A 72,089-nucleotide genomic window follows, 5' to 3' on the forward strand; every position below is an offset into this window, starting at 1 on the left:
AGGTGATTATGTTTTAATCGTCAAATAAGACAATGCTCAATGAAAATGATTCAGTAAATTATTTTACTCCTTTTATAATGCTATGTGTCAGTTTTGGGGATACAATACACTTAAATGGTCAGTGTTTATAATTTTTTTTTTTATCTTGTGCCATCATTTTTTCAATCTGCCACTACAATCAATTCCCCTTTTCCCTGCACAAAGTTACAGAAAATACAATTGTACAAATAAAGTAACTAACATTCTATTTCTATGTTTGATAAGCTTGCCCTTTTCGAAATAACTACAATCTCTATGTATAAAGACAGGCTGACGACAGGTTTGAAGAATATAAACTCGATAAGGCAAAGCAGCTTTACACAACATCTATCTCAATATACAACTCATTTAAGCAGCAAATCCTTGATACGAGTTTAAAAAGTGTTTCCTTCTATAAAATCAACACAAAAAACCTTTACAGCTGACCTAACTCTGTGGCTGAATAGATGCTGGTGTTACAATGTCAGTCCTGAAGGTTGCCTGTTTTAATGGATGCAGCTACACCTGTGGAGGTGACTGGATGGCTCTGTTATATTTAGGTGATATTTAGGAAGCGAGCAACGCCATTGATCTAGCGTGCACAATGCCAGGGCTGCACTGGAACACCTACAGTACATGAAATGCATTAATTATTAAAATTTATGTTGTCACATGTATCAAAAAGATTTATTACAGAGTCCGAATTGTTTGACAGCTTTAAAGATGGCTACAGGTCTGGACCACTGTGTGGAAAAAAACAAACACATTTTGTCCAGCATTTAAAAAATTCTGATAAATGTGATGTTTCTTGAGTCAGCATCAGTTGGTCTAAAGATATGTGGTTAGAACAGTGGCCGTGAGTGTGTAAATTTTGGCATTGAAAATAAATTTGGCATTCTAACTTACGTCATGTTGTTCTGGCTGCGGCCTGCTGGAACAATTGCTAACCTCAGCTAATGTCAGCTATCAGTGCTAAAGTTAGCTAAAGATTCTATTTGACACACAACAGCAGAGAGAAATAGATTTATTGCAGTTTGGGAGTTCCAGGTGAACTTATGAAGACAGCATTGTTTCTATATGGTGCATTCAATGTGGGACATGATTTCTAGAAGTCTTTGTTTCTCCTTTGAGGCCACTCCAACTACCCAACAGCATGAATGGATGTGCATCAAAATTCAGACAGCAGCTGACTTGACTTAACTAAGCTCTAACAGCTGACACCAGCTAAAGTTAGCACTTGTTCCAGCAGACTGCTGCCAAACCAGCATAAGGTCAGCTAACTTTAACTAAGCCTGGTTCAGTGAGACACACTGAAACAGACTTATTGTGCTTGTGGTTTAGGAGTAGCAGGTGAACTCATGGAAACCATTGCTTGGTGAGTGGTCAAGTCAGAGGCTTCGGAATGGATCCAGAGGATCCAATACAAGTGTTTCAGTGAATAAGTTTCATTTTTCTATGCCAACTTTTATTTTCAGTGCCAAAATGTACAGTTCTAGCCCCATATAAAGACTACAAGTCTGAAAATGAAACAAGCCTGGGGGTGCTGAGAAGTGAGCTTACCGGAGCTCTGTAGCCCGCTCTTCATCTCTGTTAATGCTAGTAGATCAAGGCAACATTAGCTACTCCTAGCATAACACACTCTGACTGAACTGTCTGGTTCTGCTGCATCGATTATGCTCCTTTTGTGTTTTCTGGGATGTCCATTGTGACTCCAACAATGTTAAAGAAGTTCAACGCAAAATTACTGCTGACCTAATGCTACTTAGAGCTAATAGTTGACTGTAAACCAAACAAACAAGTATGATGTGATTGTGGATGTTGTCAGGCAGAGGCCTTTACAAACACACACATGCACAAATAATTTACAAAAATAACTGCACACAAATAATCATAAGATACAAAGTGTAGTGTGCAGCCACTTTCAGGTATATGCTTCATGTAGTAGCCTATAAAACCAAAGGGTGAATCATTGCTGTTAGTTGGCTAGCCAAAGCTTCTTCTCACCACATGCACAGAACGTTGGGTTCATGCATCATTCCCTGCGGAAATTTTTACATCCTGTAACAATACCAGATATTTTGGGAAATATGTTTATTGGTTTTATTTAGTTAGATAAGAATATCAATATCACTCTCAAATCTGTGCGTGAACTATGGAGCCCAGAGCAGGGAGTTGATTAGTTTAGCTTAGCATACAGACAACATCTAGAAATCAAAAAGTGTCATTTCTAAAATGTTAAATCATTCCTTTAATTTTGCTGGGTAATTCAATGAAAAACAGCATAAGGCGACAATGGACTTTCATTTCATATAAAGGATTATCATGGTTCAAATGATTAGAACAAAGTTAACAGAGATTAAGTGAATTCTTTGAAATGGTATGTGTGAAGTACGTTAAGTGAGTGAAACTTGTAACTTTTGGTCTGCAACATTCATCGAGGTCACAGCAAGCCAAGAGATTCGAGGTAAAATAGGTGGAAACAGACAGTGGGCTGGAGAAAGTAGGATATGAACCTGTGCTCAGGTTCATTTCAAAATGATAAGAAATTCATCTTTCCATGTTTATCAAATGCGTGCATCCTGGAGGACTGCAGTGGTCCTGAAAATGGGCAGATGAACTATGCTGTTGCTTATGAGTAACAGTCCAGCCACAGATTTGTGAGCATTTGACAACCTGTCAGAATGCTCCCATTATCCAGTTTTGGTTTGCACACTAGTGTTTTAGAAATTCTATTAGCTGGCTGAATTTCCACAAATCTGACATGTAGAAGAGCATCATAAACTTTATTCATTCTAATGTCCAGAGCTAAATATAAAGGCATAAGAAGCTACAAAATGAACATAGAGAGTACAAAAAATATCACGAAACAGCAAAACTTCACCGGAACTGGACACACACATCCTTTTGAGTTAAGACCTACGAAGAAAACAATAAAAAATATCCATTAAGCCTGGAAAACATGTTGGCCTCTTTAAAAGAACTTTAATAAAATAGTAGTGAGACAGCACTAAATTGGGCTTTGTACAAGGATGCATTGAGCAAAAGTCAGACTTGTGCCCACAGAGTTAGGATAATTTCAGTATGTCAACTTACTGTACTGTAATGGTACCTACAAGCCATATATGTAAATGTACACATATGTGCAAACATATATGCCATCTAAATTTGGTTGCAATATCACCGTCTTTAAGGCAATATGTGTCAAGTAATGTAATTTTAAGTTAGGTAATTTTTTAGATATCCTGCCAACACACAGACAGACAAAGAGGGCTGAAAACACAATATTGTGGACAAAGATTACTTTGTATATTTTGTGTCTTTTCTTCCCAGTCATGTGGTGAAGTCTTATTGCAATTTCTGTCTGTATTCTGAAGGCCTTGTTCAAGCTATGGTAAAGCTGATAAACAGTATCAGTCACACAGGGGATTAGTTACACCGAGTGCACCCATCCCACTGCCTCTCTGCTTAATTCCCGCTCCAATCATTTGCATGCTGCAGAGTATTTGAAACTTACTGGACATCTTTGGTATGCGGATGGGGCCACTGCTGGTGCCATGGCCCCCTTCAGTCAGAGCTTTGATCTCAATGAGGTAGTCCTCCCCAGAGGGGATTTGCAGCTCCACACTGGTCTTATTGGTTTCCAGTACAGTCATCCTGCCTTGCCAGTTCTGACGATACAGAACCTGTAGGAGAAGATCCTGGGGTGAACATTTCATTCTTTGGCCACAACAGTCAGAAATGAAACCTTTATAACCTCCTGTCTGATTTCAGTCCACATGTTAAATTAGTGAGCTAAAAACAAATTAAGCAGAAGTGTGCGCAGCCAGATTTTTTGTTTGCCGCGATGACTCCACGTTGAGGAGCACAGGCTTTTCAAAACAAGACCTCACATTACACATTTAGCCATGTCCTTTCTGCAACATAGTGTTTTGCCTTCTTGCCAAACTATTAAACCATTCCTGTCTACATGCTCCCTTACAACAGAGCTCCACAAAAGACTTTCATCATTAAATGTGTGTGTGTGTGTGTGTGTGTGTGTGTGTGTGTGTGTGTGTGTGTGTGTGTGTGTGTGTGTGTGTGTGAGGTTATTATTTGTTGAAAGCATTATGAAATACAGGTTTTTGTTTGTTTTTTTAACATGGGTATGCAAAGTGAATCAAATATGATTCACTGTTGTAATGGTTGGAAGATGCTGAATTCCTTCTGTGCATGATGCATTCATTTTATCACCTGGAACAGATCTTTTAATTTTGAAAGGCCAGACAGGGCCAATCCATAACGTAACACTGGAGTGCTGAGATCTATCTTTCCACTGCAATGAGAAAGCCATTTATTGGGATGACAGCTGCTGAAGCTCTATTTGTTTCCCCAGTTCTGGAGTTTCTGCTATTACTCTGACAAACTCACCTTGTATCCTGTCACCTCAGACTCATTTTCCATTGCCTTGACATGTTCCCAATTTAGAAAAATCTTAGAGTTGGTCAGGTTCCACTCAATATTCCCTGGGGGCTGACTTGGAGCTGCAACATATAGTTATATAGACACAATGTTCACAAATGCATGCATAAGCCAGTACCACCAATAGTATCGTCTAAACTAACTCTTCTGTTTGCCTTGATGTAATCATCTGGTGTTGCAGCAGAAAGCATTTTGTAGTATATGCTCTTCAATCTTCTGGAAGACACTGGAAAAATGTGAAAACACAGCATGAAGTGATAAGTTGACCCTGAAGCAGCACAAAAGTCTTTACTGCATCATACTTCAGTGAACAGCTTCACTGGTTGGTTTTGGTCCATTTTTTGGGAGCACAGCTGAAAAACATATAGATTATAACATGAAAACGTAACTTAGCTTAAGATGACAGCTGTATTGAGGGACTGGCCTCAGTTTTATAATTGCACTGAATATAATTACTACATGTTTTGAAAACTACTACTACTATGACTAAAAGACCAATACTATTGCTAATACTAATATTACTACTACTAATAATAATAATGCTGTTTTTAAATTGATTTAATGCATTTCTGCAAAAAGTGTTCTAGGGCTACAAATGCAGTGATGCAGTCATCAGTTTCAATGAATTCACTTATCTCTTAACACAGTGGTTCCCAACCTGGGGTCCATGCTCACACAATTTTGTCTGCACTGAGGTTGTGAGGTTACCAAAATAATATTTGTGCACATTAAATTTATAAAATCTCAATAACACACCCAATTGGATAATCAAAACTCTGTATTATCGAAATTAAAAAATATTTTTGGTCCACATTGAAATTCATAAAGCTATTCATTACCTCTGACCTTTTGTTTTTGGAAATTTGTAATTAATCACTTTTACTTTTAGTGCGTGTATGCAGGTACGAGTTGGGGCTGGGGGGGCCTGGCTTGTCTTGGACACAGGCAAGGGGGGCTTCAAGGAAAGAAGGTTGGGAACCACTGTCTGAACGTATAAATTTCCAATTTTTTAAGTCCATCTTAAAGCAACACTCAAACAGGTCTTTCTTACTGTGACCTGAAACTGGCTATGAAGAGATCCCATCCTCATTCTTGACCAATCTGACAATTTTAACATATGCTGTGGGGTTCCACAAGGCTCAGTTCTAGGCTCCCTACTGTTCAAGCTATATGTAGAATATATACTGTAGAATATATACAGTTCAATATAGATTGAACAGTCAAGGGCCTAGAACTGAGCCTTGTGAGCATATTATTCTGCCACTTGGCTCCGTCCTACAGAAGCACAACATATCTTACCATTCATATGCTAGTTGTAGATTTCCCTCTCATATGAAAACCTCTGCCCTATAAACGTAATATTTGGCACTGGATGATGCAAAAACTGCTGCCATTAAACAATGACAAACGTGAGGTTCTTGTGGTAGGCGCTAGAGGTCAGAGACAGGAAATCAACTCCAAACTGATCTCACTGTCTCTGAAACCCAGTGAGCAGGTTAGAAATCTGGGTGTCAACTTGGATTCAGAACGCATTCTTCAAAAGCCAAATTGCAAGTATAACTAGGACAGCATTTTATCATCTGAAAATATTTTCAAAGTTAAATCTATCTTGTCTCAGTCAGATGTTGAAAAATTGGTTCATGCATTCATCCCCTCCAGGCTAGATTCCTGTAATGCCCTTTTCGCAGGAGTTCCCAAAAAGACTATGCTACTCTTCAAGCTCATAAATACATCTGTGACCTGCTCACTGCTTGCAAACTCTCCAGAACTGTCAGATAATCAGACACTGGTCTCTTAACTATTCCCATGATCAGAAGTGGATCTGGTGAGGGTACACTGAGTTACAACGGGCCCGCAACTGCTGAATGATATAAGATGTACCAACTGTGTCATGTTTTAAAAGCAAACTTGAGCTTGTCGGTGTCTCTCATATTCATATTTGTTGAGTGTGAAGCACATGGAGCCTACTTTGTATGAAATGTGTTTCATGAAAACATTCGACCTGATTTGATATAAATTCTGTCTTTCCAGACAAACCTGTGAACCTATCCTTCAGTGATTTCTGGTTAGTTAGACATGGTTCTTTTTTTTCTTATGACACACACCTATCACATTAGGAACATTTAGCACAAGAGTGCAAATTTTAGTGAGTCTTCTGCTCATAATATTTTTTTCATTTTTCGTCACTCAGTCATTGTGTTAAAAGAAGTCATATGTAACCTTGCGTTTGCTAAAAAAGCAAGCAGAGAATAGGAAAAGCAGCTGTGATATAGGGATGTCTGAATGTACTAGTGGGAACATTCAGGTGGGAAAAACATTTGAAACTAATTTAATCACACTGTCAATGGTCTTCCTCAAAAAAAAAAAAAACACTTTAAAAGATAGGTTCAGACTTTTAAAAGTCGATCTTAAAACAATAATCTCGTTAGATAAACGCTGGGGAAGTCACTGGCTGCTCGAGTTATTCCTGCTCTCGATTCTGGCAGTGAAGCAATCTTTTTCTAGACCTACAACCTACAGACACCGACCAGGTAAAGGAACAAAGATGACTTAAGTAAAAGGCTGAGCAAACACTAAAAATAAGCACATTTTTGGGTGCTGTGTGTGTGGACTCACGCGGCTTCTTGGTGGTGATGTTGAAAGCAGCGCTGCAGGGTCCGAGTCCAGCACTGTTTTGCGCTCTGACTGAGATCAGATAGACTGTGCTGCCCTTCAAGCCAGAGAGCAGAGCCGTGGTGTTGATAATCCTCACTCTCTCTTCTTCACTCTGCTGAGATCCTTCCTCCCAAAACAGAACCTGGACCAAAGACACAGGGGTTACCATGAACCCGCAGCCATACTGCCTACCTTATCTCTTTCCATTTTGTTTTCAAATCTGTAACGCATGTGGCAGCTGAGTCAAGTCAAACTTAATTTATTTAGCCAATCAATTTTTTTCTGAGAGAATCACAATGTGCTTATAAAGAAGCATATTATAAGAGTGCATCTCAGCTGAAAGTGCCTATATGTACAATTGCACTAGGGCACACACATATGGAGATACAGACATCAAGTTTACTCTTAAAGGAGCCTCATTTCAAGACGTCTGCTTTCACATCATTAAGGTGTAAGCATTGTTGGTTAATCTACATTTAAGTCCTTAATATGCTGAAGCAGTGATCCCATAGGACCTTACTGAAAAGAAGGGAAACAACTCGCTACCATAGCTCTTGAGGCAGTCCAACCCATATTTTTGAACTACCAAGTGATACTGTATCTGACAATCAGCAATACCAAAAGCACTGCTGGGAGTGAGGAGTACAAGGATAAGGAGCTTGTCAGCATCTGTATTCACAGGGAGATCGTTTATGACCCTAACACGAGACAGGAAGACCAGACAGGAAAATGTCAAACAGATGGTTTGAGAGTAGATACTTATTCAACTGGCTGCACAAGGTTTTCAGGGATGTTGCTTGGGAAAGGCAGATTAGCGACAGAGCCTGGAGCTGCTGATAACAGATGCATCTAGGATTGTTTTTTTTTCCACTAGTGATTTAATTATGACAGTTTTACCGGCACTTGGGAAAATACCTGAAATACCCGAGCAGAAGAACAATTTACAGTTTTTTTCCTTCTGCTGGGAATCGAAACACACACTCAAAGAAGGATGAAAGAGAGGCATCTAAGGAGAGCTGCCTTGCTGCATCTTAAGTCTTATGGAGACAGTGGCAGGAAAGTGCTGCATACCACCACTGTTTTAACAACAACAATTAAAAACAATGTTTGTGTATGGGAAGCACATGCGTATATATAAATCCTATTTTCACATAGCTTCACGACTTGTATTGAATCTGGTAGGAAAAAGGTTATGAGGATGAGTCATTAGCCCAAACAGTACAGTATCAAAAGTGCATTTCATCTTCACGCCACTGAGTGAAAAAGCTCTGACATATTTTTTTCAACAAATCGATGATCATTCTAGAATCTGATTTCCGACAAAGGTATTTTGTACATCATTATACCTGGTCTTGCCGAGTCGTAAACGTACAATATTTTAGCTCTGTACATTTTTGAAACCAAATATAGCAATAAGCAAAAAAAAAAAAAAAAATCCTGCACAAAATGATTTATATTTGGTCAAAGAATACTGAACAACTAAGACGTCTGACTCAAAATCCACCCAGATCCTGAATGCAAAACATTGCAATAACAGTGCAGTTCAGACAAGTTTAGGGTTCATAAAAGTATGTATATATTATCCTAGAACCCAATAAAACACATTGTACATATTTAAAACGCCTTATGACAAATACTAATATTTTCTAATCAAAATAAATAGATAATGACATAATAATGTCTAAGAGCAAAGGCAATAAGGACAATATCAGGAGAGCAACATTAACATCCACCAAAGGCAAAAGCTAAGAGAAACACCACAAGTCTAAAAGGAACAACAACAATGTAATGAAACTTAAAAGGCAGGAGGGAGGTATCATACAACAGACAGTCCAATGTGAGGTGAACTAAAGTGCATTTCAATGTCAAAGTCTGCCTCGCCATTACACACTGGTAACAGCACACTGATCCTGGAGAGTGTGTTGTTTTCCTGCCCCATGAAAATCTATTGGAGTGCTTTAAAGTTGGACTTGAGTTCAGGAGGGTAGTTTAGCTCAAACAAAATGGCAGGCACAAATGCAGTTCTCTGCAATCTTGCAACACCATCTTGCCCTTGAGGGCAGCCCTGATGTCTGCTGGTTTTTATAAGCTGCCATCCTGGTCTTTGACTTTTTGTGCACAAACGTGCATGAGCACATTCACTGAACGAACAGTTAACAGCTATGTGCATGGTCCTGTTTTCTAAAGGCTGGTCCTTTTCCCAGGAGGCCGGCCTTTCCATTTCAGAAAAAACATAACATGTTCATCTGAACAACTTTATATCCCTGATGATTAAACATGTTTCAATACACCATCCATCCTTTTTCAGTGGACCTGTAGTAAAAGTGATACTGATACATGTAAAGAGTTCAGAGGTTTGTCTTTTTATCACATTTTCTTATTCTAACAAAAGCTGAACTTGAATCATTTGCTGGTACGCATGCTGACTTTTTTCTGTAAAATTTAGTCTTTTACACAACACTGAGTTGGCACAATTTCATGTAGCCATCAAATGCATTCATTTTCAAGGAGACAGCTGAATCCATTAAAATATAAGTTGGTAATCGTGTTGGGATACCAGCCTAGCCAGCGTTAACATTAGCTGGCTAGTTAGCTATATGCAATAAAATCAGCCACTGATGGTTTTTCAGAGGGTCTAAAAATCAGAACTTTTGTACACTCATGACTTAAATCAAGGACCCCTTGTTTCTATGATTACCTCAAATTCCTAGTGGTTAATATAACACAGTAATCACTTTATGCTGCACATTGCTAGAATGGAAAACTTGTCAGGTGAGGCACCACCAACAAAGGGAGTCAAGATTTTCGGTTACATTTTTGGTTTTGGTAAAATTAAACCATATATTCAATATCTTCTCTCTCGGAGACAGATTGCCCACCAGGCTGGCAAGTGCCCAGGCGCCCTAGACCCGCTGGGCCCTGAATTATTGCATAATCTTGTTGCTGTCTTGTAAAAATCTACTTTGAACAATTTAATTATAATAGTTTGTATTATGCTCTCAAGGTGCATACTCCAAAGTAAAGCTGCAGTTCACATTACCATGTTCAAGTGACACATGGAAAACCCGGGGCCACGTCATGTTTTTCCAACACTTAAAGGCTAACTGTGAAAAATGATGAAGCTGCCGTGGCTAGTCTGCTGTGTTCAACAGACTTGATGGACTTGTGTGGGGCAGGACACCAGCACACTTTTGTCCTGGGGCTCTCACAGGTTAATCAGGTCATGGTCAGGGTTTATAGTGGTGTATAATTCTGATGGTGATGCAGACAGGTTAAGTCTGTTAACACCTGGAGCTGTATTTAGGTCTTGTCCATTCAGTCAGTGAAGGTGAATCAAAGTGCTCCTGCTATTGATGTTAATATAGGTGAAGCAGTGCTATGAATAAAAAAAAAAAAAATTGGGTGAAGGGGAGGAAAAATGAAGGTGTGGTTATGAGTCATTCTCAGTCAGGCACAGTACTTCTCTCAAACCTTTCAAACAGCTGTTCCAATCAAAATGGCATGTGACAAAAATGCCACTGAGGAGAGACAGCAGCTCCAAGAAGGAAAGGTTTGTTGTTGTGGTGGTGCGCAAATCTGCAGTCAGATGTGGATGCTTTTTTTAAGTACATGAGTCTGAAGGTACTTTCCCTCATCTGCTATTATGTAGTATGGTTTATATGTATCAGTCAAGGCTGACGTGTGTGTGTCATCCTCTAACACACAAAGCAGACATGTTAGAGGATGCTAGTGAAATCAAAGGCGCTCCTAGTAATGCCTAATTGTAACCGGATTCTTTATTTGTTCCTTTATTGATAAGAACATTCAGGTTTTATAGTGATAGACTAATCTATGCTAAACAACAGCTATTTTATTTATTTAAAAAAAAAAAAAAAAAAAAAACAACTGACAAGGAGAAGACATCCATTTGATAAAAGTCACTCTTTGTGAGAGGAATCAGTATTGTTGGTCCGATTCTCCAGAAACAATTCATTTGCAGCTGGTTCTAAATAGGGATGTTGTTTTGATTTCCATCACTAACGGCCTTTGATACAACACATTTTGCCAAACCACTGTGTTCTGGAAGAATGTAAGAACAGAACATTATGAACCAACAATGCTCTCCAGTTTCACTGTCTCCTTCCCTCTGGCAGGAGTAAGGGACTGATGTTGAGGGTATCCTCTTCTGGGAAGTTCAGGATCACCTACAGAATGGCTTTATTTCTGGATTTCTCCCAGAGGAATACACATACAAAAGCTTGCCTTCCAGCTATTCTCTGGGACTTACTGTAGCAAATGCAGGTATGCATTTCTTTAGTGTGATCCAATAAGTCACTAAGTAACTTGTAATGAATTGTTCAGAGATGGTATTGCATGTTTAACTGTGAGGAGCAACTGGAACTAGTCCAGCCATGCCATTGGTTTACACCAATTACCTTAACACAGTCACTGACACCCTGGCAGAGGGAGTTCCTTCACTTTATTTTTCATGGAATAACAATAAAAATTACAGTTTGGCCATTCTGTAGCCCATCACCCTTTTAAAAGTGTGTGGATATAACATTAGATCCACTGCAGTCTTCTTTAACATAGATGTCCTCATTCTAATAGCTCAGTCCAGGGAGTGGCTCATGTTCACACAGTTCACAGTTTAGCTGAGGCATTACTTGATGCCCTTACAGTTTGCATTTAAGTAGAAGAAAATAAGTTCTGAGGCTAATGAGTATGGCACTCTCACTGCTGTCATCAGTGATGTTTTCATCCACAGCAGGCAGCTGTTTTCAACAACACTTTTCTCAGACAATATTAGCAGGTAGCTGGTGAACACTGTGGAGCATTTAGCAACTAAACATTCAGATGTTTCCCTCAGGAGTTGGTAGAGACCAAATACAGAGTTGAAAGGATAATGGATATTGCACAGATGATGTTGGTGTGTAACTGCTGGATGTGGAAATACACAGTGGTCAGCAGAGGTCTTTCCACCAAGAGCGACTTCAGGATGTGTGGGGAAACTGCCCTTGTGGGAAAACTATCTATGATACAGATGTGGTGATGAAAATAGATTGCGGTAACTTGCACAGTTGGACTTACTGTAAATAGGGAAATCAGTCCTCATGTTCAACTGCATTACATTACGCTATTATAATGTATAAAATGTTTAACAAAGGGCCCGTTGTTTTGCAACAACGTGCATACCAAACATTAGCAATGACCTAAAAGCTTCTCAGCCGAGGTCAGGCCACCTGGGTATACTCTACCAGGTAAGATATCTGGGGTTTAGGAGAGAATGTTATTTTTATCAAGGTCTTCCACAGCCAAATCCCAGGAGAGTTTGTTGTAGAGGATAGTGATGTATGATGTTCAAACTTTCTTTTTATAATTTATTTCTTTTTGAATAGCAGCTCCCAGACAGCCTTGGTATTGAGCCTGTGAAAATCTGCCTCTCCAACACACACAGTATTTTAATGTCAAAACATTTCCATGTTGTTCCGATCTGCGGTCATATCGAAATGAATGCCATCTTATTGTTCTGTCAGTCATTCAGGGATTAATGTCTACTCCTTGTTTGAATATTCCTTGTAGCGCTATTACTTCAAGTTTTCTTTTTCATACCTCATATATGATCTTCTCACCGCCGGACCCAGGGGGAATCGGCTCCCAGTACACCTCAATCTCAGAGGCTGACACAGCGCGGGCCCATACTCTTGATGGTGCCTCAGCGGGCTCTAAATATGACAGATCATGAATTATGCATGTTCGCAATTAAGAATGAAAGCATAGGTTTTCAAATTAACATTATCAAACTCATTTCTCACCTTCTTCTGCAGAGAACACCCTGACGACACGGCTGAATCGCCCTTCTCCCATGCTGTTGTAGACTCCCACTTTGACTTCAAACTGGGACAGAGGTGCGATGCTGTCATTTCTGTAAATATATCTCGAAGCATCAGGTGATGCCAGCACTGTCTGGATCCAGGTGCTGCTGCCAAGTGGGCGGAAAGCCACGACATAGCCAAAGTCCTCTCCGCTCTGCTGTTCCTCTGGCACTGACTGAGATAGGGACAGAAAAGTTACGCCTGTGATCCAAACAACTGTGAGCAGAAATCTAATTAGGGAGTTGCAACAAAGGATAGTAGAAATAATGTTTTATGTCGAACAAACTATTGAGCAAATGCAGCAACTTTCTGCGCTGTGAACCCAAAAGATGTGTGTGCCAACTAATCCTAGATTTACACATGCATTTACACACTTGCACTAGCTCTGTATCTCCATTTTGATTTATACAATAGGGGAGTCAGCAGGCAGCAAATCAGAAAAGCTCGCCTTTAATTAAAAGCCATTCCACTGAAGCTAGTCCACTGCAGACACAGTAACTCTGTCAGAGGTCCATTCTCATCAAAAGAATCAAAGAATGCTCTGTCACAATGAATGCCCAATCAAAAATGCCCATGATCCCCTTACCTCCCACATGATGACAAGTTCTCCTCGAGCTCCTCCACCGCCACTCACATTAACTGGCGCAACCTTGGGAACTAAACAAGCAAGGAAACTTATCATCCCTTGGTTTGGACTGTTATGTCCAAGGCAGGTACAGAGGATTCTATTAAACCAGACAGCTTTGAATCAGGTGATCACAGTCGCTCTGGAGAGCTTCTTATGTACACAAAATGGGTTCACACAGCCGAGGATTTAGGTTTTTGTTGACAGTGGCATTACAACTCATGTTCGGTGCCGTTATTAACTGAGCACCGTATGTCAGCCCCATGTGTGAAGCGCAACGGGAAACCTGTTCCCCTGTGATTCATCCAGCAGGATGGAATTACTCAGCTAAGCTGCTCTAAATAGATACTTTCATGTCTTTGCCTCATGGCATTTGCAGATAGGTCATATATTCTTTTTATGCAACGATTAATTAATCATGGCACAAGTTAAAGAGTGCTGGCACACACACGCTTAGTGTGGATAAATGTTTAAAAGTGCATTTCAATTTCCACTTATTTTGCATGTGATTGAGTAATCAAAGTATTGGCATGAAAGCGAACAAGAGATTTGAAATGAGTAACATCACAGGGAAGAAAAGCTCTGAAGGAAACACTTAAATTACATTTTCCAAGTGGGACTGATTAATTTGTTATGAGGAGAAACAACAAATTGAGAGGATACCTGCTGCTTTGGTTCGAATCTGTTTTGATGGCGTGCTGGGTTCTCCAACACCAACACTGTTGATTGCCACCACCCTGAATTCATAATCCACCCAGGGGTTCAAATCCTTCACTGTTGCATGCATCATCTGTCCAGGCACAGAATCAGGAACTAGGATTAAAGAATTTAGAATTGAGATGTGTTTTGTTTTTTGAGGTTTTACCAGGGCACATTTCACATTTTGTTGTCAGCAAATACAAACACATTTCAAAACCACTGAAGTACATCAAAATGAAATGGTGACATTTGCAAATCGTTTAATATTATTTAAATTACAACACATTCCTGGTGTAAACGGTCCACCAGCTATACACATTCTGTAATTATTGTGACTATTACACAGCGATAGCCACAATATCTCAATATAATTTCACATATATGTGCAAATAATAAACAGAAGTAATAAGCTGTGTGTAGCTCGGTAATAAAGTGATATTACCGAGCTAAACTTACACCTCTAATCGTATAATTGTTATGTTTTAAATGAATATCTTTCAGATAAAACAATTGACTTAAATAAACTAGGGCTGAAGTTACAGAAGGTCACTTAATCAGCCTTCAATTATTATTTCTGCCAAATACTCTGGTCAGTATTATGGAATAATAAAAATCTGAAGAGAAGACTGATTTGACTTTATATCACCAGGTGAGGTGAATCTGAAGAAAGGACATAAAGGTAGTTTTAATATGCTGGAATACAGGCTTCTAATGCCATTTCACCCTTTATCAACAGAGAACAAAGATACATATCTTTCTAATACTTTGTCCATTCCGTTTTACATGCATGAGGACAGGCTTAATATTACACATGCCTTTTACAATAACAACAGCACCACAAGCAACAAGTCTAAATTGAAAAGCCTCTCAAAAACTGAATATTATAAGACTCACAATGGTAGGATTTATTGTAAGGCTGTTGTAGGTTGTATTGGTTACTTTGAATGATGTCTGTAATTCAGTCCTTGTTTTAAGTCTTGTATGACTGTCTGGTATTGTATTATTTCTGCCCTGGACTGCTGTTCCTAACTGTTGCAGTTCAATGGAGAGCCTAATAGACATTGGCACAAGTTTAAATACAACTTTTTTTTTTTTTTTTTTTTGGATCATTTTTAATTTAGTTTATTTTCAAAGCTTTGGTCATGGCATCACACATTTCTTCCACCCTGTGCACGTACTGTAGCGCTTGATGGCTATATTTGCCACGTCACCAACTGATAAGTACCATGAAATTACTGTACTGGAATGCCCACAATATGTTGTCTGAATATTAGAAACACTGTTTCCTGAACATAGTTTGTTCACCGCAGAGCACTGACTAGCAGATTTTTCAATGTCCCACTTTGTACACACAGTATGTGGGTCGCAATTTTTAAGAAACACCTAATATTTTATTTTGAAGGGGCACTTCACTGATTTTACACAAACCTGTTTACTTGTCATAGGGACTACTGCTACTACTACTAATGTCCTGTCAGGGCAAGAACTTTGCAAGATGCGGGCATTTACAGTAAAAGGTGGGGAGGGCCTAACAAATGACACTTTTTGGTTGCATTATGGGAAATGTAGGATCCAGTGTTTTGGGAGCTGGACCCATGCTAGTTAGTAAAAATCAGGAAATCTCAGCCCTTGCTACATCATTTTTATTCTTTTTTAATGACAATGCGATGATAAAGCACTGGAATGCTCCTTTAAGGGATCTTTGTGATCCAAATGTTTATGATATGTTATGTGCCTACATATAAAATGAATATCACTTAATGCTGTGAAACTGTGAGTGAAATATCAGGGCTGGCCTCAAAAATCCAGTATGGCTTAGTTTGAACAGACTGCTCACTAAATAAATGTTCATGCTATGAAATATTTTCAGCTTTTCTCTGTTACAAGCAATGCATCCAAAAAAGAGAGCAAGGTCTCATAAATGACATAAATGAATGAGAATAAGTGTTTGATGATGGTGCAGCTGTTACCTGTTCTCACAGTCTGCCAGCCTATAGTGAAGGGGGTCCTGGCCTGCACCATGTACATGGTAACAGGGCTGTGGTTGTCAGGCCCAGAGCCCCAGGACAGCTGCACAGTGGTGTCAGTAATGTCAGTCACCACCAGGCCTTCTGGGGCACCAGGAGGTCCTGCGACACCAGGAAACAAGAACAGACACCTGCATTATCCACGCTGCACAACAGCAGCCGAAACAAATGAAATCACTTCAGGTTGGTATGGTTGACTCAGAGCCCACCACAGGTGCTAAGTCATTCATAACGCAGCTAACAACCTCAATTTTTTGATACGGACATTATGATACATTATCACTTGTATGATCATGAAAGTTCTATGATGTTTAACTATGAAAAGAAAATCAACTTGAATAATGAAGTATTGTCAAGTGAGAGAAACATTTAGAAATTTGACCTATTTTACTCCTGGAAGAAATATCCATTAGGATAAAGCTCCAGGGCCTGGTTGTCCAAACTAACTAACCAAGACGAGAGAAATCATTATTTTACAATAACTTGAGAGAGCATTCCTGACCAGGGATTTGGAAAAACAAGGCCAGATTTTCAATTGGGATCTCATTGAAATTAGAGGAAGCAGCAACGTGAGATCAAACAAACAGGCTGGGATTCAGATAACTGACGTGAGATTTCCTGCTAAACCCACAAATCTGCAAAAGTAGCACTGAGACCTCAGCGGGACTACCGGCTGCTGGAAGAAGATCACTGGGTATCAACAACGTTTGGTTTCAGATTATGCATACAGAAACGTGCAATGTAAAAGCTGCACCGTCTGACTTTGGCTGCAGACTCTGGATGCCACGCTTTGCCAATCTGAACATTTCAGACAACAGGATTATTTTCCTACTCGGTGAGGCCGGCCTGGACTTTCCTCTCCATTTGGTTATTTGGTTTTCCATCGTGGGTGACTGGCTGTGAAAGGGATCAGGCCAAGAGTGTGACTGGCCAGGAATACAATAATTAATCATCTCCCCCCTCCGATGTGTATTCCATGACCTTTTTGGAACATACTGTGCTGCTCTGCACCTTTAGAAACATGAAAGTACATGGAGGTTGTCTCAGCATACACATCCTCCCATTTTCAGGACTTTGTGATTGTAACTCGAAATATCAATCGGTCAATCAAAATATTGTGTCAGCCATTAATCCCTAACTTTAAATTGTATAGATGGTATAGATATAATTTAATATAATAGATATAGATGGAAAGACCGAGGTCATCTGTGTCCTCAATGAGAGCTAGGGCTGTTTTTGATATGTAAATGGAAAAATGGCTGTGACTTTTTATTAGAAATTCTTACTACAAATTAAATGCCAGAAAAACATTGATTGGTTGATTGGTAATGATCAATTTCAAACTACAATGTTGCTGTATATTTTAAAAGTGCAACAGGCTGTGCCTTGCACTCTTGTGTGGGGCCCGAGCTCTAAACTTGACCATTACTTTCTTATTTACTTTCACACATAATGGAAAAAAAACAATGTTCAAATCCACACCATAGATGACAATAAAGTCATTGGCATTTATTATAGTGTAGCACTATTAGAAATATAAGTACATAAGTAAGCAAGTCTCCAGTCAAGTGCAATTATCCTGTGACAGAAGAAGAAGGTGCAACAAGATGACATGATTAAAAGAGGTCCAGTGAAAGCTCAAACAGTCGAAAACATGATGCAAATATGGCTCTTTACAAATGAAAGAACTTTTGATGTATCAAAAGTCTCATGGGACCCTTGAATTAAATCAAGTTATTTAAGATACTTAGGTTTCAACATAATATATGGTAGTCAGAAATAGAGCTCATGGGTTAAAAACAGAATAACTCTTTACTTTGAAAACTAGTCTTGTAACTTTATATACTAACATATAAGCTGTTTTTCGCTGAATCTCTCTTATCTAAACAATGACAAGCACTGGAAGAAAAGAGGGAGAGGCATACCTCTGACAATTAAGTCTGCTGCTGCTGAAACAGTGTCAACTTCAGTGTGCACCATACACACATACTTCCCAGAATGCTTTAGCTGAATGTTCCTCACCATCAGGTCACCGGCAAATCCCTGATGACAAAGACACGTTGGTATAAAAAGTCTTTGAGAGGGAGGAAAACAGCAAAAGTCGAAACTCAAAGTGAAAAACAGAAGTATGGAAAATCCTCAGAACACATTAAATTTCTTTCTCAGTAATATGCTCTAAATCCTCCATAAAAGAATCTTGGAGGAATTCACCACAGGACTACTTGCAAAAAAATGAAAATGACAGTCTAGCAAAACAAATTAATTCAGTTTTCCATTGTAAGGAGGGCAACAGAAAAACGACTTGCTTTGAAACAGCTTTCTTTTCTTTGAATCAGTGTTTGTTGTGTTCAGCCTGTGCTCTACCCTTTCAGCTCAGATGAATGGCTCTAGTGGAAATTTTCAAAGCTGCTTTCTGCACTTAACTGTCATGTGCGCGCGCGCGCACACACACACACACACACACACACACACACACACACACACACATATAATTTTCAAAAGTTTTTCTCAGGAAAATGCAGCAATTCAGAAATCACTCGCTCTGAGTAAAAAGTGAAGGCGAGTTACTAAACAGCTGTTGTGATGTTCAGTGTGGAAATGTCAGAGCTGAGCGGCGACTTCACTGAGCCTGGCATGCTCAAGAGGGAGCGTGAGGCTGATTACAAAAATTTAGGCTCCTTTGTTCAGGAGGAAAGTGGTTGATTTGCTCATACACTGAAATCACCTCTGGGCTGAGAAATATCATCCCTGTTCGCCTCTCAGACACAACACACTAACATCTGCTGCATGTCTGAATTACATGTACATAGTTTCTCACGCAGGCTTCAAGCCACTCACCAGTGCACCTTTTCCCACACACATAAATTGCTATTTATTAAAGAACAATATGTGGTGAGAATGTGCCACCTCACACATACTTCAGACCAGGCATACACACAGCTTTCATGAGACAGCTGTGGGTGAAATGATAAGCTGGACATAGAATATAAGGTGAGAGATGGATTAAAACCCTGTTTCGGTCCTTTGCCAGTTTCAATGATTTAATCATTTTGTTTGAAGTCGACAGAGTGCTCTTTAAATTAATTAGACTCAATTTTAAAATATTTATGAGATATTAATTTTATTATTCTCCTTATTTACACTGGAGCCATTACTTCCCTGTAAATCATCTCCTCATATGATCCTAAAAAAACAAAAACATATTGAAGCCTGTTTCAATATGGTTTATAAATACACATGATGAATATGGGTGCTATAAATAGCACTAGTCATGCATAACGACAGCTGTTGGAAAACCAATAGGTTAAATTGAACTTTTTTTGGTTATATTGCACATTTGCCATTTTTCTAATTGGCAGGTCTGATGAGTGATGGAGCAGGCATCAGCATCAATATGCAAACAGATGTTTAAAGGCATTTCTGCATCCATTTATGTCTGACTGTGGGAGTGGAAATGAAGCTTGTGCATGTGCACCCATTTCCACAACATGCACATTTCTGTGTTTGTGGGTACACATAGTTATGGTTGTAAAACTAAAGAAGAATTTATGCATTTACAGGAGCTGCATCCTGTTTGACTGTTCCTTAGGTGCAGTGATTTTCCAGTGTGTCATGACATGCTGCTATGGGTAAACTCCCAATCATATATGTTAAGTTGCTGCACCTATGTGGGCTTCTAATGTACACTGAAAACAGTAAGTTGGGGTCTTTTGACTGATGTAACTTCCCCTAAAAACATTAATCGTCATGACTTTTAGTGCTGATCAGACAAAAAGGTTTTGAGAAAAGCGTCCAAAAGTTTGGAGAATGCCAGATGAGCTGTTTCTCTCTGCTTTCAGTCTTCATGCTAAGCTACGCTAATTGCCTCCTAATCACCCTCACCCCAAATGCAATACACAGACACGAGAGTGGTCTTAATCTTCTCATCAAACTCTCAGCAAGAAAATAAATAAGTGTATTTCCAAAGATGTTTGTTCTGTGAGACTCCAGGGGAGATCTAGTCTATATCATGCCGTAAGAAATGTTTCCTAATTTTCACTATCCCCTGCTATTACAAGGCCTGTTACCATTAAATACATATATTCTAAATCCAGGTTTTGATGAAGAATTAGATGATTGAGAAGCATTCCGGGAAACTCAGTGAAACTTAACGATTTTTACGTTTTCAACATCACAGACTATAATAGACAGCAAGTAGCAGTTAAATACAGCTCTCTGGAACTTCAATATCAGCTTACGTAAGTCATATCCTTGGCACTTTTCTTTTGCCCACATTATACATACCCCTCCAATCATCTCAAAGTGCTCCTGCCTGTTGAAATCAATGGCTTTCCCATTGAAAAACCACTTGAAGATGGGACCCAGGGATGAATCACTGGACACCTCGCATGGCAAAACAAGGCTCTGTCCCACGTTGGCGTCCAAGCTCAAGGGAGGAACTATAATCTTGGTAGGTTCTAAAGCATTATGGAAGGAAAAAAGAGAAGAATCGTGTTGCTGTACAGTGCACCGTATCTATATAAAAGTCAGCCAAGTGAAGAAGGTAATGAAGCTTAATTTGCCCACAATAGTGAGACTGATCCTGCTCTATCAGTGTAATTAAGTGGCCTTAAATAACTTCACTTAGGAAGCGAATGCCACCCATAACTCAGTCATGAATAATTAAATACACTGCAGTCACAATGTCAACTTGAAAGAAAGAACTCTCTCTCTATAATCATCATTATTTCAAAACCCAAATCTGAAAATGCTACAGCAGCTCTTTTTAAATCAAATGCTGGTGACAAAATATTCCTCACAGCTATAGACGGCGGTGGTTTGCCCCACTCTGCTACATGAACAATAACTCACAGCTGACAAAACCATGGATGACTTATACGTCTGTCAAACCGGCGGGAACATAAAACGGCTATATATTTCATTATCAATTTCATGCTTGAGCTAGTATTTTTTTTCCCTTAACAAAAGTTTAAACCCCTGGCTTAAAAGGTACAATAGTGAAAACCTGTGGAAAAGAAAGAAATACCTTTCACCATCAGTGTTCCTGTGCTGCTGGATGTTCCAAAATGGTTCCTGGCCACACACGTGTACCTGCCTCCATCAGCCTTAGAGATGTTGGTGATACGTAGAGTCCCGTCCTGCATGATAGCATGTCTGAGGAGAGTGACAAAACTGAAACAGCCCATCATGAGCTCACATTTCTCATTTGCTTATAAATTCATTTGTTGTTAATTGAATGTGAAAAGTGAAAAGTGATGATAGGAATCAAATCAGCGACTTCCTGGATATGGTGTCAATCCTAAAGCTATTTGAACTTTTCCCCATTTATTTCATTTCGAATGAAAGCTTCACAATCTATTCCAAAAGTCTATTTACATGCTTCACAATATAATTATCTGAGCTGAAGCAGAACAGATTTGCTGCAGGGTCAGCAGTGCATTGACAGCACAGTATCTTAAATGCACATTGGATACACAACAGGCCTGGGCAGGACAGTGAGGAAGAGGAGAGCAGCACTGGAGAGAGGCAATCTGAATGGAGTCTTTATCTGCAGCCTTATCAATCTACATTTCACATCTAACATGTGGAGATAGTATCAACATGCTGTAAGTCATTTCTGAAAAGTAATAACATGGGCAGGTGCATACAGAGGCGTCCCACTTGAAAAAATGTCAGCCTGCTCTAATGGGACAAATTTCCATTGTTATAACATTTCTCCAGTGGAAATGTGCATATTTTATTTATCTATTTATGCAATATTTCTCTCTCTCTCTCTCTCTCTCTCTCTCTCTCTCCCTCTCTTTCGACAGGGCATATGGATGCTATTATGTTCAAAGGAAACTTAAGAAAGGAAAGTTTAAGCCATGGTTTAACTGCACTACAGGCTGAGTCCTAGTTTACAATGATGTGCACTTTGTAACTTTATCTTGGATCACCCTGTTTTGATCCCTTAGAAAGGGTTGCTGAAGGGGCTTTTTGTAACCAAGTATTTTTTTTTTTTTGTCATCTGTTTATTGACAGTGTTAAACTGTGTGAGATTTGATTCATTCAAATGTGAATGACTGCTCAAAATGAGAATGTTAGTGTGAAATATAACACTACACGTTGTGGCAATAAAAAACCTTTGCACAAAGCAAGCCTATCCACTTTTACACGTTGACAAGAGTATTAAAATGATAATTCAAGGGACATTTAAAATAGATAAAAATGTGTGATTAATTTGCGATTAATCGCGATTAAATATTTTAATCGATTGACAGCACAAATATATATATATAAATACACACACACATACTAAGAATAGAAAAGTAAAATGTAAACTTCCAAAGCTCCATATTGTCAATACACTAACCACTCTTACGATCATTCTTTTATTTCTTGTGCTTTCTGATACAAAGAGCTCTGTCCTTCACTGTTCTTTGACTGATGTTTCATTTGTTGAAATGTGTTTTGTTGTTGTTGTTGTTGTTGTTGTTGGTTTTTTTTTGTTTTATTTTCTTTCAGGAGAGAATTTAATTGTGAATAAAATAAACACAACCCAACGCACTGGGTGTTTGAAGGTCTTCCATTCAGGCTGCATACAGCACCAGAAACCCAGTGGAGCCTGTGTGTAGTCTGAGAGGTGAAACCAAGGGCAAAAAGTCCAGACAGCACTCGCTGCTCCTGTTGCTGCAGCCCTTGAAGCTCAGTGCTTTGAGTGTATGGTAATAATTGTGTAATTGTAGCTACATTTTTATCAACTCAATTCTGCTCTCATCTGGACTGTGGCAGCAGGACAGCAAGCCACTGCTCAGACAGATTCACAAAAGTGAGGAGATGCTCACAGGATTTTGAACAGTGAAGCAGGACATGGTCTCCACATCCTCAGTGGAAATTCCACTCTTGTTTATAATATTACATATTCCAGCCTCAAACAGTTATTTTGGCTCCTTGATTCCACACATACAAGTTGGAAAGCATGTAAACATATGCATAAATGAGGCAGATAATGCTCTCCTGTTGTGACCTTTGGATGCAGTAAATCAAACAGAAATGCTCTGCAGCCAGCTCAAAAATCAAACAATTTCACATTGGTTCCCAAGAATAAATATGTATTCACTCGAGCCGAGCTGAGACCCAGAGAGCATGTCTGACACAGGGTGCTTTGCCCTGATTTATTGACAAAAATATCAAACACTGAGTGATGGAGGCGCACTGAGAACATGACCTGAGGGGCAATGAGCTGCAAAACAAATAGAAACGTAAAGAACTATCTGCTTTGTAGACAAACCCCGTTCCATGCTGTGAATTTCCATTATTTCACAAATGTGCTGCCTCAGTAATGCCTGGGTATTTTTTCTTCCCTTCCTCATGACCAACACATGGAGAACATGATAACTAATCAATCCCACTGGTCACATGATGAGCCTGGTCTAGTGATTTGTAGAAAATCTGTCTGAATATGGCTGCATATGTCGATCTGAGCCCGAGCCCAGAAGAACACGATAAAGGGAAAACAGCAAGAGAGCAGCCATACACGTCTACATGTGACACTAGCACTCAAATGCTCATTGTGGCTTTGCAAACAGAATGGACAGCTTTTACGAAATAAAAGAGCATTTTTAGTCAAGTGAGATAACCATAACCAACTGACTAAAATCCCTGATTATCCAACTGAGGCCATATAGAGTCATACACATTTTTTTTTAAATTATTATTACATGTTTCTGATCAGTCGGGCACATTCGATCATCTAAATGAATGTGAATTAATGGTATTAACCAAAAAGATTATTACTGTGCACTAGGTTCAGATTGCCTGCCAGCAAATCAAGTGATGAGAAACGCAGTGAAATAACCTCAATCCAGGATACAGTTTTAAAGGCAAGGATTTGTAACTCAGTGAAAGTAAGTTCAGAAATTCAGAGGAAACTCGCCTCTATCGATTCCAACACTCAATTCGGAGAGATATCAAATGTCTGGAGTTTCATTGTCTTGAGACTTGAGCTATCAGGTCACTGCGTTCAGAAAGAAATATTGCTGCAACTGATCAATAATCATTTTTCACATTTAACATTTGGTGAAGAAGTATTACATGAACTTGCTAATAAAGATGACCATAATAATACTGCAATTTGGGATTGTGGTTAAATTAATATGTGTCCTCTACCACAGATCAAAAGCTGCCATTAACACAACTGACAAGGTTTGTGAGCAGATAGCCAGTGAGGGCTCATGAGCCTTTTGCTGTTTGGGCAGCTTCATGCTGGTTGGAAAGACCATCTGACTTTTTTCCTTTCCAGCAGACCCATAATAAAATGAGTACAATCATAAAGTGTCCTCAATGTGCACTTAATAACTGCATGATTTTAGGCAAAAAATACTGAAGCTAAAGCTGCACGATTCACACAAAAATTCTGTTTTCTCACCATCTCATCATCCATGAGACAGAACTGTTCATGTATGGCGGTGTAGAGCTAGTTAGTCCTGACATATATGACATATATCTATAAATCATATTAAGTGTGACTGGGAAAAATACTAATTTTCTCACGTCTTCAGATTTTCAAATAGTAAACTTTTTAATGCTAACAAGAGAAAACTTTGGGGAACTCACATAAGCATGTATTTATTTATTTTCTTTTTTTTTTATTATCGAGAGTTTTATTTTTGCTAAAAGAGGGCATTTTCCCTGATCGTTGACTATATATTCATAGCTGCCTGAAACAGCTCCCTTGAGAATTACAGCTGATGATTTTCACACAGTGTCAGTGGTTCTGCTGTGAACTACCATTACAGCCTTGGTGTAACGATCTATTAATACACAAGCTCAATTGCTGATGCTCAACATAAGCATAGAAATTCTGTTACATTTCTTTGTAAATACACGTTACAATGCCTTTAATTGGAAGCTATTTTAATGTTGTCACAAGGCTTGTTATCTTTGCATTTTGGACAGGCAATACTAAGCAAACTGAGGATACAATAAAAACAAAAAAGTGTAATTAAACTTGCTATTGGGAAAAGTATTGGAGAAAGAAGTTCATAGTCATTTGAAATTGCCTCTTCTGAAACAACTAATTGGTCAAAAAGTCAAAGTTTTGGGCAAGACCCATCTGAAACCAGACTCCATTTATTATCTTACACAGAAGACATGCTTTCAGTTTTGATTCTGATGATGTGTGAGCATGCTTACAGGGAAAAACCAGGATTCTGTCCTTCCTTCCCAACTTAAAATGCTCCAACATTATATCATTAGGCTAAAATAATGTCAGTTCAGAGCAGGGGGTCAGATCTGTCTTCAGTCCTTCTGTGCTGCAAGTGGATCCATGCTTCAAAGTAATTTTCATTGATGGCTGACAACCTCTAAACTGTTGTTTTCCAGAGACAGTCTTCTTCCTTCATGTACCCATCGATCCGTTAGCCCGCCCAGCTTCCTGAACCTACAGGAACCTTATCCTACTCTTTCACTAAACATTTAATGAAAGCAGGTCTCATACTGCACTTGAACTCTGTTGGTTCTCACTGTGAGTATCAGTCTCTGCTCAGCATGAGTGCAACAACAAAATGTTTCTTTTAGCTTGTAGGTGTTTCCTCAGACCTTAAATCATGACATGGTGTTTCCCTTCACTGAAGGATGCAGTCTGATTGTTTTCTCTGTGGTTTTCACACAGAAAGTGACCCGACAGGATCTCTAGTTCTACATCGAGTACGTTGACTGCCTTCAAGAGCTGCATTCAATGTGAACAGGCCTATCAAAAAAAAAAAAGTAAAAATAATAATTTTTTGGACCAAGCAGGGCTGTTATGCAACACTGCCTTCCAAAGTCCCCTTGAGCAGAAGCATACATAACAGTGACCCCTGGGAATAAAAATGACCACATGAGGAAACCCTTTAACAGATGCCATCAGTAGCATGAGCAGCGGTGCATACAATACCCTACCTCTTGCTGTCCTTCAGGAGCTCGCCCCCTCTCCACCAGGAGATTGTGGCCCTGGGGGAAGCGTGGGGGTGACACTCTAAGACCACCTCACCCCCCCTCTGGATCACTGTGGACTTCTTCACGGGTCGGCGGGTGAAGTCAGGTGGGGAGGCTGAGGAACAGACCCGTGTTAAGGCCATTTGTCTCGCTTTGTGGAGGGGCAACAGCTGCGCATCAGCAGAAATGTCAAGTGCATCACCAGCAATTACGGAAATTATTTTTCGCCACCAGACTGGCTTATTGTATGAAAGAATTATGTAAATGACAGAGCAAGGCCATGACTCACTGAGGAACTAGTCCACTCCAACCTCTTTTTATTTATTCATTTACTTTCAGAAACGAGGGACTTTCATTCCCCTGACAACACAGTGTTCCTAGAGTATGTCTCTGCCTTCAGTTCAATTCATTGTAAATGATGTAGAGCAAACAAACTGCTTACCTACAACCTTAAGCTCAGCGCTGGCATAAGCGGCTCCATGTTCATTGTCTGCCACACACTGATACATGCCAGAGTCCAGCAGACTGATCTTGGATATGGTCAGTCTCCCAGCTTCCACATGGATCCTCCCCTGTAAACCAGGCCAGCTGATAAATGTCTGACAACAACTTTCTCTGATTTGTCTCTGAATTCAAGCTTTTGGAGTATCCTTAGCCTGAAGGGCTTTCAGCATTAGTTCAGCCTGAGTAAGTTTTGTGACTGAATTGCTTCTAAAGGCGATTTTTTGCGTCAGTGAGGTCTCATACTTTTTCCATTTCATCAAATCTCAGTGTTACTTGTGGTGTCTCACCTCTGCTGTTAGTGGTTGACCATTCTTCAGCCATTTGTATGTAGGCCTAGGCTTACCCATGGCTTTACACTCCCATTGCAGATTAGCATCAATTGCCATGTGAGCATCTTTCAGTGTCTGGGCCCAGTGCAGGTGTTCAACATCTGTGGAAAAACACCAATGAATAAGAGTGTTTATTGACAAAAAATGTTAAAGCTCTATTGGAAATATGTACTATTTAGTTTTACCAATATCTGATTGCCTTGCAGTGAGTGGGGACAGAGTTCCTACTCATTGCATTATTTCTTTAAACTTGGGAGATGGGTGTTTGCTCTTAATTTGAATTACATTTTGGTTTTATTTTGAGTGCCGAAGGGGTTTTTGACTCAGATTTACATACATGAAAAGGCCACTGCAAATTTGCACTACTTGTTTCATTCAATTTGCGCTCGCAATCTGCATTAATTAGCTCCCGATTTACTGAGGCAGCAGCTCATTATGTAGTCAGTGCCTGGGACTGACCTGCAGGTGCATTCAGCAGTAGGGGCATTTCATGGATTGGAGATTGGAGTTGAGAGCAGAAATGAAAAATGTGTTATGCTACAAATAGTATAATAATAATAAAAAAAAAAATGCTGTTCAACTCCACCACAGAGAGAGAGAGAGAGACAGAGAGAGAGAGAGAGAGAGAGAGAGAGAGAGAGAGAAACTTCTCTTACTCATTAAATTACAATACAGCCTGACCTATTGGCCTTCTAGCATTATTAAACAGGCAGGGGTCAATAAACCAATGATAAAAGAAAACAGAGTTCAAAGAAAATACACTTTATACAAGAGCTGCAATCAGAGGTGTGACAGCTGGGAAAGAGACAAGAGTGAGGCAGAGTGAAGAGATGATGCTGATAGTGATGTCTCATGACAACACTGATTTAAATGTTACCATATTCAAACGGGAAATGTCTTAACAATAAAAAACACTGTTGCAGCCTGCAGTGATTTCACACTTCGCTGATCATTGAGTTCATGTTTAATGAGTAAAAAAAACACAAATCTGTTTTCCTCCTTATTTGATGTTCTAAAATATAGTTATTATTCATTTAGTCATTGTTCTGTTTTTCTTTCGAAGAATCTATTTTGGTTAAGTAGCTTTTATTAATTTATTTATTTTTTCTAAACTTATTCATCCCGGCTTTCTAGATGTTTTTGCAGTGTGCTCAGTTTTTGCCTCTTTCTTCAAATTTCTCCTCCCCAGCAGGACCTCATTCTCAATACAACTGTGTTATTTATTTCGACTTATTACTTTTCAGATGCAATGCATTTTCCATGCAAAAAAAAAAACAGGAATGCATGATCAACCACGAGGAACTCCTGCTCATTTCATGATCTGACCTTGAATGCATCGACAAGACTTTGAGACTTCAAGTGGTTCTGATGACAAGCAAGCAGCTCTTACAATGAAGACACAGAAAGCACTGACTCTGTGGGCTTTACTTTTGTAAATCAAGGCACAGGGCACAAAGTGTGACAGCTGAGGCACACATGGAAACAAAGGTTGGTCTTGTACAGAATTATGCAAAATGTTAACATTTTGCAGATGACACCCGCATTCAATATATCAATGACTGTGTCTGAATGTCCTTTAACTAGAAACACGCACAAAAAAAGAGTTAATTTCTTGTTTATGAAAATCAAAACTCTTGGGTATTTCACTTTATGAGAAAATGTCTTAGTCCTGTCACATACACAAAATTATATCTAAAACAGGCAGAGAGATATCCAGTATTTAAAGGTATCATTCATGTCTGTCTCCACAGTCTGGTCACCAGAATAAAAGGGCGGCATTGTGCACTTGTGCAAACCAGAGATACATTACATTTATACGTTTCTTTTGTGTTATATCAGCTTTTCTACAACCGGTATCAAAGTGACGTGGCTCAGATTACAGGTACATTCAAAATCACTCTTGGTGTAATCATGGAGTCAGAGCAATCAATAATCAAGTCTGCATACGCTTATGGTAAAAATCAGAGGGTTCATGTCCATGAAATACTTAAAAAAAAAAACTGAACACATCACAGCAGCATGCCTGGTCTCTGCACTGGCTTCCTGTGCGTCATAGAACTCAGTCAGAATCACTGCTGCTTGTCTATAAATCTCTCAGTTGGAGACCTAAATACATCTCTGAGTGTCTTTCGCCAAATGAACCCTCTCAGTCTCTGTCTGTCTGTAAACTGAGTCTAAATTAAAAGTGGAGAAACAGCATTTAGTGAAAGAACTGAAAAAAAGCTTTGACTGTTTCTCCACGGCCCTTGACTGACACATCAGCCCTAATTATTTTCCACCCTGTGCTTTAACTTGATTCAGTTTTTGTGTTTTTTATTCCTATCTATCTTTTCGATTTGTGTTTTGTTTTTCTTGGCTTATCACGTTTTGTATGCATTATGTAAAGTGCCTTGAAATGCATTTCTGTATGAAATGTGCTACACAAATATTCTTGTCTTGCCCACTGTCAGCACCGCTGACATCAAACTGGATTCCTTCTGCCTGGGACACACAAGCCTGCATGAGCAGCATGTGTGTGTTGTGGAACCTCTTTTCATTTTGTCACCCATGTCAACAGGTTAGAGCAGTCGCACAACGGCTCATGCGTGGCTGCATCATCTAGAGGTTTGGAGTCTCGCCTATTTCATCCATGACGCACGCAGTGCTCAACAAAAATAGACAGTTGAAAATGATCTGTTGATAGTCCACTTCAGTTTCAATGTGTATGTCTATAGTATTTGTCACAGACATGAGAAGATTTCAGGCGAAGGGCAATATTCTTTTCTCTCTCTTAGCATTAGCATAAACAAAACTCACATTATCATCATTTTTGCAGGCCATTATTAAAGGCAAACTCAATATAGAATACAAGTATAGGGCTGTGTGGACACCGTGGGCATGTGAGCTGCAGCAGTTCAGCGAGGTAGCTGTCACACACAGGTAGAGGTAGGCAGTGTGTCACAGGCCTTAGGATCGAAATAGCAGCTAAGCAGGTTCTACATAACACCAACAATCTAACTTAACCTCATTTACAGACAGATAGGCACCTTTTCCAGTTCCTTATTAACACAAACCACAGACAGAAACAGTGGAGACTCTTACCCATCTCCCTGCTTAAAGAAGACAGCTCTGAATATTCCCTGAGGCTTTCCAATGACATACAAGTGACTCATTAGAAAGCAGTGTGACAGCTGGTTCCCTCTGATTCTATGGAGGTGGTAGACTTAACCCGACACATGAGCAATCTCACTTTTTACTTCAAACCACAGGTTAAAAGAAATATTCAGCATGCAAGAAGAGATCTTTAAAGTCATGATCACAAAAAAGCACAGATAATGAGCACAAATGAGGCACAGATGAGTCCAGATATTTCACACTGAGAAAATGACTCAGTTATTTGAGACAGAACAAATAATAAAGCACTTAAAGCAGATGATGTGCCGAGAAACGCAAATACTAAATAATCATAAAGTGTTGGGTATTAATTAATACTCATTAAAGAGAAAAAGATTAGCACTCATCTTCATGAAACAGGAAGCAAAAGTATACATACTGTGAAACAGAAGTTGCCCTCTGGCAACATTTCGTCCTCTGCTGTTTTCGGCTACACACTCGTACACACCAGCATCCTCTGGGCGAAAATATGGAATTTCCAGGACACCACTCGAGTGGTTGATTTTAATCTTGCCAGGGAGTGGATTTCCATCAGCTCTTCTCCATGAGATGGAAGGCACAGGGCTGCAGAGGTCACACAGAAAAGGTCACGCTGGCCACATGTTCCTCGCTCACACTGACCAGAAGGACCGCTGCCATGTTTGTCGGCCTGTTTGTTGTAATAGAGGATGTCTGGCCGCTTCACAAATTTGACAATGCAATATGAGGGGCAGAGCTGCAGCGTTCTAATGTTGCTGACACTTACTTTCCTAAGGCAAAGCATTCCAGCTTCACTGATGATCCTTTAGAGACGTGAAGGGTGTCAGGGAACTGAACCTCAATCTTTGGCTCATATTCACCCATAACCACTGCATGACGGATAAAAGCAAATCACATCAGTCAAAACACAAAGCTTGGACATGCAGTTTCCTGTAAGTCATATTGGATGTAAGAGCTGTGGCGCAGATGACACTGGCAGAGGGCGAGCGTGCGTGTTGAGGGCGTATAGAACGGCATTTGGCTTAGCGGACAGATGAGTTTGGATTACATATCTGCCTCTGCTCCAATCTGGTGTGGTACACATAAACGGTCCTGATGGGCTTTAGTATGTGTGGGAAGCTCCTTGCTGTGTGTGTGTGTGTGTGTGTGTGTGTGTGTGTGTGTGTGTGTGTGTGTGCTTTTGTCAGAGCAGACTACATTTCTGGTTATGTAAATATGTGCCTTCATGCAGATACAGAGGGTTTCTCGCATACATAACCCTGTATAGTTCAGAGGCTTTGGGATGGGGCAAAACCTTGCTCCTTCGCAAAAGCAAAAACAGTGTCACACTAAAGACAAGCGATTTATCTCCTAAGCTCACCCTCCTGCCGACAGCGCGTGTCAGTTCAGTGCACAAGATAACCAGGAGGCAGCAGAGGCGAACTGAGGATGCTTACCGTCCCTCCGCACCACCACAGGGGTTGGAGAGCTGAACACTGTGGCATTGGTCATCATGTTTCTCACCACACACGTGTAGTTTCCAGCGTCTGAGGCTTCAACTTTGGCTATGTACAAGTTGCCTGTCCTCTGAGAGATAAAGCGACGGGCATCCTGTTGCAGGAAGCTCCGCTGTCCATTGAAAATCCATGAATATTTGATCTCTGGAAGAAAAAAAACACATAGACCATCCAGTGACATTCCCAAATTGACCAGGACATTATTCAATATAAATTATCAGATATTCTGTTTCTTAATTGTCTTTAGGTCAACAAATCCCATAAAAAGACAAATCACCAATGAGCTGATTGTACAAAGTATTGTCTGCCTATTTTAAGTCCCTGCAAAAAGTTAAAGGGTCCTAAGCTTCTTTAACTGAACACAACGTGTCAGCAGAGTTTTAAGAGGGAGCTGATCAAACAGTTTAGATTTGATTGGATTGCTCAAAAGTTGGTGTGGCTTGGCGCTGTAGAGAAATAAAACCTGTGGATGACCTGTTGGCCTCCACATAATCTTTCCTCACCAACCCAAAGAAACAAGGATGAATATATAAGCCATGCTTATTTGGTAGTGTGATCTAGAGTAAACAAACTGTTTGACATTCCAACACACACTTCAGCCCCATGATATCACTGTGCTAGCCACCATGACGGACAAGCTAACAGTCAACCACAGCTTAAGTATTAGAACTTCAGATAATTCACTGGCTCCTTGAATACAATTTAAAAATAAGACACATTGTTGCAATTAGTGACCTTATTATAACAAACACTGCGACAGTAGTTTCTTTTGAGTTAATCCAACATGTTTACATCCCAGGCCTTGAAACACCAACACTGCTTTGTCACACTGCTTGGCTTCAGCATCTGTGTGTAACTGGCAAAGCCTTCCTGCCAGAAAGCCTTCCTAACAAGTGGCTGGCCTTGTGAGATGGTTGTAGTTGTGAAATGCTCACAGTTTGGCTTGGTTTCAGCACAAGTACATGATGAGTTCTTCTCCTCTCTGACATGTGATTAACTGTGTGAAACACTTACAGTTTGGCAGGACTTTTTTGCTGCCTAATATTGAGGCAGATGGGTTTACATTGGCGTTAGTTAAAAAAACATCTGTATGAGACACCGTGGCGTGTGACAAAACGTCAGTATTTGATGACCTGAGAATGAGACCAGGCTCATTAATCACCTCCTCCTGCCTTGTACTGTACAGTCAACAAAACGTATATACCTCAACAAATGTACTGCTCACTTGTCTTTGAGTAACGTATAAAGAAAAGTGACAGTGCAAAAAACGTGTGAATATATTTGTGAGTCATTGTTATGCCCTCAGTAGGAATGAGCTGGCTTGGAACTGAGTGCGACAGACAGGGTGGGGAAGTGGGAAATGGTTGAGTTCAGGCAGATAACAGAACTCTGTGACATAATGCAGTCCACCCGTTCTTTTCTGCACAGTGGGGGTGTCGAGACACAATGCAGGGTTGTCCTATATAGAAGCAGAACCTGGCTCAACTTTTGCAGCAACACAACATCCTCCAGCAATCAACTATGTGCAAGTGTACGTCATAGTGATTACTTTCTAATGTTATTCAGCTGTTTAACCCACAATTGTTCGAAGCTGTGTCTTCTTGTGCTATGAACCAATGTGGACTGTTTTTACATCTTATAAGCCTTTAAGTTAAATATAAACTAAGCAAAAGATTTCATTCTCTCAGTGGCACATGAAACAAGGCGCCCTCACCAAATCAGCTCCTTGTGCTCTTATAATGCAGGGCTGTTTTCAGTCTGATCACTCACATCAGTACCTTTGTTGGTCTTTTCATGTGATTTGTTAACAATGAGAAAAACATAAAATAACTCCTACCTTATCTTTTGAGTGTAAACACAGTCACGGTAAAGTCAATCAAAGATGGAATTCACAACAGATGTTACAATGCAAAGTAACATGTGCTTATTAGTTCCTAATTTGCTTACTTTATCGTAGTCTATGTTATGGATATTGCAGGGAATATCTATTTTAGCTGATCTCCAACTCTTGTCATACAGATTAATGAGGAGGATTCATGTCAAAATAATGAAAGGAAATGAATGATAAGAATGTCAGAGTAGCAGTGTAAAACATAACACAGCAGAGGGGGGAGAGATGTCTGCAGGGACTGCAGAGTGAACTTGGCTATTAGCGCAGCCGTCCTGTATCAGACATATGACATTCTGCAGTCAGCCCTTTTGACTGGGCAGACGGTAAAAAGTCCCACTCGCTTCCTTGAGGGAAAACAGTGAATTAAAATCATTACAGGGAAAGTCAGGGCAGAAACTGACAGACCTTTCATGATTAGGGACTATCAGAGACTGGGTCTGTTTAAGAGCTGCAGTCTCACAGCAACAGAGGACTTGCAGGCACATAATCTCATGTCCTCTGACAGAGTTTGACTGTTAGCACAGCTCCTTTTCCACCACTTACCTATTAATTGCTCAAAGAAGCTTCAGATGGTTCCTCTTTTAATAAGGTTCAGCGCTATACTCTTCAAGTGGTGTATCAACAACCATTAAAGAAGCTTTGACATCACTCAAACCTTGTGGCAATAAAAAACACCCTTTGCACCATTTTTCAATTTTAAAACACCTCAAGCTAGCATTATCGTGTAGTGCAAATCCCATCAAATGTGTGACTATGCTCTGTTTAAGAGGAAAAATAAAGAGATGGAGGCTTTTAAGGGGGGAGGGAGGGAAGGCTCGAGGGAAAATTGCTAAAGTGTGGAATCCCACGTGGCCGCAGGATTCAGCTGGCAACAGAGAGCAGAGAAAGGCTGGTACGCTGGCGTGAAATTGTGCTGGTGGGCACCGAATGGCTGCAGGAGTGCGGACCACTTTGAGGGTCTGCTAATCAGCAGCACACAGACACATGAGCTGACTCACAGCTGTGCCACGGGATAAACGCTCCATGGGCCACAGCAGCCACCAGCAGCCTTTATTACCCAAAGATAACCTGCCCACATCAAGAAAAAAATGACAGTTGGGGAAGTGGAGCACTGGAGACTTTATAGATGACAGCATGGTCACAGATCATATGGGCGAGAAAAGTGAGCTCAAGGTTAAGAAGTGTGACGCTATGAAGGATAAATGTGAGGGCATGGGTCTGGGCAGGTAGAGCGGTGGCTGGTCATAAAAAGTTCCGTGTGTGACAGATAATAAGAAGTAAGGGGAAAACAGTAAGTCAGAGCTGGAGCAGCGAAAAGAAAAGGTGGGAAGGTATAAAAACAAAAGAGACACAGCAGTGTTACAGGGAGATAATAAGCAGCAGAGTGAGGAACAATAAAGATTGCTGAGGCAAGCAAGAGTGTGAAACCACAGCAGACAATGCAGAAGAGTTAGGACAGAGCGCTGTACCTCCGTAATGGGGTGGAGGGCCGCAGAGCAGAACCACCGCTTGACCCTCTCTCACTGACACCGTGTTTCGTGACTTCCTGCTGAAGTTCTGCAGAACTGTTGAATATAAAATCAAATAAAATAAAACAAAATAAAATAAAATAAAATAAAAAGACATCAACAACAACTTTTCAGGGTTTGACATCCAGAGAAGGGCATTTCATTCTGCAGAATATTTCCCTGTCTGTTCACGTTGCTCACAAGTCAAACCAAGAGTCCCCTGTTATTATCACAGCACATGCAGGAGATTGGGAAGAGGCTGCACCCAAGTGCTCCTCACCAAACGAGCCTGAGAGATTACTTTCACCTTTAATTAAATGCTGCTGTGCTATGTGAGAGAACGAACAGTGGGAAGACATATCAATCCCAAAGTCTTAGAAATACCAGCCAAGTCCCAGGAGGGATCGAGCAAATATCAGCAGCGGTAAAATCATAACAGGACTGATTAAAAATCCTCCAGACATGCAGTCCTCTTCTCATGCACTTCATGTAATCCACTGGTGTGAGACACTAGTATGAAAAGGTATCACATTGCAGACGTGACAACTGAGATTCAATCTCAGACATTTTCACAGCGAAGCTCCTTTTGAGAATCTTTGTTGGAACCTCATAAAAATGTGTGATGAAGTTGTTCAAACATCACGGAAAGCAAACATTTTGTGTGTACACTGAACATGTAATTATGTTGGGTCTCAAAGACACGGGGAACTTAGCTTACAAGGACTCACGGCTCTAAATTCATAAACCTTGTCGCAGTTATGTGCATCAGGAATGGCCAAATGTACTCTTGGTATTTTTGTGGACTGACTCCCTTGTCTCACCTGTGCCACACATGGATACGGGGAGTGGGATAAGAAATAAATACATTATCATGCATTATAGGTGGGTGTGTCAGGTTGCAACAGTTATGGCCAATAATATATGTTTTACTTATCATCACAGTGATCCATATAGTAATCATCTGAGGTTAAATACCACTGAAGTGCATTGAATAAAATGTTCAATTAAAATACTGTCTAGTTTTTTAATGTTGTATTACATTGTTGTCTTAATTCAATTAGATTTGACTGCCTTCAGGTGGCTGTAAAGAGAACAGAAAAGGCCTTCAGTATCAGCTATCTACTACCAGTCATTAATCTTTATTCTGTCTGACTGTCAATGATTCCATAATCACAAAAACATTATTGTTTGTATGTTCATGTCTGGTTGAAGTACAGAGATCTGTACAGGTGTGGCTTCACAAAATAAAGAGGCCAAAATATTATGAACACATTATTATGGCTAATATTATGAGCCCTGAGCAGGCAGGCAGTGGACAGTGCAAACAATACTCATTCTTGGCACCAAGACAGCAGTGCGCTGCTGGTTTGGCATTGCCTCTGCTGTGCCTCTTCTCCCATTGAGGCGCCCTGCGAGTCAGGCTCACAGTGTGAATGTAGCCCAAGATACCAAACCACCACATCTGAGGAAACACCCTCAGTGTAGCTTATGTTACTGCATAAGTATATACGAACTCTCTGAAAGGGCTCATTCTGGCCAACAAATACTTTTACTTTAATTCTTTAAGTACATTTTGCTGTAAATACTTACCTCAGTGAAATCTTGAATGTAGGACTTTCACTGATAACAGAGTATTTTACAAAGCGATACTATTGAGTACTTCTTCCACTACTGACTATATGTACAAGCATGATTACAAAAGTAGCTTGTGTGCATTCACTCAGTTAGATCAGTATTTGAGAAAATTTAAACAGCAACATTTTTAGTAATCGATTAATCATTTAGGTAATTTCTTTAGCAAAGATGGTCAAAATTGTCTGTGTCTGGTTTTGATTGTTTGCTAAAGCATTACACTGAATAAATGGAATTCAGATTGTTGGTCTGGCAGAATAAGACACCTGTGCTCTGGGAAAGTCGTGCATATTTTTCACAATTTCACAGAACAATTAAAACAAATGATTAATTAACAAACTGATAATGAGTACAATCATTATTGCAGCCAATTTCCAAATCCTTTGTCTATTTTGTCATGCACAATATCACAATAAAGGAATAAATATATAAATAAATAAATCATAAAGGGGGAAAAAAACAAACACAACTTCATGTCTTAAACAGAATGTGCAGTACATAGAAAACACAGGACTCACATGCAAACTGGACTTTTGCCTCCCTGCTGACAACAGTCCCAAATGTGTTGGTGGCGATGCACTGATACACTCCTCCATGGTTGATAACATGAGGATTATTGATCAACAGGTTCCCCTCGACAAGGCTGTAGTTTGAATCTGACTCTGTGTTTATTTCTCTCCCATCCACTTTCCACCTGTAGATAAATTGCACAATAACACTTAGTGGTTTCAGTGAGGGGTCGCTTCACAACTACACCCAGTCAGCTAATTCTGGGAAGGAAACCACATTTTCAACTTTCTATTAAACATTTGGAAAAAATCCAGAAAACATCCCACAAGGACACATATGGTTAAGATGTAATTACCCCCTACTTCTAATGAATGACTACACTGAAATGCAAATGTAACCAGTACAGGAAAACAGCCTGGTATCATTTACAGCTCAGTAGAGCACAGAGCACTACCACACAATCACTGACATGTCACACTAGTCTCACCAGACAGCCAAAGGGCAGTCAAAACACTCACCTATAATGTGGAGGTGGGTTTCCTTTCGCTTTGCAATTAATAAACACCTGCTTGTCATCAGTGCTCAGTGGGAAAATACTGTCACTAGGCTCCTGGGTGAAGACAGGACCATGGCGTGTATTCTCTGTGTTGAAAAAGCACATTAGCCGTACACTGATGTTGAGCAAGTGACACTAAATAAATACAAAAATAAATCACTCAGTGCTCAGAAAGTGTATATAAACTGCAACCATTTAATTAGCTGTCAACATGGCTGTTTGAGTGGATTCTGCATTTAATAAACCCTCCTGTGCACATGTCAGGAAGCAGATAATGTACTGTGATGAGAAAGCAATTAAACTAAAGATAACCCTGTAGCATACCGGCTAACTGGTTCTATGTTGTTGCTATGCTGTTCTAGGCAGCCTTCAACACAAATCCTGAAGTTGTGTTTTATTTTTCTGACCTCAAGGATTCTTACTAAGACTAAGGTCATGTCACTGTTGAAATTGAAGTGCACTTACAGGAAATGGAGAAGAAAAAAAAAGAGTCACTATTGTGGCACAGATGAATTGACTTTTCGCTAAACCCCACCCACCTCAATCATTATGGCTACGCCTGTCAAGCTTTCCTTTCTTACACAACACATTGTTAGTTTGCAATTGTAGCAGCAGCAGATTGAGCATTAAAAATTCTGTTTTTTAAAAAAGCTTGATTTCTTACAGCGGTAGATAAAACCTGGTGGCCGCAGATTTTACATACTAAGATGATAATGCAAGTGGATTTTATCAGCTGTAGCTAGGAAGCAAATTAAGTGTTTTGAATTATTGAAAGCTGTAATTAATGTAATTAGTTAATGATATGCTCTGTCCAAATGGTTAATTCAGAGAACACAAGTTCTATCACTTGTGGTGTTATTATCATATAGCAGCCCAACTGTAGTATTAGAGAGGTGTTTCACTGAGAGCCAGATCTGCCACTCTTCATTTAAACTGCAGCTAGCATCTGCCTGCTGTTAACTGTCATTCACATGGACAGAATCAAAACACAGACAGGGACCATTCCAAGCCATGTTACATGTCAAAAGTGATTAGAAACATTGACAAGTGACTTGGCAGGCTAATTGAGTTATGCTTTATTTCATTATGATCTTAATGCAAAGTAGGATAATTTGGTTAGATGTTAACTTGACAGTTGCGGTAGCAGAGCATTGCCTTACTCTGGTTAGAATTATTAGAGTCTGGAAAGCTGTCGTCTACGTGTGTGTTGTTTGAGCATGTGTGTCTGCTCAGTCAAGCTTGTTATTTTGGGTAGCTGCAGCCAAACGATCAATGCACAGGAGTAATTAACTGATGTTGCACTAATTACTCCCGTGAAATCCAACATTTCTTCAATAGATACTGGAACGCTGGTGTCCACCATCCCTTTCCTCTGACACCGTGGATCATACGCCGAGCTGCGCGCCATTCATTTTCCTTTTTGTGCACTTGTGAGGATGAAAGGCTTTTTTTTTTTATACGTGCCTGACCTTGAGGAGGACAAACAGAGCTCCCTCCCACATCATCATCATCATCATCATCATCATCATCATCATCATCATCATCATCATCATCATAATGAGAGTGGGAGTCTTTGCCTCAGGTAAGGGCCTTGTTTACCCAGCCTCTGAGGGAGGTGCTTCAATTTTACCCTGGTTTCAATGTCCTTTAAATTAAACAAATTAATGAACCCCTAATAGCTTGGCTTTTTCACCTGGGAAATGATCCAGTGGTTTGTGTGCATACATGAGAACAGGCTTGTCTAGCAAACACACCAGCTGAACTGACCAATTGCACACATGAACACAAACACATACATAATTAGTTTTCATGGGATTGCATTCCCAGCTCATTAACAGGTAAATGTATGTACAGTAGAGCACGCGGTGCCATTTTGCAGTCTCTTCTCTTGTGTTTACCGGCTGCGTAGATGTGAACCTGCTGACCTGAGATGAGATGCTAAATCAATGGAAATGGAAGTATAACACTACAATAGACCCCACTCCATATGCTGTATAAATTGAAGTGTATTTGTTTGATGACTTGTAAACAGTTGGATTAACTTCAGTACACCGTGTATCCGTCAAATGTGACTGCCAACATTAAATCTCACTTGTTGTATAAGCTTCAAAGGTTACCCTGTCCTGACAGTGAGAGCTCTTAGAGTGATTCTAACCCCTGAGCTGTGGCTCATACAGGTATTAGGGATCTGAAGGCTAATGTTGCTCTGTTTGTCTCTCAGCAGAGAGGAGCACATCAGCCCACCATGGGGATCTATGTTGCTGAGAATGGAGTAAAGAATAAATTAGTGCTAAGAGGAGAGTTAGTGAGGCTTTTCATTGTGCTTTCCACATGTCATGTGAGTGGCAGCAGTTGGACATAAAGCAAGAAAATTGCGTGATAAAACAAGGAGGCATAGAAACACCACAGCGTGAACTTCTCGTTTAGTCTCTCTTGAAATGTAAATCTTACAGTGAGCCATGCTTATCACAAGTGATCTGAAAATAGAAACTCTGGTTACAGTTAACACTCGAGAATTTCGACATGATAGTCAATCTTTCGAATGAAATGAATGAATGCCCTGAAATGTCCTGCTTTCAAAGTGTTTTTTTTTGTTTTGTTTTCTTTTGAGAAATGGTTGTAGATTTGCCCCAGACACAAAAACTACTAAAATTATAATCCCTTCTGAGACTGCAATGAATCCCTTTCAAATGAAATGAAAACCCAAACATGTATGTGCAAGAGGAAAACCCTCCCTGTGAGAGATGTATGCAGATCAGGTGTGTCATGAAAGGCGACTTGACTTGGTGTCTCACCAGCCAGGCACTCTTTGAGTGACAGAAGGATTAACAGTTCCCATGGCAACAACATCTTCATTTTCCAAGGTCAAAGATTCTCCCTCTTCCCATCCAGTTGCCAGGGAGTGGAGAATATTTCTTAGGCAAACGCTTCTCTGTTTGGCTCTGGAAGAAAAGGAGGGCAAATGGGCACTGTGGAGATGAGGAGCTGTAGTCTACATATCTCCTTCTGGAAAAAGAAAAACAAAAAAACAAAAAACAGCCTGGAACTTGCTGAAAATCGGTAAGCCATTAATAATTCATTCAACCAAATAAGCAGAGCAAAGATCCCACGCCAAAGAGCCGGCTAGCTGATACTGGGGAGCTGATATTTAGTGTATACATACTGCTGCTACACTCCCACGAGCAATTCAAGAAAGACGCTCATAGCAGCAGCACCAACTGGTGAGCAGAGCATCCTGCCAAACATAATGCTAAGCTCTCTAAAACTCCTGGGTCAACATATTTACTCTGGCAAAATGTGTGATGTATTAAGTGCACAGTGTGTATCACAGGGAATGCTAATAAATGCAGACAGATAAACGGAAATGAAGCAGGAAAAAAAATCCTTGTGAGGGCAAATGATTCCACTTGCAACATGCATACGGGCAGCAAATCCTCCATGTAGTATCATGATGCCAGGAACTCTTGCCATGATACATGCCATGATACATGCCATACAAATTGAAGCTTTAATCATTTGGCCAACCTTTTCAAATAACATTACAACATCAATAGACTTTAGGCTGTTGTGGTGCCTGTATTCTGACACATCTGCGTGTTGAAGATGCTACTTCTGAGCACCTTGTTGCCAGCATCTACTGTATAATCAATATTTTTATATTATCAGTGGATCAAATGCTTATATTTATGTTAAAGGAGTCATTTATGATGAGCCCACAAATAATTATCACCTGACTCTGCAGTTCTCCTCAGCTTCAAGGAGAGTGAATTACAGACTTCCTTTCATCAGGTGGCCAAACCACGGCTTCAACTGAATGCCAGCATACTCACACCAGATGCTTGTGTTAATAAGCAAGTATTTGCAAACAACTTAGGCTTAATTATATCTTAGTTCTGTGTTTACAGCTAGTTTTTTTTGCTGCCAAGTGGAAAAAAATGTAGTTTTAAGAAATGTATCAATACAGGCTGACATCTTTGTGACATGCTGTTAGTTCATATGTTGTAACAATATATGTATTGATCCCAAACCAGTCAGAATAGGATGTTCTGTTACATGACTGCACCCTGTGAACCAAATTATTAATGTTGCATTAACCCAATAAACAACTGCCCCCATCCCCCTGTAGCCCCCCACCCTACAGCACAGAGTATCAGTGTTCCAGGAACATGAGCCGTGTTGATGGCACGTTCTAATCTTAAAAAAAGACAGAAGGGGAAATGTGAAATAAGTTAATAATAAAGAATTTTGTATGTAGCTGTTTTTCTATTTTCATCCTTTGCCTTTATTGTATGGGGGATAACCACGCTGTATGTTTTGTTAATCAGTTCCCATGATGCTTTAAGGGATGTTAACAGTGAATATAATCCTGGATTCAGAAAATTCTTTTATTTTACATTTTGGCCAACTGGCACCATTAAAATTATGCCAAATTAGCTATTAGCAGTTCGTCTTTGCACTCTACACGTGGATGTACATGATTTGTATGATTTTGAAGTGGATTCATTTGAATTATTGCAGTTCTACTATCTTATGTAAATGAAAGACATGGATGCTTTGATGTTTACCTCATATGAGTCAGAAAAGTCAAACCACCTCAGAATTCTTCAATGTAACTATTTAAGCGTACAACTTTTTATAAGTAGAAAGTTCTAAGAGCTTGGCAAGCATAACTTTTCCCGACAGTTTTTCTTTGTCCTTCTCTGTCTCAGTTCCTGTAGTAAATCACTGAATGTAACAAACAAGGACAAATCACTAATCATGAAGGGAAGAAGGGAGAAAATGCATTAACTGTGTAGGAATTGAAGTAGATTTATTCTGCTCTCCATTATTTATTCCAAGAGGGCACAATACTGATCATCCAAGCTTCATCTTGTCAGTCATCATTGATTTGGTTTCCACTTTATTTAACCTTGCACCCTTTTGTTTGTCATGCTGCCCACAGTCTTGTCATGAGTCTCAATCAAAAATGGAAGGAAGGATCAATGGGAGATTTGGTTGATGTCTTTCCTTATGAGACTCACTGGGTTGATATATTCGCAGATTCCGTAGAAAACCAATGAAGAAACTTAATCCATCTAACTGTAGAAGACACAGTCTTTTGACCGATGTGGACTCGGAGGCATGACATGTTCTCTTCTTTCAATAAACTGCTCAGACTGCTGCTGTTTTCAGTCTACTTTTGGGTCAAAGGTATGATATATTGATCAAGGTGCTGTATGTATATGCTAAAATGAATGACACAAAGCTGCAAATGTCAATTACTGTACAGCAAGATTAAAGGCTTCTATTTTGAGGTCTGAGAAACTTTAAATCAATGTGAAATGTTTTCCAGACATTTTGTCAAAATGCCTATCTGCAATCAATACTGTTATAGGCCAGCGTCTGTAAGTAATTCCAAATCAATATGATTTAAAATTCAGATGTGCTTGCTGAGCACCATGAGAGCTGAGGAACTTAGAACATTTCAAATTAGACTCAGATAAATATATAACCCCAATTTAAAAATAATAATAATAATAATAATAAAAATTCATACCCAATCATGATACTATCACCTGCTACCAATGAACCTGTTTACGTGTTGAATGTTCCAAACAGGTGTTTTTGGAGAATTCCACAACTTTCACAGTCTTTAGTTGCTGCATATATTTACAAAAATCAATTAAACTGATTTTTGAAAGTGACGAGGTCAAAGATTAAATATATTGTCTTTGTATGGTTTTCAATTGAGTATTTATGATTCACACAGGGTTGGGGGTTGTAATACAAAACCTGCACCTTGTAATTGTGACTGGCAGCCTTATAAACTGATGCATGTTAAAAAGTTTGAGGCTCTTTGTATTGATCAAACTGCTTTAATCATTCTGTCTCAGCCATTTTGAGCCTGAATTTGAGATTAAATGATTTGAAAGCCTGTAATGAGAAGCATTTACTCCTCATCACAACATGAGGTGGCTCTAATTGCACTATTCGACGACTAACTTCTAGGAAATACTATAACATCTGCAATAATATCCACATCATTCATTCATGCATGTGAACTGAAGACAGATCATTTGCCAATGCATGGATGGTCAATGAGGAATTACAGCCACTGGTATTAAGTGGATTGTGAGGATATGGGAACCATTACAGTCCATTGCAGAGGTTGTCTAACAAGCCCCTGCAGCCTTGAGTCATTAGCGTACGTGCAGCGCCAAGTGATCGATGTTAATTTATGTTCACTGTAGTCAGCTGTCCAGTTTCACTTTCAAGCTGATCAACTTTATTTTGTCTACTCACAAACACATCTCCCTTGTTCATTTAGCATTCAAAGTCAGACTCAAGGACCCTGATTGCATTCAGCCATAGACAGTAGCTATTATGCATAGTGAGGAAATGCAGAGGCTACAATCCCGTAAGGTATATAAGTGAGGGAGCTGGCACTGTTCCTCTGTCAGATAGCACAACTCTGTTTTAATGATGCATAGGTCCTTGGCATCCCTGGGGAGGATGTGTTTCTTGGTCACAGTCCAGAAATTTAAAGTAGTTGCTTGTGATCCCCATGATTAATTTATATACCCCAGAAAAAATACAATGGTAATAATTCTTTCGCCCAGCGGATGGTGGTCGCAGGTGTTGGAAAAACCAAATGGGATGAGGCCAAGCTAATGGTGCCTGGAAGGGAAACTATCTGTCAAGGATAATCCCTAATACTGTAACACTCCGGCATAGATAATGTGCTTTCCCCCGCCTCTCTCACTATCCCATGATATTGAGATAGCTGTGGAGAAATGATTAAACGAGGAAAGGATATTGACATGGATAAATGTATGTATCCGGAGTGAAGTATTGCCTGGTTTAATGCTTACTGATGATTAGCTTTCCACTGTGGAATAGCCAAACTAGGCTAAGAAAAAAGGGAGGTGGAGGGTGTCCTGTGAACTCTGGTGAGCCATGTTCCACTTCATTACACTCTGAGTAATTGGATGAACACGTGACTACAGAAATTAACTTCGGCAACCATGTGAGAGGTAATTAAGAGGTTTTTTGGGGCATACCATGATAAACGCAACATTCTGCATCGCACAGGGCCCCATGAAGATGTCAACCTGACACCACATTATCATGGCTCAGAGCCCCAACAGCCTGAAAACATACTGTACAGCCTTGTTCATTTTAGTAATTGTTCATTGTTCAAGCATGTATTGTCTGTACAGGCTCAGTTTGCAGCCTTGTTTTATCATAGAGGAAGCCATGCTGTAAATATTCAGAAAAGCCTGCTGATTGCATTCATCAACGAAAATTATGACTAAATATCGCCGTCAACGAACGTTTATCATGGGATGAAAACAAGATGAGACGCAGCGTAAATGCTGGTCATGTGATGATAACACAGACAACTTCATGGCATTTGTTCCCACTCGCGGCATTATTTAGAAGATGCAGCTGCGGTAGGTTAGCATTAACGACAGACAACTGACACAGAGAGCGGGACCGATGGCTGGCCAGCCAGCTTTGCGTGGTAAAATAAATATGTTGGAAATTCAAATCAGAGTGTCTTCCGTGTCTGGAATGGATGTGTTCTTGTGTCTATAAGGTAATAAATAATAAGACAACCTTGCGAAATGGGTTTGGCTAAAAGGAAATTTTGGTTTTGCCTATACTACTAGGTACTTAGTATATACTATATTGACTGGGTTAAATAGAATTGCATTAGTAAAAAGAGACTAAAATACAATTTTCATTGACTGAAACTATATGTCTAAAAAAAGACATACATGTCTATGGTGGCCACAGCTTATAAAAAACTACAAGTGCACTAGGTCACAAAGAACGTTAATCTCACAATTAAAAAATGACGCTGTTTGCATTAACGCATTAATAACACAATATTTTTGACAGCACTAATATATTGTTTCGAGCTTTATTTGTCCTTAATTATCTTAATAAGCTATTAAAAACACTTTTTGATAGTTTATTACAGGTTCTAAGAAACAAAATGTTTAAAACTAAAACTTCCAGAATTATAATGTAAAGCAATCATAAGTGCAAAACTGCTTTGGCAAAGTCAGAATTTATTTCTATCCAGACACAATTTCTTTTGTCTGGCTGCACTAATTTTAGGATGACTGTGGGTTCTTTGATATTTACTTGTTTTAAAACTCTTGGAAGGAGAAGTTTTCCTGTTCTGTTGGAGAATAATTTTGCTTATTTTAAGTAATATTCCCCTCACCTCATTGCTTTTTGTTGTTGCTGTTGTTATTGAGAGTTTTTGCACTGCAGCAGTAGTATTTCCACCACATTGACTGCTCTCAATCTCTCCATGTCCTTCAACAAATTTCAACTCTATAGTCTCCGCACTAATGACAGTTGATTTCTGCATTTCCCTACAGGGGTAAAGAGGAAGGTCAAGGCTGTGATGTATCAGGGAATGCTAAAGATTTTTAACTGATTTTGGTTGCTCTACAGAGTTGAATAACTGGGTAGTTTTCTAGCAAATGACCAAGATCAACTGATTGACAATGTGGCCTAATAAAATTAATTTAATTAAGTGCTCTTAATGCAAAATTAAAGGGACCCTAACCAGAAAAACTATATATAGAAATATCTGCCCATATTACGATTTTGGGAATTATTTGCCGGGCATTTTAGCCCTTTATGAGAAGGCAACAGTTGACAGGAAATGAGAAAGATGCAACAAGGGTCCCAAACTGGACTTAAACCGGGAATACTTTAGGTCATTGTTGGCTTCCTAAACAACAAAACCACAGGTGCAGCCCATTATTCAATTTAGAAACCCTCAAATATTAATATGAGTATTGGCCTAAAATAGCCAGTTTATTTTTTTTGCACATCATAGTTTTATAAAACACATTAGGTACATTAGGTCTGGATACAATCTTGACAAGATTGGCTTTGACTTTAATCTTTTTGTTGATGATACGAAGATCATCAGCAAGACCCTTTTCTTCTACTTCTGTGTATCTTTTCTTCCTGTTGGCTTTCTGGTGGCATTTTTCTATGAATAACGTTAACTCTAACATTTAGAAACCTCACATATAGTGATAATTGAAGTTCAACATTGGCCATTGCAATACCTAACAATCATTTGTGGATGAATAACACAGAACACACAAACAAATATGTGGTAACACACACGTTTCAAGAAAGAGGAGGAGATTACTGTAGCTATGCTTCCACAGCTCCTCTACCTGGAAAAACAGCGATGGTCGCAGTCATTTATAGCATGCAATGAATCACAAAGCTCAACAGACAAGCATGTTTTCCACTGATTGAGTACTCACAGGGTAAGTGAAGTCTGCTCGCTGTTTCCTCTGCAGCAAAGACACAATCAGGCCTTTGGCCAGCTAAAGGAGAGAGAGACAAGAGAAAGAGAGAATTATATAGAGAAATGGAAAATAGATGAAGTATTGACATCTCCAAATAATAATCTAAAGACATGAGGATTGAAACGGCCTGAGTTAGTCTGCAGCAGGAAGGATATAGCAGGACACACCAGTGTTTAGGCTGCTCCTTGTCTACACAGAATTATGGCACATGATGAACATTTACGATCACTCTCACTGAAGAACATGCAGAATGAGGTTTGGTTACAAATACTTAAATATGCAGAAATAATATTAAGGTAGAAAAGGTTGTAATGTAGGGTTAGGGTTGGTGTAGGCTGGATTTATGATTATATTCCTTTAAAATTATGATGTTACTGCTGGCAACAATGCTGTTAAACCAAGAATTCTTCTTTCAACCAAATGCAGCATTTGAACACGGCCTCGTTCAGTCAGAACTAAGAGATCAAATAGCATTGTACTCTTCTGTTTGGACACATCACTGTGACAGGAAATCTTCAATATTGCATTATCTTGATCAATCAGCTTTTTTCTGAATAATGCTGATAATTCTGCAATATGTATACATGAATATTTAGTGGAGTGCAGGAGCAGGGGTTGTTGCCTAGTCTGCCTGACTCATTGATCCTTTATCTGACTGAGGTTTGTGCAAGTTAGGATCTATGACCCCGTTCATGGCTCTGAAATATCAGCAACCTAACTGTGCTATGTATTAATAAATCTATGGTGCTGTCCGTGGGGCTGAAGGAGCAGAAGGATCTGTAATTGTCCCTTCCTCTCTGAGTCCTGCCCTTCTGTCAGTTTCATTTTAGATTTATAATATTCTCCAAACTATATACTATATTCTCAGTTCTAAACTATATTGTAACCTATATATGATATACTGTATATAGCACTCTACCTTTTCAGAGAGAGAAGTGTCACCTCCTCAACGTGACAAGTAGCAACATGTACTGTAGCCACAGAGCAGTAAGAGGATCATAGAGACACACTGCTGCCTGCAGTATTCCTATAATGCAGAAATACAGTTTGTACTGTACATGTTTGGTGTAAGTCTTTCTCTAACAATGTCCTTCAGCAACTGTACACACTGTGTGTGTGTGTGTGTGTGTGTGTGTGTGTGTGTGTGTGTGTGTGTGTGTGTGTGTGTGTGTGTGTGTGTATCAAAGTGTATCAAAATAAGTGCCAATTCATTTTTTGTCAGATGACTAATCAACTGATAGTTTCGGTTATACTTGTAGAAACTGTTGGCCAGTTTAATTTAATGTATTTAATGTAGCCCTTTATATATTTTGTGTGTAAAGGGTTAGGGTTATGTCAGATAAACTGTCAGATAAATGTAGTGGAAAAAAGGTGTAAAGTACAATGTAGTATGAAAAGAGAAGACTCAAGTAAATTACACGTACCATGAAATTTGTACTAAAGTACAGTAATACATGTACTTCGTTACAATCCATCACTACCCCAGAACAGAATTCAATCACCACAGATTTCAGTCACATTAATTTGATGGTCATTTAACTAATTTTATGAATTTGTCAGGTGTTACTCAGGGCTGGTGCTCCCCCAAAGTTAAAAATTGCCAAACCTACTTTTGGCTATAGCACACAATGCACTTTAAGCAGTTCATAAAAGTAGCTCAGCAGTAACTGTAAACATATCATAATTAAAACCTACCTGAATGCTACAGTAAAAGGTAATTTACTGATGCTACTCATCCAAGGCTTAAAGATGGCACTACCCAATCACTCAGTGAAGAAAATAGCTTGTACCTGGACACATAACAGAAAAAAAGTACTAATGGGAAATGTAGTTCAACCAATTCGGTACTGCTATTCTTTAACATGGGTATTCTGATTTATTCACCGTATTCATCATTCTAGAAACTCAGCAGGCTAATAAATTACAGGTAATGCGGCTACTGTAAACTTGGAAAATCATCTGGATTCAATAAGCAGGCCTTCATAATGATTTCTAGGCGCACATTTAACACCCTCCCTTTTCACTGGCCTTTATTGTGTCAGCAGCTGTGACCCATTTCAGGGTCTGCCTCCTTCAAAGAATGAGGACTACAAAGGTGTAACCTTCCTATAACCGAAGGCTACTATGCTGGGCAGCAGCACCTCTTCCCCAGATGAGGCAGTCCTTACACAGGATTAACTGTAAAATTACACAGGACATGTACTGTAGGAACAAACGTTAGTCCCACTGAATACGAAAGAGTGCTTCCACAAGAAATAACATTTATTAGGAGAAAAAAGTCAGTTATCACATACACGTACTTCCAGACACCAAAACTAATCATTATGACCTGAATGTCTGCACAGGCACCATAGAGGCCATTTACTCAGTGTAATTTGGTTTCCAGCAAGACAGACTCCAGCAGAGCTATCACAAAAAGACTGATTGATTCTGCAGGTGGATAGAGCCCTGCTTGCGCTGGCCGTAATAAAAAACATTCTATTTTCACAAGATTGAACTGTAAACATCAGAGGAAAAAGGTGTCTTTTCCTTGAGAAAAGCAAATGGCAAACATTTTTACACCGAGGAGTATTTTTTGGGAAAAATAGGTTACAGCTCTTAGGTATTATGCAAGATCTGTGCTTGATGAAAACAGAACCTTGCTATAAACAGCTTCCTTTGAGAACTTGTTCGGGAGAGTGGAAACTTTTGAGGAAGTCAGATGGAATTCAAGACTGACGTTCAGGCCATGTTCTGAAATGTTCCACACAAGCACATTTTAAAATGTTGATGCTTACATTATTGTATTAAACTATTTCAGTATTTCAGGGCCCTGTCAGATCTGGAGATGTGTTAATTTGATTGTTGATAATTTAGCATGCATGCATTTTTTTTGGTACTTCAGAGATGTTTTTCCATAACAAGAGGTCATGAAAAGCAATCAGTTTTAGATTAACAATGAATCAAATGACTAAAACCTCCTAAGAGTTACCCTACTTTACATTTTTTTAAATTTGTTATCCTCTTTTAGCTTTGCTTTGTTTTATGACAAATTTAGTTAACATGTCTTCATACAAAAGCAACTGAACAAGTTTGCCAATGACTTTCCAAAACGACATATATCACCACTACCAAATCAACATATATCACCGTCGGAAAGTAAAAGAGACAGGTCCTTCTTCATACAAAACCTTTGTCATATAGGACCTTTCTCGTCACATGGATGAAGTGGTAAATGGTTGAAATTTGCTTAGGTTTAGGTGCCAAAACTACTTGGTTAGGCTTAGGACCATGGGCTCTATTTTCGATTCCGCCGCTGGCGTGGCGCAGGGTGCTCACCCCACACAGTGGTATATTCGTGCAGCGCAGGCAGGCGCACAGTGTACTTGCTATTTTGGTAAACCGAGGCACACAGAGGTACGCCACAATGGGTGTTGCGGCCCAGTAGGGGGAGGTGTCGGCATAATCAGCCGGCGGCTTTGGATTTTTGTTCCATTTCAGTCCACGCCGGCGGCGTAAAAGTGCACTGAAAGCTCGCCATCCCAGACCTGGTCAACTCTGTGCGCCAGTGGCACACTGCTGGGCAAGTGGATTTTCGTAAACCAGCCGAGTCAGCACATAGTCAGACCTAAATTTACATATTTTGATCAGTATCGCATCTGACCACAATACAAGCGCGTTCAGCACGCGTAATGGTCACTCAACTTGACCGAATGTACACAGGTGAAACAGGGATGTCCGGTGACTCAAATTGCCTGGTGACAAACGTGTATGCCACTTTCCCCGGGTCGGGACATGACTCATTCATCCTGGCGAATTCTAGCATCCCTACAGTCTTTCAGGGGGACACCCCTCTGGATGGGCTGCTAGGTGATAACGGCTATCCACTGAAAACGTGCTTGATGACGCCATATATCACACCTTCAACAAGACAGCAGCGTGGTTTTAACGGTGTTTTCAGCAGTGCTCAGTCAGTCAGTCAGTCAGTGAACGCACATTTGGGGTTCTCAAAAAACACTATGAACTCACGGAGGACACATTAAGGGACTTAAGATGGAGAGATGCTGAACTGCATGTGCCGTGTCAACTGGGAGAGCAGCAGAGCGCACGGGAGAGGAGGGAGTGCCTGGCCGCCCAGCTTTGTCATTAAGTGAGGCCACTGCGAGCCTGGACCTCCTGGACCAGAACGTCAGTCTCCTCCTGGGAGAAGTTTGGGCGTCGGACACTTTCCTGCGCGGGCTCAGTCATCCTCGAAACTTGCCATGCGCCTTGCCAGCTGCATTTTTAAAGGTGAGGCAGGGAGCTGTTGTGGTTGGTGAAGATTGGACTCGGCTGTGTCAAACCCACTCCACACCTTCTCCCCTCCCTCCTTCCGAGTTGCGCCGCTGGGTGGGACTGAGATGAGAAGGGGGAGGAGTTGCATCGGCGGCGCAGTGCACGAAAATACCAAAGTCTGCGCCGCCACGCCCCATCAGCGAAGCGGACCTGCTTGCTCTGTGCCAGCAGCGGAATCGAAAATAGAGCCCCATGGGTTAAATTAAGCATGTGGTGTGACTTAAGTACATTATATAAGGTAAAATAAGTTACCGTTGACTTTTTGGTTTCACATGGGGCGTGAACAGCAGTCTCCTGGGTGAAAGTCATATATTTGGTTGACCCACCTGTCTGCCCTGCTTCCTATGTACAGACTTTCTTGCTCTTTATACTACATCACCTGACTTCCTCCTTTGCTCCTGTCATATTTACTATAGTAACTGGAGGTTGCCAACTAACAATAAACTGAATTTAGTGTATGTTTCAGTCTCCCCTGCTGCCATCAGCCACTAAGCAGGCAGTAGTTTTCAGTAAACTAGCTCTTCAAAAACCAACTTTTATGCTATCTGTCACACCACCAAACAGACAAGGCAAGCATTTAGCTGGTGATAAAAATTGTATATCGAGCAGATGAAGACCAACATATTATTCAGGAGTTCATTTGAAGTTACATTTGTCAGGTGGACAGGCCTAAAACTCCATGTGGATACTCATGTTGCTCTATGGCTGCTAAATACAGTTGTCGCTAACATGTTAACCAAAACAACTTCAAGGTGTTAACTCTTGATGTATCCCTCTATGTTTGTCTGTTTCACTGAAATTTCTAATACTCCATATAAAACTGGCTGACAAAGAGAATTACCCAGAGTAACCAGATCAATGTTTCTGGAAAGATGTGTTGTTGAAGAGGTTTTCTAATGCAATTTCTTGGTGCTGTGAGGAACACTAACAAAATTACAGTCACCTCTAAGGAATTGCTGTGGTGGCAGAGTTTCAGAGGTGGACATGTAAAGCCCTCAGAAAATACAACTATCCTCATGCACATCAGGGGTAAATGAAAGGTTAGTCATTTAAAATAAAATTGATTATATAACCAAACCTGAAGGACATACTGTTTGTCTAAAACTTAAACCTTGAACCTGTTGATAAACAGTACACCAGAGCCTCTTTTCACATGTTGAAGAAGATGCTGTACTTTATGTAAGTCAGTAGTAGGATATTATTTTCAGGAAATGTCCTGTGCCATAGAACTGGAGATATAACATGCAGTAAAATGTTGCTTGGGATATAACCTCTTTCTCACCAGAAGTGGATAAAAGGTCATATCTCATGAACATTTCTGTCTACTATATGGTACAGTACCTTCTGATTCTGTATTAATACAGTAACACCAGGCTGACAATGACCAGCTTTCAACATCTTTGATGTCTTTGATGAATTCAGGAAGCTCATTCCCACAGACACAGGCTGTAGGTTAAGAGAAATACCTCAGGTCATCTACTTCTGTGATAGGCAGGTGTTACAATATGGGAAAAAAGGTATATCCAACCCACGTTTCATCACTTCTCGTCTCTGCAGTTACGGTTTTCTTTTCCTCTTCTCTGCCTCCACTCCAATCATTGAAAACCAAGTCTTCATCTTCAATGTTTTTCCAATGCTCAACCTTATATCATACAGCCACTCCAACTTTTCCTGCCACAGTTTCCATCTCATGTCTCCACAAAACAGGCATACTGAATGGAAATAAAAATTAAATAATTACTTTCACTGAGACATTGACTACATTTGCGCACACTAGTATTCAGACTAGAAAAGGTGGTGGTAGTCAATATGAAGCTGTATCATTATTATAATCAATAATCAGTCATTACGATATTGAGGCAAATTATCATATTTATACAGAATATCCTCATTTCCAGAATTTCATTGGCTGTACGAAGTGCCAGTCATCTGCACAATCGTTTGCAACTGGCTCAATGTTTAGACAAAAAAGAGTACAAGGCACTTTGTCTCAACACAGACTCTAGTTGGCTACTATTGCCTGTGGACATGACATGGAAGATCCAAACTGAAAAAGTGAGGTGTCAATCTAAAGGTCAAGGTGCAGTGGCCATCTTGAGAACATATTACCTACACATACATGATTCCTGCTGCTAGGGAAAATGTGGAAGATTACCACATCTGCAGGCTAATTTGAAATGATACAAGAGTTTTCTGTTAATTATTTAACATTTTGGACTGAATATTTTGTCTTGACCTTTGCCAGTGTAACCACACCATTTTTGTTCAAGTGCTGATTGGTGGATTACTACTAGGCTTTTGATTGTACCTGCTATTGTGGTTATATCTTGAAATGGTTTGCATCAATCAAATCACAAGAATCTTAGTTTTCCAGTGATATATAGCATTAGTACAAATTTAAAGGAAGCAGTTGTGTACACCGACAGGTGGAGGTCTTAACACTCTAGCACCATCAGAGTAGTATGAGCGACCGCATGTATGATTTGCATTTATGGATCCCTCTTGCCTTAGGGGATCACTAATGAACATCACTAATGTCATTTGGAAACGTCCACATATGATTAAAACACGACTGAAATATTAGCTGCAGGTATTGCAGAATGGATCAAGACAAAGAGAACTGAGTCTCAGTTAAACCTAGATTTTGGAAACACGTTGCTGTAATTCTGCATTCATTTACTCCGACATATGAACAGTTTTTCATGCTAAGTCAGAATGCAATTAATCAAGGAAATCGATCAATCACAACTACAAAAGAAATCGCCATCTCACTGTCCTTGAACACAACATTATGGAGATTCAACCTATTGTCAAGTCAGAAATAATACTTTGCATTCGCTGTTTGTAACACTGCATGCCTGGTCAGCCTGCTAGGAATACAGAGTCTGTGGAAGTAATGCATTTTATGACTCTGGCAGCAACAACAGGGCTTTGTTTTGAATAAGTATAAGACCTGAGTAGTTAACATGTACAACAAGCCACCATGGCTGTCCAGACAAGAAATACAGAGACTGACTTTATCAACAGCAGACCCAAAGAATAAGCACCAACACATAAATAAATTAATGAATAAGTACGTGATAAATCAAGGACAATTCAGATTATCTTTTCAATGTCTCAAAGGAAAATATATTAAATACTTTAGTTTTTCTGTCTGAAATCAGAGGATTCTTTAAAGCAATATCATTGTGATTTAGCAAAACCTCAGAATATCAAACATGATGCATTACTCTGTCATCATTTATCCATGTCTTTCCATGTGTCATACAGATAATTATTACCATATTACCTTCAAACAATCAGATATATAAGATTCCCTGTTCCTGAGCTCCCAGACAATCTATACTGATTCTCTAAGGGCCACTCATATATAAGTCATATTTTGGAGAGTAACATGAAAATCTCAATAACTAGACTTTTTTTTTTTTTTTTTTCAAAAGCCTTCAGTGTAATTTTTTTGGGGAGGTCTGAAATAGTATCAGATATTTAGCAAAAGTTCCAGGTTCTTCTCTATCTCTGCATGCACTCAACATTTATTTCAAACCCTTCTCTATATGCTTAGGTATCACATGCCCTGTTGGAAACCCCACTAAGTGCCCACAGCAAGAGAGTCACATTACAGCAGCTGTGCAGATTATGAATGATAGGCAAACTCTTTTCACATTCATTAAAGTGCCACAAATGAATAATTCATGGTTTCAAATTTCAGGCCTCCAAATATTCAACTATGTTGCATCAGGCATTTCCTTTCCAAGTGATTGCCTCCAGTCTAAGTGATGTATTTCCTGGTCAGGGATCTGTAGCCATTAAATGGAAAGAAAAGCTATCAAGCTATGCTTTAAAGATATGAACAGTGTGAACAGTATCTACATTATTTGTCAATTATGTCAAAGTTGTCAATCATAAAGAGTATGTTGTTACAATCACAAATCTTTCATATACTGTAAATATTCAACTCAAAGTGAAGATTGCTTAAAGGAATAAACCACCCACAAGAAACCATGTCAGTTAGTTTTCACCTGGAGCTGCTTCTAAGAGAAAGTAACATTGTTATGCTCATCATTCAGCCTCTGGCCTGCAGACACGTATGTGACATATGAACCCTGCTTGCATAATCTGCATAAACACCCACTTCCCTGAGGAGCTTGTGTATTAATATTTGGATTTTATTATTTATTGGAGAAATGAATCATTAGTTTAGGGTGGCAATGAAGAGTTGGTAATATATGTATATGTATGTGTGTGTGTGTGTGTGTGTGTGTGTGTGTGTGTGTGTGTGTGTGTGTGTGTGTGTGTGTGTGTGTGTGTGTGCATAATATCATATTGCATTGTATCATTAAAATTATGTTAAATCAATGATACATTAATTAATATTTCTATACTTATAATGAATTAAATGATTGTACAATGTGGAAGGAAACACTCACAGTGATAAAGAGCATTATGAACCGATTCTGCAGCTCCCCTAAGCTCTATGAACCATCCTTTAGGGCACTGTTTTGGTGCTATGCCTCGCAACTTTACGGTTTGTTTCTCCCTTACTGCTGGCAGACAAAGTTAGTGACTAACTTGTGAACACAGTGGGGCATTTAGTGGGGCTGAAAAACAAGATATTTCCCCCAGGAGCTGGTGGACACCAAAACATAGCTAAAAGGAGAGTGAATCATGTACTAAAGCCTCATGGTGTAACCCTGCAGTTAAATGGTTACACCAGGACCCTATTGTAGCACCACCAGTACACGGTAGTGCAGCATCCCCATCAGAGCTTGATTCTTTATCCAAGGACACCTCTGCTTCATCCAAGGTGTCAGATGAATGAACCTGGGTGCCATCTCCTTGGAATCCACCCATAGTGGAAGGTCCCAGGTGGAAAGCCACACCCTCTGACTCTCTTGGTATGCTGGTGATGACTGGCAGTGGTCCTGTAGCGGTGGATGAAGGGTTGGATGGAGGGACAGGAGACCTTCCTCTCCAGAGCTGGGAAGAGCAGAGGTTGGAACCCATAGGCACACTGGAAGGGTGACAGACCAGTAGCAGAGCTGCTCAGTGTATTGTCGGCGTACTCTACCCACAAGAGCTGCTGTGTCCATGAAGGAAACAAGGGAAACCAGGCAACGGAGAGCTGTCTCCATCTCCTGGTTCATGCGTTTCGTCTGACCATTGGACTGGGGATGGACAGGCTGGCAGTGGCCCCAAGCAGAGTGCAGAACTCTCTCCAGAGTACAGATAAATACTGTTGACCTTGATCAGACACCACGTTCACTGGCTGACCATGGAGGCGGAAGACGTGGAGCAGGAACAGGTTTTTTTTTTTTTACCAAGGGCAGCTTGGTCAGGGGCACAAAGTGGGCCATCTTGCTGAACTAGTCCACCACACTCAGGATGATCATGTTCCTTTGCTGCAGGATGGTCTGGATGTGGTGCATGGGTGAATGTGTTCCTCTCAGGACCTGTCATTCAAATAGAAAAACACATAGTGGTTCAACATGTCTCTGCAAACCGAAGCTCAAAGGCAGAGGAGAAGTGGGTAGCGGCTCTTGATTGTGATGTCATTGAGACCCCTGTTGTCAATACAAGGCCTCAGAGTCCCATCCTTCTTACCCAGGAAAAAAAAAACAAAAAAACACTCCAGCTGCAGAAGATGAAGGGCAGATGATACTGGCCACCAGAGAGTCATTTATGTAGCTCTCCATGGCCTCTCTCTCAGGAGTAGACAGCAAGTACAGGTGTCCCTTGGGCAAGGACGTGCCAGGCTGCAGGTCAATGGTGCAGTCAGAAGGGTTGCAAGGAGGCAGAGAGGTAGCCGTTGCCTTGCTGAAGACCTCCCTGTAGTCATGGTTTCCTGGCGGAACTTGGAGTGCAGCTTGGAGTGGGGGAATGCTGTGGGGCTGTGGGGTGTTTGAGTCAGACATGAAGCACTCCATCCCAGAATGACTCCGATTGTCCAGTCAAAGAAGTCAAAGGTAGGCAGATCCGGTAACGAGAGATCAGTCTGATATAGAATGCTGGAGAGTCTTGCATGATGCAAAGAACAATCTGGCACTGAGTGAGTGCTCTCCCGAGCAGCTTAAATACAGGACTGATTGGGAATCAAGATCAGGTGAGTGAACTGGTGGGCGTGGCTGGCAAAGGGAGTGAGAGTGGAAAAGGGGGAACTGGCTGCTCAGGTAGGAGGAAATGGCAGCAGGTAAGAGACTGAGGGGTACTTACACTTAAATCTTAGCCAATACAGCTGTCTACACAGGCTGAGGAATGCTATATGTGACCAGCCACGAGAAAACCAGCAAAAAGTCTCCCAGGGGGCATTTTGAGGCATTTTTTTATTTGCAGATTCTCAAAGTGTAGTTTCTAAGCTTTCCAACAATGTCTAACACATGAAAATCTGAAAATATTTGAGGAAGATGTGGCCATTTGAATGTAGACACTCCTCAAACTAGTTTTTTGAGAAATCCAGCCTGAAAGATTCTCACCTACCAGGGGAGCCAGGTAACACAATGCTGCTCATTGCATCTCATTTACATACATCCAACCCCCTAACCATTGTTCAAACTATTGTAGTAGTTTGAACAATGGTTATCAAATGGAAATGGAAATTCTTTTGTTACAAAAAGCCCCTGAATAAAAATGAAAAACAAGAAAGGTAATATACTTAAGAGTTAGGAGCAAATGTAGATACTTATTTCTAATATTAAACAAAATAAAATAAATTCTGTCACTCTGTGGTGCAGTGGGATGGATCAGTCTGTTGCTGAATGAGCTGAATGAGTCAAGTCAAGTCAAGTCAACTTTATTGTCAATGCTGCTATATGTACAGGACATTACCATAGGCCAGCACTCTTGACACCAAGCATCCCTGATGTAAACACAGACGCCGCCACCGCGATGTTAGCCGTAGCATGTTAGCCGGTCCAGCTGGATGGCGGAATCCAGTATGCTGTTATTGAGCCATGTTTCCGTAAAAATGAAAACACAGCACTCTCTAACGGTCTGCTGGGTCGATCTCAGAAGGTGTATATAGTCCAGTTTGTTGTCCAAGGAGAGTACATTGGTGCGTACGATAGTATAGCTGGCTTGTCTGGATTCGCCGCTAGCCTAGTCCGGATACCCCTGCGCTTTCCCCGCTTCCGCCTCCTCTCGCACTGCCTGTGGCGCTTCCTCTGCGGGTGTGCTGCAGTAGTGGGGGTCGGTGTCAAAACGGGCCGCCGGAGTAGGCCGAGGTTGAGTAACTCAGCTTAACTTAGCATGTGCCGGGTTTAATTTTGCAGATTGCTGTGTTGCCGATGTCAAAAAGAGTCCCACGGCTGTGTGTGCGCATTGGGACAAACAAGCGCGACGAAAACATAAAATCACTCAAACACACCGACAAAGACAAACATGTAGACACCGCTGCGTCTGCACACGCCACCATCACTACTACTACTCTTCATCATATTCTTCATTGTCTTCTTCTTCAGCTAAGGTCAACTGTAGATTAGGGATGTTCTCCAGTGTAACGCAGTCGCTTTCGTCGATTTCTTCAGTTTCATCTTCTAGTTCAGGTTCAGAATCAGAAGTGAGATCACTGTCAGCATAACCAGAAGCTGCATAAGTAGCCATGTGGTTCCCTTTTAATGTGTAGCTGATTGGCCGAAAAAAGAACAGAAGTGCGTGAATAGCCAAAGAAAGCCAATATGCTCATTTACTGTTGAATCGCCACACCCCCATCTAGGACGGAGAATTTCCTCTAAAACAACCCAAATTCAAATACAAAGTTTATGGTTTTAAGGCCCCCATCCATCCATTATCTATACCGCCTATCCCTTTCGGGGTTGCAGGGGGCTGGAGCCTATCCCAGCTACAATGGGCGAGAGGCGGGGTACACCCTGAACCGGTCGCCAGCCAATTGCAGGGCCACATGCAAAGACAGACAAACATTCACACTCACACTCACACCTACGGACAATTTAGAGTCATCAATTAACCTAATGAGCATGTTTTTGGTCTGTGGGAGGAAGCCGGAGTACCTGGAGAGAACCCACGCATGCACGGGAAGAACATGCAAACTTCACACAGAAAGGCCCCGTCTGACCCGGGGATCGAACTGGCAACCTTCTTGCTGTGAGGCATCCGCACTACCTGCTGCGCCACCGTGCAGCCCGTTTTAAGGCCCCCAATACAGTTATTTGAAACATGGAGTGGCTTCTTCATGATTTCAACTTACATATTCTGCAAAAAAATGAATATCGCTCATTAAAAAACCAAAACAAAACAATTTTTCTTTGTTTACACAACTTGCGCCGGGCCGACTTGTTGCTGGTTTTCTCGTGGCGGATCACATATGTGCAGAAATGTGACCCAAAGGGTATTTTTACACTTAATGTCCACTATATGTTCCACTTTACAAGCACAAATGTAGTGTATGTATTTGGCTCTGAGTGTGCCAAATGCATGCTTCCTGTGTAGACAAAGATGGAGCACAAAAGGTGTTACTGCTGCTCTGCTAATGTGCCGTTTTCACTACACAGACCTGTTTAGATATTATGCTCAGAGCTGTTGCTGATGGGGTGCGAGGCTCTGTGTGAACTTGGCATGGGAGGCCCTTATCACTGACATGCATACCCATAAACCATGGGACAACAGACATACAGTAGCTATTCTAGTTCAAGTTAAAATGTGCAGCACAGTTTCATAGAATTGTATTTAATTGTAAAAAATAAATGCTTTATACAGAGGTAAACATTAGATCACAATGTGAGGTTTTGTTCTGTCCTCCACTTGGCTTCAAACCCCACTGGGAGCATTTCAGAAGAGGAGCATTTTGCCTGCCTGATTTTGCTGAATTTTTCCTACATGCTTGTACTTCTACCATGGGTAAGCAGGCTACATAGTTACATGGTTTCTATTTTTGTCTGTTTTAATTGTGTTTAGCGTTGTTATACAATCTGAAGTCTTTTTTATAATGAAAATTTGCCAGATTTTCTTTGCTGTTCCTATGTGACTTCCTGTCTCACTCTTTCTGGGATACAGCACACCTGGCGGAATTGTAAGCATTGTCTAGAATGCAGTGGAATTTAGGTGTAATTCATCTTGCCACAACAGCGCATACAAAAGCCAGCCCACATAGCCCTGAGACATGTGCACAAATAGTGCAGTCTCACAGAGGAAACAGAGGGTTTGAAGTGCTGTAGTTATTCCCTTTGGGATTACATCTCTGAGTAATCTTGCAGGTCCTGTGTGTTTGTGTCTTGAGATTCAGGCTAAGTGCTTCACTCAGTCTGTTGCAGTTCCATTACAGATTAGTATCTTCCGTTTCACACAGTTTAGCCTGTTCAAAAGTTAATCCAAATATAATTTCAAACTCCGGTTTTTAAAAAACTCATTTTAAAATAATCCCTTGTATACACTTGCTCAAAACACTTGGAGCACACTCATCTGAGACCAGGACGCAATAATCGAATAGAATGACCGTAACTGTTAATAAATTTAAGCAATTCAAACAAACAATACTTTCTTGACCCTGACATAGTTGTTGACAGTTTGTCTTTGACTGACTGATGTGGGAATTATAAATCCAAGAATGTCTGTGTAGATATTCCTATTACTTTGAAGGACTACTTAGTAAATCTGATTCATAACACTTTTACTGTTTTAAAAGTCAAACAATCAAAGAAAGAAAATGGAATAACAATGTCATCAAAACCAATCAACTTGTCTGTGTTTCCTCAGTTGAGCACATTCAAATTGAAATGAAAATCGTGTTTTGATGAGCACCTGGGCATATTGTATCCATTAAAAAAAAGCTGAGGGAAGAATAAGCATCCACTCAAAATTACAGCTTTCAATGTGAGGTAATGACAGCTCTGTGTGTGGCATAAAAATAACAATAAAAAAAGGAAAACAAATTTTGCTGAAGAAAAAGTCTCAATCACAAATTGCTGATGCCGTAACACCCACTTCATCACATCGTACAGTATCATCACAGCTACTGAGGCTTCTGTCGACACTGCCCGGTCATCCTGCTGGCTGGGCAATTGTAGCTGTCAGTCACCTGAATAATGTGGGAGTCAGCGGTGGTATTTCAGACAAGAGAGAAGGATTTTATCATCCTTCCTCCTGTAGGTCGCACAGCAAATGACTAATTTTAGCAAAGGTGCTTTTTTGACTTTTTTGACAAGGCTTTGACTGAGCACGGCTTTATAAAAAATTCAGGTTTATAGCTCTGATTACCCCCCCCCCCCCCCCCCCACACACACACACACATACACACACACTTCCTGAAAGTGAGCCTACAAGGACTTTGCTCGGGCTAGGAGGCTCACAGCAAGAGACTTCAATACTTCAGACTTCAAGACTTCAGAAACCCCACAATACAGTGACTACATCAAAAAATGATGCCATTTTGTTGCTTCCACGGTTGAATCTCTTCAGAGGTTCTGGTGGTGGCTTCTTGGAAGAAAGATGATGCAGAGAGGAGCCTGCTCTCAGTTCTCAGGGGATTTTAAATGTCAGTCTCAGCGAGAGCCTGCAGGGAGGACACCCGCCAGCATATAGATTATATTTACGTCCGATCTTGTGGAGTTTTTAACAATGGCTTTTTCTTGTGCATTGAATGTTTTTGCAGCAGTGGATGGATCAAATACCTGCATGTCTATTAAACTGTTGACAGAGAGAGATTATCACAAGGAAAGATCACAACCCTCAACCTGTGCAAAATGCTCAAGTCTAAATTTGATTTGTAAGGATGATGAGGCCTTCAAAGCCTTATGACACAAAAAAGGCCAATGGATATGGACTCTGAAAGACACAGTCAACATCGTCTGATAGCAGCCCATCTGCTTAACCCCCCTTATCCACCCATTGGAGTGTGAAGACATTACACTTATCTGATGATTAAGGAGACATGCTACATGCTGAACATTATGAAAGCTTCTTAAAATTAATAATGGTAAAGATCAATTAAAGGATTCATAAAATGAGTCTGTTTTTCTTGATGAGCTGCCACATGATGTATTGTTTGCCTTATTTTTCTATACAAAACATAAAAAATGATGAATGGTTGTTGAATTACACCATGGCCAAAGTGAGCAATGAGCAACAGACGGTCGTTCATTTAATATTACTATATTAAAAATGAGATGGAAAAATATTAAAAATGTAAGTGGAAGAATTGTGACAGTCTGGGAAATAAATCATCCATCCATCCATTTTCTGTACCGCCTATCCCTTTCGGGGTTGCGGGGGGGCTGGAGCCTATCCCAGCTGTCAACAGACGAGAGGCGGAGTGCACCCTGGACCGGTCGCCAGCTGGAAGAACATGCAAACTTCACACAGAAAGGCCCCCGCCCGGAAATCAAACCAGCAACCTTCTTGCTGTGAGGCACACGTACTACCTGCTGCAGCCCGGAAATAAATCAAAGAAACTATATTTTGACATAGCTAAAAGGGACATTCCAGCGATTTAGATAATAGCTGCATTAAGTTAAGGGATTTCAGAAGGAGAGATTTTAAAAATGATCCAAATCAATGCAGCGGAGGCCCATATCCCCCTGAGAACCAAGGGAAAAAGTATCTTTCAATTTAATTTTTTTTTTTGTGTGTGTGTGTGATTTCCTGCCTCTTTGGAGCTAAAACAACTCAGAATTTAGAATTCTGTAAAAATATTTTTATTTTAGATTTTCGATTCGCGGGTCAGGCCTTTCTGTGTGAAGTTTGCATGTTCTTCCCGTGCATGCATGGGTTCTCTCCGGGTACTCCAGCTTCCTCCCACAGACCAAAAACATGCTCATTAGGTTGATTGGTGACTGTAAAATTGCCCTTAGGTGTGAGTGTGAGTATGAATGGTTGTGTGTTTGTGCCCTGTGATCGACTGGCGACCAGTCCAGGGTGTACCCAGCCTCCCGCCCGTTGACAGCCGAGATAGGCTCCGCCCCCCGCCCCCCCCCCCCCCCCCCCCCCCCCCCCCCGCGACCCCGAAAGGGATAAGCGGCATAGAAAATGGATGGATGGATGGATTTTACAGCATGTCCACTGTGGACTAACAGAACGATTTTACAGTAACACACGAAATCATAATAGGCTGACAAGAAAACAATAATGTCAGTCCATTTTTTAAATGAAACTGAACATTTGGCCTGTATCTTTTGTTGAACTACTGAACAAAATTGACATTATTTAACATTCATAACATTGCTATTATTTTCCTAACAAAAAGTTTAACTGAACTCTGACTCCAACTTATGATTCCTGACATGTTCATAAACAAGAAAATATATGATTACCATAGTTAATCATAAAACAAAACAAAACAATATCTTTACAATATTTGACTTATCTTTTCTCTTTATCTGGCATTTGTGTTTTGCTGCAGTCTACATCCCACCATCATCCCACCAAAACATATGAGATATCATTGGAAAGGCCAGGATGTCCTCTACGGAACACAGTGGGACTTAGTAGGGTAGCTCAAATGAGTCAAAAGATATAGATCAAAACCAAATGTCCACTACAGAGGACACAAATCCATAGGCTGGGTCTAAGGAGGATATGTCAAGACTTTCAGCCCCAATTAAGACCCCAGAACACTCAATCCTACATTTCCCACAAACTTGCTAACTTCGTTAGATCCTTACTGACAGCTAGGCTATGTTTTTCAAACCACATACTGCAAAGTTGTAAAGCAGGCTTTGTGATCCCAAAGTGCAAACTGAGGCACCCCAAATGACATGACAAGAAAACTCAGCTTGATGTGCCTCTTTAAAAAAACATCCCATCCACTTGAAATATATTTAACACTGGTCCAATAAGCATAGTTAACTTACTTCTTCAGATCCGTGATGAGAAGTTAAGACAGATTCGATCAAACTCTGATATTGATCTCTGTGGGAAATTAGGAAATGAAATTAGGTAATGGAGTACATTATTCTGTTTTCATTACTGTGGTTCTGAATCGTAGAGCAGCCTTCTGTTCATGGACACTGGGGAGCAATTGTCTCTTCTGCTTCTTCATCATTCCCAGTACATCAGAACCCCCAGATTGATTTCTATTAATACTGGAAGGCTTGTTTGTGTGGTGAAGGCTCGTTGTCAAAGCTCATCAGAGGTTTTGATTACTGAGGCTGTTCACACATCAGTCATGAAGTTAGAATGAGATACAAAGTGGTTTTGAGTCCTATGACCAGAGTGTCAAATCTCACCTGACAGCTACTCTGGTCAAAAGGGGGTTTGACAGAACCACATATATAGAAATTTTAACAAGGATGGTGTTGACACAAAGTGGGTGTACAAATAACCATAGAGGACACCAGTGCACCTGTTTTGAAAGCTGAGACATTTCAATTTCAGAATGCAAATAGCTTGAGATTTCTACTGCTAAAGGGTCATGCACAGCAAAAATCAAGAATCATCGGCTAGAGAGCAAAACAATTCCTGCACATATGCAGTTTCAAATACAGAGGATTTATAAGGCTCCATATCATAATCTCACCTGAGCATTAACTCAATTCAATCCATGATGACTCTGGGGGCTCTATTTTTGATTCTGCCGCCGGTGCGGCGCAGGCACAGCACAAAGTCAGGTCCGCTTCGCAGATGGGGCGTGGCGGTGCAACTCAGAAGGAGGGAGGGGACAAGGCGTGGAGTGGGTTTGACACAGCCGAGTCAAATCTTCACCAATCACACCAGCTCCTCGCCTCGCATGGCAAGTTTCGAGGATGACTGAGCCCGCGCAGGAAAGTGTCCGATGCCCAAACTTCTCCCAGGGGGAGACTGACGTCACTCATGTCTAAATATGAGGTCCTTGGATGGTAAATCCTCGGTCTCCTGCTCCTCCTCCTCATCCTCCTCAAAGCAATGATGTACTCCATGTTTGTAGATAACGTTAAGCATTAGTATGATTACATTTGTATTTGGAATGGAATGATGTGGGTAATAGCGGACAACGATCATCACTTATGTTTTTTCCGTGTGTCCGTCTCTCTCTGTCTCTCGAGTGCTCTGAGATGGATGCAGTATATATGCTCTGTAGGATGTCACGGCTGTTTCTGGTTGGCACAGTGACGTTAATTGATTAGTTTGCATCCCTGTGTCACTTGTGTACATTCAGTCAGGTTGAGTGACCATTACACGTGCCGAACGCGCTTGCGATGTCGTCAGATGAGATACTGATCAAAATATACAAATTTAGGTCTGACTGTATGTGCTGACTCAGATAGTTGCATTGAATCGTGGCTGTTGTTAATTATTGATCGCAGTGAAATGCCAGACTCTGTGGCTCCGCCGGTTTACGAAAATCCACTTGCCCAGCGGTGCACCGCTGGCACACAGAGTTGACCAGGTCTGGGGTGGCAAGCTTTCAGCGCACTTTTACGCCACGAGAAAAAATCTAAAAAAATCTAAAACGAAAATCCAAATCCGCCGGCTCATTGTGCCGACACCTCCCCCCTACTACGCCACAACACCCATCGTGGCGTACCTCTGTGCGTCTCGGTTTACCAAAACCAAGTGTGCTGTGCGCCTGCCTGCGCTGCACGAAAATAGTGGTATACTTGGTATACTTTGATTCCATTCTAAAATATAAATAATTACCCCAGCAATGGGCAAGATTTATTTTTCTATTGTTTAATCAACTCACAGAAAGAAATGACTGAATTATGACAGCTATTATTACAGAAGGTGAAATCAGCAGGCACTCACTGAAATCTTCATCACCACCTTCAATTATGCAAGTTATAATTAAAATTGCAGCCTGTGTAATTTAAAAGTTACATTCGTTCAAATCAAAAAAGTGAAATCAATAAAAATAAAAAAAAATGAATAATTCAGCTGTATCATCAGTAATAACATTGTATGCAGCAAGTTAATAGCTGAGATCTAGAAATGCGGCAACAATGCTAATAAGAAGTCTGACAGGGCAAGAAACTGCTGACTTATGTACAAGCTTTTTGTCTAATGAGTATGATGTGATAAACCAAAGAAACGACAGTAAGACTGTTTTAGTAAGCATGAATATTCTTCTTTATTTATTTTTTATTTTTCTCTGCAATTTAAAAGAAGGCTCAACAATGGCTGCAAAATATTCTTTAAAAGGTTGGGTTGTTCCGTCTTAAAAATTACTAGTCCAAACAGCAGTATCCCCTACAGTCTCCTTTGCCCTTGCCCCTTCATGCACCCACAACTCACATCCCACAGCCTCAGTGGTTTCAATTAATTTGACTCTCACTGAGTCTCAGCCTGAGAATATCAACCCAAGAGACAAGACACCCATTACTGCCAGGTCTCCAGCTCCATTTATACTATACGGCTGAGGAAGGGATGCGCTACCACTCAGAGGGCAATAACACTATTCCAGAGGGCAATAACACTATTCTCGACATCTAGAATAAGAGTTGCATACACAGACATCTATGTTCATAATTGAAGGTCTGCAGTGACATTTGTCATCTGTTGAAAATGTTTGATTTGTGAATACAGCAATAGAAAAAAAGAAGCAGGTCAGAGAAGCTGGTGCATGGTGTGTTTTTCCAGCACATGTGCATGACTATACCCTGAGCATGAAGGTGTGCTGAAGGTTACATGAGTGTGTCCTTGCACTTCTGTGTGATTGGTCTATATTTGGTTAGAGAGCCACCTGGAACCTTCATCAGACACTAACAAGCTAACTGCCTGTCACTTAAGCCAGGGATCTATGTGTCAAACTTTGAGAATGAAGGTGAAAGTATGGTGTGACAAGAAAATGCCATAGATGGATGTATAGCCATAACTACTCACTGTACCAATAGGAAAAGTGAAATTGGCGAAGGTTTCATGATAATTATGCAGCTAGTTGGTTAAGTGATAGAACATCTAGAGTATATGGGTAAACATTTCTGTAAATAAACCATTTCGCAGGAAACTGCTGCAACTTCAAGTTATTTACTGCCTTAAAAAGACATTTATTGCACCCCTACTATTGCATTTAATGCTTATTTGAGCAAGCAGTGCCACAGTCTTTTTAACAGTAATGCTCGACAGGGGCGCCTGCAGAGGGAGGGAATGTAACAAACCTCAGTTTTGTACCACTGAGGTGAGGACACCAAAACAAGAGGTTCACATGAAAAGGAAGATTAGGCAACAAGCATTACCAAAGCTCCAACAACACAGTCCAACTACCTGAAAGTTGTCCATCTACAGTAACAACAAGCTGTTATAAAGATAAAAATGTGCATTCTGACATCTCTGGAATACAGCATTAGCCAGAGTGCCACAGGAGCAGACATCTCACTGTTTAGTGTGTGAACACTTGAGCAGTATGTGCAGGAGCCAAATCAATATAGTATGATTATAGTCTTTGGTTCAACAGCTTAGATGTCACTGAAACAAAACTGAGCAATTAGAGCCATGCTAGCGGCTCTGTGATGCTGTACTGCAAACATAATGCTGCAAGCTAACACTCTCACAACCAGAGGTATGCATACAGTACACTGCACATATGCGCCAGGTGTGTCTCAGGGCATGTGGGCAACGCAGTTGTTGATCGATAGGTCAATAAAAGGCTCAACAGATCAATAAAATATTTTTTTCAGAAAATTTGGAATCACCACAACCATGAGATGTCCTTGAGACATAAAGATGCACAAAATGTACACACACACACACACACACACACACACACACACACACACACACACACACACACACACACACACACACACACACACACACACACACACACACAACCAAACACGTGATGCCCTGCCTATGCATGGTGGAGATAATAACAATGCTAACGTTTTTATGGTTAGCGGGTATAGTGTTGACCATGTTAGTTTTTAAGATTGCGAACAATTTCTTATCTTAGTTCTTTACACAAAGCACAGTTGAGGCTTATGGGAACTGAAGAATTGGACAAATTAAAATTTTTGACCAAATTTCCTAGAAACGCATCCAATAAGTGTGAATAGTTTATGATATCAAATGAAATATACGTACGCAAAATCCCCATGGGTTTTCTAGTGCTGACCCTGGACACTGAAAATGCTACTTATTAACACAGAGAAGTCAAGCTAAGTCAAGTGTCTTTGCACCTATATTACATACGATGTCCAAAAGCACTTTACAAGCCTATAACATCAATGGTGTCTGACCCTGCACAAGTTCTGTAGGAGGAGAGGAAGCACAGTTTTCTATGGCAAACACAATAGCATTTCATGCAGTAATCATGAGAGCAAAGGTCGCTGAAGTCATGCAACACATTTCATCATCCATTATACATGAGGCTATGGCTAAGTAACAGCGCAACTCCTAGGCCTCTGCTGCTGTTGTGTATGGAGATTAGGAGTCGGTGTGAAAATGGATGTGTCTGTGTCTAAAAGCCACATTCCCTGAAAGCCCAGTATTACTCCCCTGAACGCCCCTGAATGACTGTGCTCTTTATCCATGCTAAAGTCCTGTGACTTTGATCTGCAAGCCATCATTTAAGACAAGGCTTACTCTAAATCTACTTGAAGCTCAGAGCCTTTGCAGCACAGGCTGTTGAGTCATTCACACTAGTGGCCTCCACATATTCTTCCTGTTGCTGCTCCATTCAACAAGCTTGGCTCTTAATTGCAGTGACACTATCTGGCACATACAAGGAAACTGTGTTGCTGCAGTCAGCAGTCCACAAGGCTCATTTTCACTTCCTTGTCAGTGCTTCAACACCGTAGAAGAAAGACCTCCTGCAGAGACACCTTTAACATCCTCTTGTCACTTTAATTGATGGCAAAATTGCCACTGGTGATCATTAACAACTCAGAGCACTTCTGACTGCAGGTGGCTCTGTGTTGAGATGTTTCAACTCGTTTATGATCCACTGAGCCATTCCTGTTAACTCAGTCCATGATAATGAATGCCGTATTTTCTGCAAACATGTCATTAATTGTGATATCAGTAATGGGGCAAAAATAACAGCAGTTATACAAATAATCATAATAAAGAGGAGCAGAAGAGGAGGAGAAAAACACAGTATTATCATCATCTTTAAAGTAGTAAACTGATCATTAAGTTTTCAGAACAGACTTGTAGTAGTGGGCAATGCACTGAAAATGAATATTTTAAAAAAGCAAAAATTTAATTGATGACATTGAGTGTAGCCACGACAAGAATTAATCTCCATGCTCAATAACATTAATATTGTTCGATTCAACAAAACACCAGACAACAATTTTTGTAAATTTCAATTATGTTTTGACCTATCATTAGGCCCTACACTGAGCAATAATAATGATAATAACGATGAAGCGAGCGTGAGCATGGACATTCACACTGCACCTGTCCATCTTGTGCTATCTCCTCTGTGAAAACTGTCCACAACCATTAGTGTGTACTTAATGATAGGCTCTAGTCCTAATAGGAATTGCCAATACGCTGACACTTTGTGTCCTGAACAATACAGCAAGCCTACAGAGCCACCGGAAGGGTTGTCTTATAGCCAACCAAACTCTCTAATAACTTTGTACAATTTTACTCAACCATATCTTTTATCATCTTTGGTGCTGTTTTGTTTTTGTTTTTTTAAATAAATTAATAAAATACTAAAATTGCTACACATATCTTTAACCAGTATGTACTGTACATATATTGATGCCTGTTTTCCATATATCCAGTTGTGGACAACAAAATTGTCACCCTTCGTCTGAAGACTGTGTTGGACTAAAGAATACTGTGTCACCACTGGATACCAGGAACTCATCGTCAGCAAGGGAGCACCATGTGTTCCCCCTGACTGCGGACCACAGTGTTTTAGATTTCATGAGGCACATGTTGGCTCCATGGACTGCAATTATGAAATTGTGGAGGTTTGCTGCTGGACAGGCACAATCATGTAGACCACTATGAAATTTGTGCAGGGGTGTGTTGTCAGGGTTTATGTTTTCTCAGTGGAAAGAGGTGATTGAGGTTAACATCAAAGGAAGTGCATGATCGCCTCATCCTATATGTGATACATCATGCATAACTAGTAAAATAGTAGCAAATTGGTTTAGGAGAAAGAGAAGAATGACTGTATATCAGGACGGAAAACATGTCTCAAATTCCTCCCACTGTACAAAAATGAAGCCAAAATATCCTGGCCGATGGGTTAGGGTTAGCTGTCATTCATGATGTTACACCCCCGTTTTAATCATCAAACAAGTAATGCTTATCAGAATAACACTTGAACATAATACAGATAAGAAGCCATCTTTACCACAGTCCAACACCAGGGGCGATCAAGATGGCTTCACTTTCGAAGAGCTGTCATGTTGTCCATCCATTATACGGTCATTGATTCAGTGAAAGAAATACCAGAAATTTTGTAACTGAACAAAAAGGAAAAACTCACTCAAAGAGGAAGGGATGACATGATAATGCAGAAGATAGCTTTTTTTTTTTTTTTTTTACAAGGGACTGATTTTATTAGTGAGTACTGAGCTTTTTAAAATCTATCTAGATGTAAAACTGGATAATGTAAATTATGCATAAAGTTTAAACAAAGACATGTATGCATGAGTTATCAGTTCAGGATTAATAACATGATCCCTTATAATCCCTTAATATTAATAATATTATCCCTTATCCCCTTACAAGCTTGCTAATTCTCTCCCTCCTGCAGTCTGGCCAGTGCGTTGCTGTCAGCTCCAGGGTTTGGTCAGCCTGGTTTGGTGGGTCCATGGAATAGAGAGGATAGAGTTGGAGAATAATTTGTTCTGTAGAGCAGGTGAACTATGAATTACGGACATTTTGGCTTGTTGCCAGGCAAGCTAATCTCAGGATGGACTGGGCCTCTTCCACTGGTGAGTTATGTTGATTGACGAGAGGTCTGAGAAGCCTGGACATGTCTACTGTAAACTTTGATATTGTCTCCTTTGCTCTGCAGTCCTGATAGACAGGGAGCAGAGTTGGACCAAAGCTAAATGGGTTGGTGGTGGTGGTGGTGGTTCAGACTACTTTGGCAGAAACAGTGAAACACGTTCCAGGACTTCAGCACTGTTGTCAGTTTTTACAGCCAGGTGGACACAGGGTGATGTCAGGTCACACAGACCGCATGTCTCTCCAAGGCATCAAGTGGCTTCAAAGCAAGACTGAACGAGCCAGCTGCACGTCAGCAGGCCAATTCCCTCTCTGAGACAGAGTCAAGACTAAGTGGAAGCAAGGAAACCCATTTGGATAAAAAACACTTCTTTTCTCATTCAGATAAAATCTACAGCTCAGTTTTACAGTGTCATGGAAATATGAGTGTTCATCCTGTATTCTGAAATACCAACTGTAGTTGATGCAGCATGAATCACGTTTTCAGTTTGTATCACGTGTATTGATTCTGGTTGCAGAATTGTATCTACAATGTGGGTGCAAACACTCATTAGTTAAACAGCAGCAGTGAGCTGCAATCAGAATTTTTAATTTTTTTCTTGTCTGCCACTTGTGATGCATAACTTTGCAACTGTTATCACTTCAGAGCAAAATAAGCCCCGAAATGGATCCTACTGATTGATGTGTCATAAGTATCTTATTTAACATTGTTAAAGTGTTCCAATGAATTTTAAAGTGCACTAGTATCTTTTTCATGTTTTATGGTTTCACACCATTGAATCATCGTGGATGTAATTAGGGTTTTTTGG

General features: G+C 40.3%; 1 protein-coding gene across 1 annotated transcript; it reads right to left on the bottom strand.

Moving 5' to 3' along the window:
- Positions 1 to 2,732: 2,732 nt before the first annotated feature.
- On the bottom strand, positions 2,733 to 40,778 carry LOC139329054 (contactin-4). Its single transcript, XM_070959180.1, has 22 exons — positions 40,648 to 40,778; positions 37,815 to 37,938; positions 37,305 to 37,480; positions 35,116 to 35,211; positions 31,696 to 31,899; positions 31,026 to 31,128; positions 30,660 to 30,844; positions 27,086 to 27,228; positions 26,737 to 26,866; positions 26,259 to 26,409; positions 21,364 to 21,491; positions 20,622 to 20,794; positions 18,263 to 18,380; positions 16,281 to 16,439; positions 14,275 to 14,424; positions 13,573 to 13,643; positions 12,927 to 13,161; positions 12,724 to 12,836; positions 7,093 to 7,273; positions 4,426 to 4,538; positions 3,533 to 3,701; positions 2,733 to 2,934 (listed from the first exon to the last, which is right to left on the bottom strand). The coding sequence occupies exons 1-22, from the start codon at positions 40,706 to 40,708 to the stop codon at positions 2,846 to 2,848; spliced, it is 3,072 nt and encodes a 1,023-aa protein (XP_070815281.1). The 5' UTR covers positions 40,709 to 40,778; the 3' UTR covers positions 2,733 to 2,845.
- Between the last annotated feature and the right edge of the window lie 31,311 nt (positions 40,779 to 72,089).

The sequence above is a fragment of the Chaetodon trifascialis genome, chromosome 3 (genome assembly GCF_039877785.1).
Source record: "Chaetodon trifascialis isolate fChaTrf1 chromosome 3, fChaTrf1.hap1, whole genome shotgun sequence".
In the NCBI taxonomy this organism is placed as follows: Eukaryota; Metazoa; Chordata; class Actinopteri; order Chaetodontiformes; family Chaetodontidae; genus Chaetodon; species Chaetodon trifascialis.

Coding starts and splice junctions, on each gene's coding strand:
- LOC139329054 (XM_070959180.1), bottom strand. CDS start 40,708: ATGAAGATGTTGTTGCCATGGGAACTGTTAATCCTTCTGTCACTCAAA. Junction 20,795..21,363: donor AGGAACACTGATGGTGAAAG/GTATTTCTTTCT, acceptor ATAATGCTTTAG/AACCTACCAAGATTATAGTT. Junction 16,440..18,262: donor AGCAGACTTAATTGTCAGAG/GTATGCCTCTCC, acceptor CTGGTGTCGCAG/GACCTCCTGGTGCCCCAGAA.